We start from the raw sequence: 72,089 nt of genomic DNA, 5'->3' as shown, positions 1-72,089 counted from the left end.
TGCAGTCTGCATTTGGCATATTATGGTTTCTGGTTTTAATATTGGTTTAGGAAAAAAGAGTCATGTGCCATAAGTCAGAAATAAAATATAGCACCAGAATTCTCTCTATATGTGAATTCACCCCATGAGCAAATGGTTTAAAGTAAGTCCGATCACTTAAAGCCAAGACTTGGGCTCAATCTAACCATGAACCAGCTGGTAACAAATAACACATTCAACTCTCAGCCACAGGAAACTGTTAGGTTGCCTTTTTACAGACGACTACAGCTCTAAAGCTCCAGAAGCACGAAGGAATATCATACGGACTTGGAAAGTGTTGAACACCTACCATATGCACATAAAGAAGGGTAATAAAGATAAAAGGCCTGAACAGAGCTTTAATTCCTAAATTTCTGCTTTTGATTTATCAGCTACTTCTGCATTGCCATGATTTTCTTTGGCCTAAGATTAGGTAGAAGATGGTTGATCAAATCAGTCAAACTCGGGCTTCCCGCTGTGAATCTAACAGATGATAAATATAAACTTGTGAGTACTTTCTTGCTTTCTTTTCAACATTTTTGTGCATTCATTTCTGAAGTGTTGACTGTGGTAACAATGCACTGCAGTAGAGAGTTCCTGACTGTCTGTCCCTGCTGGGATGATGCTGCTGACATGGCGAGAGGGATGCTGAGTTAGAAGAGCTGCATCAGAATGGCTCTGAATTTGAGCTAGGGCTGACGTGGTTGGGTGCAGTACCATAAAGACATGGCTGAGACACTCTGTGGACCTTTACAGCACCTTTGCATAATGCTGCAGTGTGCTGTGTGACCATCTCAGCTGCCAGGTTTGACTAGGAGTCTCTGTGTTCTATTGCAGTGTTTGGAGATATTCTGAGAATTACAGTTCAACAGGACTTCTGCCATCACTAAGCACCTCTTGCAGAAATATAGTGCCTTCATAGAGGCCTAGCCATGAGTGAGACAATAAAGGCTAATTCTCAGTGCTGCTGAGCTTCAGTTTCTAATAAAGGACTCAGAACTTGTAAGGGTAAAGCTTCAAAGTGCATACCGATTTACAGGGGGAGGGCAGATAAGAGGGTTGTAGCCCACCCATTAAGTCCACCTGGTCTTAATATATGATAGCAGTCAGTCTTTGCGCGACACACTCTTTCCATATCCTACTTTGTTACAGGGAGTGAGATTTCCAAGAACTGGGTTGACAGTGTGCTTATCAAAGTTGGGTACACTACAGAGCCTAAGTCTTTCAGTCATACATAATAGTTTTATCACCCCTTGAACTGCAGCAGCTAAATCTGACATTGATGGTGAAGCAGACCCTTAGAAAAATAATATTTATGACATTTAGTAACAGTAATCTTTTCTGATGATGAGTGCATGTCCAATGCTTTGAAGATGTAAAAGTCTGCAAAAATGCAAATTATTATTTTATCTGGAAATGTGTTTTGTGGTATCCCAAAAAGTACTCTCATTTTTTATTCTTTTTTTCATGCGTGTGCAGGAGTTCTCATGAATTTTCAGCCATGAGTCCATCTGGGAATAATTCCACTGAAAGAAGAAGGCTTCCATTCTATCAAGAAAAAAGGCTGCATGGAAATCACGGAAAGCTACAGAAAAAAGTATCAGTCATTGTTTAAAAGCATTGTGGCCTGTGAAGATGGAAACCAGAATGGGAATTTGTTTCCAAATTTTATAAGCTTCTAGAAACTAAAATGATGAGAAACAAATGCAAAAAGTTCACAGAAGTACCAGTTACTTAAAAAAAATCTTAAGTCCTTATTCTTTTATGATGAATAAAACTGATTAGAAGGATATTAATTAACCGGAATTATAGCCATCATTTAAACAGGTAGAGATATTCCTAGTATGTTTGGGTTGCCAACTGGATTAGTTTTATACTTCTCAGTTGCTAACAATGAAGTTATCAGCCACTGGAACAAATTATTGAGAGGAACAGTGAGCTTACCATTTCTTCAAGTCTTCAAACTGAGAGTGAATGGTATGCTTTAGCAAACAATGGAGACACAGCTGGGTGAAATTATATGGTTGTACTAAAGAACAGGAAACATGAGATGTTCTATGTGGTCCTTTCTAGCCTTAAGAGCTATAGATCTATAATTTCACAAATACCATTACAAAGAATTCCTTAGAAGTAGTGATGACCACAGCAATAATCTGAATCCCTCTCCTGATTTGGGGTAGATTATTCTAAAGAATTTTGAAAAATTACAGGCTACGGGACTGTTGCTATGTGGTACTGTCATTACAAGGTTGTGTAACTAGCATAAAGGGGGCACTTTGTCATTTTACAGTATTAGAAATCCCTTTTTGTGGACTAAAGAGACCCTACTTCTCTCCAAAAGAGCTCATTGTACTTCAGTTCATGAATGAGTGTATAAACAAGTAAGCATGTGTACTGCTTTCCTATGTGATGCATTTCTCTCACTAAAATGTGTTAGATTCACTTAGTGAAAAAAAAAATATCCACAGAGGAAATTATAAGATATTGCTAATTAACATAGGCTATTTCTAAGCTAAACTAATTTTCTTCTTGTAGGCTGACCTGAGACAAAGAGAACGCTTTGCCATAGCCAGTCTTCCACTTGAGGACAGCTAAATCATTGTTTTCCATATTTCCAGCAACCTTTGGCATTTGTCACTGTCAAAACTTAAATACAGTGGGATATTTGGAAATTTGGGAAAGGAATGTATAACTGACTGAACAATTGGACATGAAAAGAAATGGTTCTTCAGATTTAGAAAGATGAATAAATTAACTGACTACATGTTTAGAAGGAAGACTGTGTCATTTCATACTGACTCTCAAACACCATCCTTACAAATCCATCTTTAACGTTGTCTGATTTAAAATAAACATAAATAAAATAAAATATATAATAAATAAAATAAATAAATAAATAAAATAAAACAAAGAAAACCACTGCCACCACCAACAAAAATCCGAAAACAACCCCCAAAACTGTAGCCTATGCTATAAAAGACTATGAGTGTATGAACAGCATATCTTATTGTCAGAAATCACAATGGTCACAAAAGGTATTCATTCAGAATGGTTAAACTATCTCATAAGTCATAAGAGGAAATAACTTTTCTGACAGTATGACTTTCATCCAGAAGGATGGGTTTGGCAGTGCAGCTGAGACATCTGGATTGTCCAAACTAATGCTAGAAAAAGTGTAATGATGTAGCTTTTCAAATGGTGACAGGGGAAACTGATGATCTAGTGTCCAAAATGGATATGCACAATTCCAGATGCAGATTCTTGGATTTTAGATTGTAGTTAATGGTTAGTAACCTTTGTTTCTATCCGTATAACTGTTGTGCTCAAATATATGCACATTGTGCCTTAATAACTACCTCTACTGTTCCTCAGTTAGGGTGCTGTCTTCAAGACATGCTTTTGCCAAATGCCTCTCAGGTACGGGTAGGAGCTGATCACACTATGAGAGAAAATCAGAAATCTGATCATTTGTCGAATGCAGGAATTAGTTTATTTTATCAAGCACTCTTTTATTGAGTTTCCTAAATTTATGACTCATGCATATTCAAATTAATTCAGCTTTTTCTTGCTACCATGTTTCATACTCTGGGGAAAAGATGTTTGGAAAAGCTGGATGCTATAAAAGGGGTGTTAGCTCTCTTCTCTTAAGCTTTTCAAATATATTATCCTTTACATTTTCTTTCACCTGGTTTATTCTAACAGGCTTACCATCAACAGTGACTATCTTATTTGCCATGCACAGGCCATGTTAAAATATAGGTGCGTATATTTAATACATTAATTTCATGAGTGTGAAAGAGCAATTTTAGTTTGACTTGTTTGAAGAAACTCAATTTTAGTCCCTTAGAGATAATCTGAGTAGATCTGTTTTAAAGTATACACTGTGGAGAATAAGGATACATTTGCACATTTGAAAGTTTGGAGGTCTATTCACCAAGGTGGTTCTCAAAAGTTACTTCTGAGCCACGTAGCAAGGAAAATAGAATAAGATTGATCTGCTAATTATGTTCCCTTTGTTGTGTGGGTACACAGAGAACAGTTTTCTTATCCCACAAAGGTTCTGTTCATCTTGAAATTTTAGGCCTGGCATGGAGCTCAGTGACTTAAGAAACAAGCAAGCATATTATGTCATCATAATGTTCTTTTTTTTTTTTTCTTTTTTCCTTTTTTAAAAGTCCTTTTAATATAAACTAAATTGAATTTCAACAGAATATGTTTTTAACCACAAACCCAAGGCTTTTTTTTTTTTTTTTTTTTTTTTTTTTTTTTTTTGTATTTAAGATGTTGAAATGGCACAGTTCTAGAATTTCAAAGTCTTTTTTTTTTTTTTTTTTTTTCCAAACGTTTTTCAGGACAGGAAGTTCTTCTGGAAAGAATTTCAGTTTTTATGAATTTTCATTTGTGTCCATCTCTCTTCTTTCCCTTTTGAGAGCCTTATTTTCATGTTGGTGAGAGTATTGACAGTTAAATCGGAGTTCTTCTTTTCTATATGATGAAAGACTGAGAGACCTGGGTCTGTTCAGTCTGGAGAAGACTGAGAGGAGGATCTTATTATTGGTGTTTATAAATATCTAAAGTGCTGGATAAAGTGCTGCATATCTAAATGGAATCGACCAGGCTCTTTTCTATGGTGTACAGTGATAGGACAAGGGGTAACAGGCAAAAACTGGAATATAGAGATTTCCATACAGATATGAGGAAAAATTTCTTTGCTTTGAGGGTAACAGAGCACTAGAACAAGAAGCTGCCCAGGCTGGTTACAGAGTCTCCTTTCCCGGAGGTATTTGAAACCTGCCTGGATGCTTGCTTGTGCAACCTACTGTAGAGAATCTACTTTAGCAGGGGATTGGAGTAGATGATATCCAGAGGTCCCTTCCAACCCCAACATTTCTGTTATTCCACTACAAGTACTTTAGATTGTAATTGTTCTGTGTTTTGTTTTTCTATATTTTACATACTCTTTCATTTCAATTATTCATGCACAGTTAATAAACAAGTAGATAGGAGTAGTAATTTTATTAGCTCATTGAGCCCCTTTTCTTTACATCTGTCTGGAAGAATAATTCACTGTCGCTGATGAACTGATTGTGTTGATGGGACAAAATCTGATGCCTTCAAGAAACGATTATTAATTACCCTTCCTTAAAATGTCTGGTAAAGGATGCTGGATTTTTATTTTTTTAATGGCAGTACTTGTACATGGTTGCAGTACACTGGAAAAAAATGCTTTTTGTGATTTGTCTGAATGGATAGCCTGTTCTGCTGAGAAGAAACTAATGCTCAAGCTACCTTGCAGCTGGTGATGAGACCTCAATAGCTAAACAGAAGCACCAAGGTTTGGGTAAGTTCTTCACAAATACTGCCAAATTATTCTACCGAAAGTCTCTATGAGAAAAGAATTACAAATCAAGTTATTTAGAGCTCTGAAAAGCAAGGTTGATTCGTAAGTACTGAGTAAGGTTAAATAAGGAAGTTAACAAATAAGCGAGAAGAAATTTTTCTCTTTACTAAAACTAAGAAAGCCTGTTTCAGCAGTTTCTTCCTTTCTCCATTCCAGCTGAATATTATTGTAGAAGGTCTACCAATTCAGAAAGCAAACGTTAGCTTATATATGAACAGAATATTGACAATTACAACAGCTTGTATCTCATAATCCCATAGTTTGGTAGTAGAGTTTTATTTTATCCAGAAAAGTTGCATAATCTGCTACATTTCTACAGGCGTTGTACAGCTTTAGTGTGTCAAGTCCATGGCAGAATTGACAGACCCTCATGTCCCTGCTTGACCACTCAGGGTTCCCATGCTTGACCTAGGCTTAGGGCCCCAGCTCAGCCCATGTCCTGTCAGCCACTACGCCAGTGAAGCTGCAGCAGTGTCAGGTTCCAGCTCCCCAGTGCTCTGCTAATCCATGGACCCAGTAGCCAGGCCAAGTCCTGGCTTCCCTGCATGGGAAGGTGCTTGGGGCTGGGACTGCCCCAGTACTGTGCTTCTGGTTGGGGAGGTGGGATATGGGACAGCCCCTGGCTGGTGAGGGCCAATCTTAGCAGACCCTAGGGAGCCTGATGTAGAGTTATTTGGTAAGCCCCTGCCACCTAAATTGTCTGAAGTTGTTGTTGTGTCCAGACATAGCATACAGTCATATTTCTAAAAATATTTATGAGGCAATATCGGCCTCCAGAAGGAAAGGTCTCCTCATGGTAGAGAAGCTGTGCTTCAGTCACCAGAAAGTTTTCCTGATGAAAACACGTTGGAATCTGCCTGTTATCTTCATCACGGGATGTTCCCTGAGTTGAATGACACTGTGATGTGTTGTATCACAAAAATGCAGATGAATCAAAAAGGAAATTTTCATTTATCAGCTTTCTAAAATGAAGTGCAGGTTCATAGCTTTTCTGCCCTGAAAATAATTCTCATTTTATGCTTAGCTGGGGAATAGCTGAGATCTCCTAATACAGATGTTGCCTTTATATAATAGCTTATATCACAACTCTTCTATCACAAACAGTGAAAGTTGTGGGAGGATGCCTGATTTTACTGGGTCTTAAAATCATAAAATCACTGAGGTTGGAGAATACCTCTATGATCATCCAGTCCAACCATCCACTTACCACAACTGTTGCCCACTAAACCCTGTGCCTAAGTACTACATCTCTACATTTCTTGAACACCTCTAGGGACAGTGACTCCACCACTCCCCTGGGCAGCCTGTTCCAGCACTGTACTCACAGAATTCTCCAATCTGTAGCTCAGATTGTATTAAGGATACACTTAAACATATGTATGTATATATATATATATATATATATATATATATATATATATATATATATATGAATAGGTAACTCTATAGCTTTCTTTCATCTTCTTTTGAAATGCAAAGTTCTGAAAGCGTAGCAAATAGTCTGAGGTCTGTCTGGAAAGTGATTAACTCTACCACTGGGATCAGACATGCTCTTTGCTAGACAGTGGAGGGGAAGTAGATACTCTCAATTTCAGCGTGTCTATATATATACCACGTATTACCAGTAGTACTCTTGTAAACAGGAGGAATTAGCAGCAGCCTCAGCAAAGTATCAGCTCTACTCTGTAGGCTCACAGACAGATGGTGCTTCGCAATGCGTCTCTTTTCAATTGAAAGTTCTGAAAGAAGCCTCTCTTTTTCCTTCCAGCGTAGGAAACCTCTTATATTTCTTGTGTCAAGACCTCATTAGCAGCCACTCGTAATGCAAAATGGCAGCCCACAAATTGCAGCTAGTGGGATATCCAGTTAGATGTGTGTTATATCCAGCACTGTTCTGAAAGCGATGTCTCCTATTTGATAACATTGGACCACAATGTCAGGGGAAAATGGTGGTGGTACAGCAGTAGAGGCTGAACCTTCCCACCAGCATTCCATTGCACTTTGTTGCCATGTGACAGAGGGCAGCAGAGGGGCAGTCTAACATAATGACATGGAAGTGCAATATGAAGCAAAAGTGTGTCACTGAATTCCTCCATGTGGAATAAATAGCAACCGCTGACTTTCATGACTCTTGCTGAGTATTTGTGGAGACCAAACAATGGATATAAGGACAGCGAGGTGGTGGTTGGTGCACTTCAGCAGTGGCAACAATGACAGTGGGTCACCTCCATTGGTGCAGATTTTTATGAGCATGGCATTCAGATTCTTGTTCTTCTCTGGTGCAGATGCATAGCTAATGGTAGTGACTGTATTGAAAAGAATGTTTTAAGCTGAGAATTTGCTCAATCAAATAGTGTTATTATGCTCTTTGTATTGGTTGTAGTTTCTGTGGAAATAAATAGGAAGCATTATTTTCAGAGCAGCCTATGTATTATGAAAATTAAATGTCTGCATGTAACAGTGCACTCTGTGTTTCATCCCTCACTATCTGTATTAGTCAGTTACACTCTTCTGCTCTCTGGTTCATTTTGTATTGTTTCAAAACCTAAATTTGATGCTTAGCATCACTGGTATGTTTGGACTGACATAGCACTTGTGCATCATAACAGGGATCAAAGGAGAGATTTTTGTAAATGCAGTAAGGAGCAACAGGGACTCTGCCCAGGGAGGTGGTAGAGTCACTGACCCTGGAGGTGTTCAAAGACTGTTGTGTTGAGGGATATGGTTTAGTGAGAACTATTGGTGATAGGTGGATGGTTGGAACTGGATGATCTTGTAGGCCTTTTCCATCCTTGGTGTTTCTGTGATTCTGTGATACCTTTTACTCTTGGAATGGAGGCAGGTTGGTGAATTATGGGGAGTAGTTTTCTGTTAGGCACTATTTACAGCTGAATGCAGAGGAAAAACTTATATATGCACTAAAAGCTAAACATGAACTCTTTCTGTTTACTGGGTTATTGTGTACTTCATGCTTCAAGAAGTCCCAGCCTTTGTCTTTGGACATTTTTTCTTTTCCGCTTTGCAACTCCCACACTTACTTTGCAACTCACTCTTACACTCACTTTGCAACTTCCACACTTAGATCAGAATAATTTTTTCAACTATTGTCGTCCAAACAAAGCTACCTATCTTAAGTTGATATTGCCCTAACATTATGCCTTAGCTCCTGCCTTCAGCTTAAATTCCTGTAGCATCAGCTTAGTAATTTAACTGAAGGTAGTTGTTGCTTGTTACATACCTTTGAAGAGCAGCATTGCTGATTTGCAAGAAGAGAAAATTTATTCTGGAACTAGGGTATGTTACTTTTATGTATATTTTGGAAAATCAAAAGGAAATAAGCAACCTTCCATTTCCTTTTCTCCCCACGCAAAGAAATGAAGCCATTTTGGAGAAGGATATTTAAGTTGTGCGGATGGATGGGATTATTTAATAAGTATTTGTTCTTTTTCTTTCATTACATGAGGTTGTGCTTTTCTTGGATCATGCAGATTCTTGTAAAAATGTAACAAGCTACTATTCTGAATGTAGCAAATAAGAAACAGATGGATCTCTTTAAAGAATAGTCTATCAGTAATATTAATGAGAACTCATGTTTAGAGACTAGGCACCTCCCTTTCCTTATGCCAGGCTTCTTAGTTTGAACAAAGAGAATCTTCTAGCACTGACTTGCACATGGAGAAGGAGAAAAATGCGGTCTTGGTTGCCTCAAAATAAAGCACAGCATTTTTTGTCATTTCAAGATCTGAAACCTTCTTGCCTTAGTTGAAGTGGCCTTGTGTTGTTCAGTTACCTTGCCTGGTGACACTCTTCTCAATAAAGTAAGGCTAGCAATATGAATGAATGGCTGCTATGGTGCTTCTACTTCTTCATGAACCTTGGCTTATATCACATGCTGTCTACTCACAAAACCTGACTTATCTGCTTGCTGAAAGTGAGCCAGCAAACGCAGCTTTAGAAATGGCTGGAATATGCCCTTTTGAACTTATTAATCTCATGAATATAATATGCCAGGCCTTGGGCAAGTATCAGAGATACTCTGTGATTCTTGACTGCTCCCAAGGGTGTTATAGCAGAACATGTGATCTGCACAAAAGGTGCTCTTCAGAAAAATCAAGTAATAAGGCTGAGATGTTCCTTTACCAAGTGTATTTTCTTTTACTTGGGGTATTTCCAAAATGGGATGGGTGGGATGTACAGTACTTGTTTGTAGATGGAATGATAACTTAATCTAGATAAAGCACATACATACTGTTATTTTAATAAAAGAAAGTAGGCTTATGTTTAAAAGGGAAATATAATACGATAAACATCCTTTTTGTACTGGTCTGGTTATTTTTTTAAACTTTTGTCAAGTTTGAGGTATTTGCCTTCCAAAATAGAATTTTTGCAAGAGTCTGCATGTTTTATAATACCTTTTCCAGTATCTATTGAGTGAGCCAAAGATCTGTGGTCTAGTGGGCATCTCAGTTACAGCTCTTTATTGAGCCTCTAATACATTAGGCTTTAAGTCACACAGACCTTTGTCTTCCAGAGCACAGCTCTTGAGCCTTAAATGTTCAACTTCATCCAAGCTCCAAGGAAAACTCCACAAAATGAATCCAGTCTTACTTTAGTAATGTCCCCAACTCTTGGATGTCCATGATGTTTTGGTTTAACCTAATCAAAGTATGAAGAGCATGAAGAAGAATTTTTTTTTTTAAATTTCATTTTGATTTTAAAGCAACCTGGTGATGTGTGGAAAGAACTTACATTTTTGAATTTTAACTCTATTTCCCTTAGAGCATGAAGTCACGTTATGATGCCCTATTTAGATTTTTCTAACCTTATCATACATCCCTCCTTTAATGCATCTTAGAATGACTTAGAATAACTAAAAATTTGATATTTGCAGTCATATTCTGTACATGTTATTAGCATTTCTCTCAAATTGTAGTAAGATTACTTGCAGTAAGCATGGTAGAGAACAGTGTGGAGCCAGATACTTGTGCCAGTATCCACATAACCATGCCAAATCACTAGCCTGGGGTTCACTCATTCAGCTCTCATCAGTGCATCTGTTTTATTATAGATGCCTAGTGTTTAAAAGACTACATGCCTTTGCTACTTTTCTGATCTGTTGCAGGACTTTCTTGGAGAAAGAGAGATTAGATTAGGGAGTGAGAAATTGTGTGGAAATGTCATATTGCCTTCATAAGGAGTTCTGTTTTTCAGGGTGAATTATACAATCAGGAAGGGTGGAAAAGACCTCAAAGATCATCTAGTCCAGCTGTCCACCTACCAACATTGTGCCCACTAAACCGTGTTCTTTAGTACCATATCTATTTGTTTCTAGAATACCTCCAGAAATGGTGATTCCACCACCTCCTTGAGTCCATTCCAGTTCTTGACTACTCTTTCTGAGAAGTTTTTCCTAATATCCAACCTGAACATCCCCTGGTGCAACTTGAGGCCATTCTCTCTTGTCCTGTCACTAGTTATCCAGGAGAAAAGGACAACCCCCTCCTCACCACAACCTCCTTTCAGGTAGCTGTAGAGGATGATAGGATCTCCCCTAAGTGTCCTCTTCTCCAGACTAAGCAATCCCAGCTCCCTCAGCCATTCCTCTTAAGACTTGTGCTCCAGTCCCCTCATCAGCTTCATTGCCCTTCTCTGGACACACTCCAGGGCTTCAGTGTCTTGTAATGGGGGGCCCAAAACTCAACATGGTGCTCAAGATGAGGCCTCACCAGAGCTGAGTACCAGAGCTGTTCCTCCTGATTATGCAATTTATGATATGAACCAGAAGAATGCCACCAGCCTTCTTGGCCACCTGAGCACACTGATAGCTCATGTTCAGCTGACCATTGACCAGCACACCCAGGTCCTTTTCCTCTACACAATCTTTTAGCCACTCTGCCCCAAGCCTGTAGTGTTGCCTGGGGTTTTTGTGGCCAAAGTGCAGGACCTGGCACTTGGTCTCGTTGAACTTCACCCTACTCACCTCAACCCAGTGATCCAGCCTGTCCCAATCCTTCTGTAGAGCCTTCCAACTCCCAGGCAAATTAACCCTTCCTGCCAACTTGGTGTCATCTGCAGACTTAGTAGTAGTATAAGCTAGCTTGCATTTAAAAAACCACCTTAGATACTTTCAGAATAGGTTGTCTGTTGTAGTAGATGAAAATTGCTTGAAAAGCAGAGATCCTTCTTGGTGCAATGGTTGAGGTTTTAAAGTATGTATAGTTTATTTTTGTCGTAAATTAGAACATAGAGTCAAAAGTTTTGCAGAGAGAAAGGGGAAATGTTTCTTTCTGATACAATCAGATCAAATATATGAAAATAAAAGTCCTCTCTTTCCAGAGAAGAAATGCTGGATATTTGATGATGACAATATTAATGACCTTTGAAAATGCATTATAAATCTAGGCAGTGTCAACATTGGTATTAGTGGTGGATAAGTTTGTTTAAATAGCATTTATAACAGCTTAATCATGAAACACAATCTTTTGGATGTTTAGAAATGTCTCATTACTTTATTATTCTTAGAGTTTATAGTTATTATACTTAGAGCTGACCTGTTGCTCTGACCCTGTAGCTGGGACTGAAAAGTTGTTTTACAGTCTATCAAACTTGATTGGAAAGAAGAAGGGCTGACTAAATGGAGCATCACTGATATTTTATTTCCAGTGAAGAGGCACCATTGATGTTCAGGTAGACATCCAAATCATTAGACCTTCTATATAAAAATGGTGACAACGTGTTTCATTGTCAAATGTACTCAAAAGAACTCTCTTTCAGTATCTCTGAACAATACTAGCACTTTTTTGTTGTTTTTTGCAAAGAACAATGCTGGCCACATTTTTCCATGGGATAGTCATTAGTAGTTTGATTAGCATTGTTCTATAATATGATTTTCCAGCCAAAATCTAACAGCCTTTCCCTCAATCTCCCTCTGTGAAAAATATGCTAAAACTCTCTAAAAAGGAACAATGAAGTGTTACAATCATCTAGCGAGTACACATTTTTCTTCAGCCACATCTGTACAATAAGGGGAAATCTGTGAAGTGATGAGCATCCTCATCCCCCTTAAATTACAAGAAAAAATATCAGAGTTTAATACGCCTTTAGTATCTCTAAGAACTTTTCATTCAGAATTATCAAAGTGACCTTGCTCAAATGCTCTTTTCCAACAATGAATGTATGTGCATATTTTAAATAAAGGAGAGTACGTCGTGATGATTTGTAAAACTCTTGTGATTCTGTAGGTCTGAGAAATCTCTGTGTTAGTGTGAAAGGCAAGGTGTGGTTTCAACTTCTGAAGAGGCATGTTGCTGCATCACGGGCTCGGTACTGAGATACTGACTCTAAGATTCAGTAGTGCCTCGTGGAATAAATATTCCTCTACATTTTGAGATTGTGATTGATAAATATGATTCTTTCTGCAGCCCGATTTTTGTTTTCAGGGTCAACATGAGAAGAAAACCAGGAATAGAACAGAGTAATTCCTTCTGCAGATTTATGGTACATTAAGATTGAAGTTTCCCTGCTTTCAGTCTTGGTTACAGAAATACTAGCCATCATCAAAAGAGTAGGCCTGAGAATTATAGGATACTTCCTACTGCTACCATAACACTTATGTGTTTCTATACCTGACTTCTATACCTTCAAAACTAGTCTTTTCTCTAGTCTAGGTCTGCAGAAGATGAAGAAGATGAAGCTTTCTGCCAATGCTGGATAAAAGCATTGGTCATGAATTAATATATTCTAAATATTAATATACTCTAAATATATTCTAAATACTCTAAATAATGTATTCTAAATATTCTAAATATATTCTAAAAAAAATTATCTATAATATAATAGTCAAGTGGGGAGCAGATGAATGGTGAGGTTACGAAATAATATAGTAAAGTTTTCTTCTGTGTTTCAAGGCTGGAATAATTGTAATGAATGCTGAAAGATGTTCATGATACCCTACATGGATTTACTAAATTTACTCTGAATCTTCTGTGGTGATAAGCACTTTCCTTGTGGCCTTGACAGTAGAATTGTTACTCAGCAACAAAAGCCAGTAATTCCTGACTTCTAAAAGTCTACAGACATGATTTGATCTAATATCAAGAACTGAAGCATGCTGAGAAGTATGGATGGCTGTAAAAGATAGTTTCACGGGCTATCTCCAAAACAGTGATGTGTGAAAATAACTTGCTTTCCGCATTTGTTTCGGGGGAACTAAAAGTTCTGTCTGTTGTAGACCAGTGAGATTTTCTTTGACTTAAGAGTATTTTCCTCCATCAGTCTGTTGCCACTGCAAAGCAGTTCTATATCTTTTAGTGATAGCAAATAGGATATAATGCATGATGTCTAAGATTCAGTAACTTGTTTGTAGTTACAGAAACCTTATATAGAGGTATAGAGGTATATATAGAGGTATAGAGGCTGTCCTTGTGCAGATCACAGAAATTAGTGGAATACATCTTTCTCCCTCTGTGACCTTGTCTACTGTTTTTCTCTGTATCCTTGGTGCAGATGCAACCTGTAGGTTTATGGTGGAATGTGCATTTTGCAGGCACAAACGGTCGTTGTGACACTTCCTAAAGCACTGGATGTTGTCTCCTACACTTTTGTCATTTGTTGCAGAAAATGTCTGATCTTGACTGAAGATTGAGAACGTCCAACCCAAACCATTCAATGATTCTATGAATGAGAGATGTCAAAGGTCACCTATGTGATCTCAAAAAGCTGCCATTTTGACATTCTCCATCACACACTTGGGAAACTTCCTGCAAACATCTCTCTGGCACCATTTCCTGCCTTTTAGTCTTTGGTTTAGCTAATGGCTTTGCCATAGTGGATGCTTTAGAATGATATGGACATGCTAGAAAGAGTCCAGTGAGGCTCTTCCAAGATGATCAATGGACTAGAGAACTGAGAAAGTTGAGACTGCTCATCCTGGAGAAGGGGATCTTAGCAAAGTGTGCAAATGCCTGAAGAGAGTGTGCACAGAGGATAGAGTCAGCTCTTTTCAGTGAGCTTAGTGCCAGAACAAGACGCAAGATGGAACACAAGATGTTCTGTCTGAACAGTGGGAAATGTTTCTTACTATATGACTGTGCCCTGGAACAGGGAGCCCAGAGAGGCTCCCCTTTGTGGATCCTCAAAGTCAATCTGGACATGGTCATGGGCAAGCAGCCCTAGGACCAAGTGACTTCCAGAGATCCCTGCCAATCTCAATCATTTTGTGATTCTCTGTCTTGTTTCAACAGGTGAAGAATGCAGTTGTCCTAGCATAGCTCAGAAATTGAAGTCCCAACCTGCTACTCATATTTCCCCTCACAAGTATTTTTAGACTTGGGAAGATGTTCAGGTGAGGGGAAAAAAAAGAAAAAAAAATCTGTTTGGACAACTTTGGGATAGGAATCAAGATTTTAACTGTTGTTGAGAAAGTCACAGTGCCTCAGACTGAAGGCTAAAAGGAGGTACTAGGACCTTGTTGTGAGCCAAACGATAGCATTGAACACTTAGATACAGTTTTGTAGGTAACCAAGAAGTAGCTGGAAGTGTTGCTATTATTAGCTAGTTGTCAGTGGCTTGAGAGTAGGACATGGAGAATCAAAGGAGGTAGACAGTGGGTATTTACCTCTGCACTTTTCCGTTATATTCAGGTAGCACTCCTATGCCATACGTGACATCTTGTGTATTGCTTTTCTGAGCAACGCTGAGAAGCTATCTTCTTCATGAGGCTACAGAAGCTTGTTTCTGCTGAAATCCTGTGGAGATGGAAAATGGTGGCTGCCTTCTCTGCAGATGAGAAAAGTATGCAACTCCTGATAACTGATCTTGTACTGCTTGCTTCAGTGCCAGCAAATTACTTAGTCCTGTGTTGGCAGTCACAGACCATTATTTGAATCAGAAAGCTAGGGTAATGGGCATGAGGTGTCTGTTTTTGTGGTTTAGAACCTGTTTTTTGGCTTGTTGTAATGTCATGAGTACTAGTAATCTTTTGAATCTGCTGGGCTGAAAATAATTTTAACTAGCTAAGATCTGAGTGTGAAAGACCATGCACTACTGAGGTGGTGCACACAGTTTGCTCAGTGTTACAAGTGGCTGTGCAGTAGGGGACGTAGGTCACAACTATTTATGGAGCGTTGCTAGACTTGAGGAGCTGCCAGTGGGCAGGTCACTGCCATGACTAAACACAAAATTAAATAAAAGTGATATAAACACTCACATCACTGTAAACACGTCCCCTTTCCTGTTTCTGCCCAGAGAGTTTTCTCTGAGTCATCTCGATTGTAATGAATGCTCTTGTCTGCCTTTGTTTCTGAGCTGCCCTTGATCTCTCTAGAGATATAGCGGTCCTGCATATCAGGACCTGTGGCCTCCTCTGTGCCCTGGGCCTCTATCCTATTCTTGTCTGAAAATTTTATCAGTCTTTGGATATCTGCCATGCCACCCTGCTTCCTGCAGGTGTGCATAAATTGAGAGATTTATATGACCGTGTTCCTGGACTATGCATGACCAAGCTCTAAATGGGTTGAGGTATGATATTGCTTTGGCTTGTTGTCTTGCACATAATATTCTGTACTTGTTGTTTGGTCTGATAATGGCTCACGACCAAGGTGGTCCACATATGGCATATACATCGCATCAGTGGTATATAGAGCTGTGCTGCTCTGATCCCAGTCCTCGATGAAACAGCAAAGAGGTTTCCCGTGGGCCCCTCTCTGACTAGGACTGATTAGATCTCATGGAGTCTGCCTCTACATGGAGTATGGCCTGCTGCTGGCTGTGTGGTCAGGAATCAGCCCAGCTAAAATCCTGCATACACTAAGGCTGTGGTCACACAGATTAAAGCATAAATGTGGCCATAAGTAGATCAAAAGAATAGAAAAGAAGACTGCTATGGAAGATGTCGTCTGTTTTGCAGGAGAGTTGTACTGTGTAGATAGTTGAAGGTGGTAGCAACAGCCTAGAGTAAAGATCACAATTACTTTCTCCTCTCAGAATAGTAGGAAAGGAGCCTTGAACTTTACAAAGCAGGCAGGACCCAGAAACATCATTTTCAAATCTTGCATGACTGGGGAAGCAGAAGGAAGGCATCCAGCTGGGTGCAAAGGCAGTTCAGAGCACAGTGAATTACACAGGTGACGGCACACTTTTCCAGAAGGAATGGATGTTCTGACTTCATCAGAGATTTAGACTGAGTTAAGTCAGAATTTCAGAGCCAGTATTTGGTCTGTTATGGGTCAATTACTACTTTCAGGTGATTTTACTCAGATTTCTCACATTCTATGAAACAGAAAATATAACGTTATGCATGTGAACATTTCTCCACACAGAATTATTGTCAGCAACACATTAGCTTCAGACTGGGCAGGTGCAACTGTAGTGGTGTCAAAAAAGGACAGCTTTATTAGACTTTTAAAATGAAAAGTTTTTTTTTTTTTTTTTCCTGCCAATTAGTACTTTTTTTAAAAAAGCTAAAAACGTGTCTTCCTCAAATGCAGCACACCATGTACTTCTTAATAAGGACAATGTGTGTGCTGAGTGTCACATTTCAAACTTCAGCTGTTTTTTCTGTTGCCCTATTCAAAACAAGTATGGTTAGAATTTCATTACAATGGGAAAAGAGTATGTGTATATTTGTTTCCCACTGTTCCATAGCACAAAAGCTGCTGGGAATTTGCTCCCATTTTAGCAAGATGTATTGGTGTTTTGTTTTCTTTCTAATGCATAAAAAAGTTCAGCTTCAAAAGAGGAGAAACATGTGAAACCAAAAGGCTAAAATGAATTATTTTCCGACTTCAACTGGTATTGATGCTATTACTGTGGCAGTTGGCTGAAATCTTCAGTTAAGTTTCTGAAAGTACATAAAATTAAAGATATAATTAGTGTATATATTTCTGAAGCTTACTTGATGTAGTATGTTCCTTCCTTCTTAAGCTCTGTGGCTTATGAGTTTCACTGCAGGAATCTTCTTTTTGTGGCTGGATATAAGGTTCTTAGGGCTCTCATACATTACTCCAACCACATTATGTAGGGTGAAAGGGTTAGTGTACATGTCTAATTTGACAAGATAAATGAAGTGAATGAACCAGTCTTTATTGCTAAGATAGGGAAATGAGGTGAGGGAGACATATGCCAAAGATCAGATAGATTTGGGCTGAGAATTGAGGCCATGTCTTAGAATTCCCTTAATGATAAGAGAAGGTATTTCCTTTTGGTTATGGCAAACTAACGCAGGTGATGTGCCATATTAAACCGCCATCTTCTATGGTCTTTTGGATATCCCTTCTATCTTGCCCTGCTTATTCAGAGCAAAATATATTTTCACCAACAATGATTTTGCACTGCTTTTGTACTACATGTACAGGAAGCTGAATGAGTGTCTGGGGACCTTTTAACTGGATCTATAAAAAGTCTGTGTCAATAAAATCCTGTCAGATCTATCTTTCTGTACTCTGATTACAGAAGAGGAAAAAGAAACGCATTGCTCAATGTGATGGCAATATTCCAACTAGTAATCTTCTCCCATGTGGTCACGTTTCCTCAGATAAGAAAAATTACCTCTTTGGTGTCAGTGGGGATGGGGTCACTGAATGGGAACAGGAGCGTTCTCTTTTTTTTTTTCTTTTTTTTTCACAATGGACAGTTGTTTTTTGTGTTTTCCTGACTGCATAAACTATGTCCATGGTTACTAGCCAAAGTTTATTTCTGTAGGAAATAGGTAACCATGTTTGTGCAGTGGGGGTATCAGGACACAGAGGATTTGAAAGGAAGGGTCCAGAGGTCATCAGCTGAGGGGATATGATGAGGAAATGCAATGAGATATACCATGTGGATTCTGGCAAGCACTTCATGGGATGCTTCCTTTCAAGCTCTGGTGAGCAGAAGAGGCAAATAGAAGCTCTTTGATAACACAGCAGCAGGGTGAAGTCCTTTCAGGGCCAGCTCTTCACCTCATATAAAACCATGCAACTGATTTATGCCCACAGAGGGTTTGGCCTAAAGCTCCAATTTCTTTCTTAGATAAGTTCTATTTTCCTTATGTGTGCTCAGACTATCAAAAGATTGTTAAATGTTTTATTTCATCAAAACTTGTTGCTCCTGCTACCCTATTTGCTCATTATATTCCCCTGAAGTATCATTGTGGAGTAATTTTATTTCATAGTTCTTGTAAAAAATTATGTCCAGAACTACAAATGGCTTTGTGAATGCCAAGAGCATTTCTGAATTGTCTTTTCTTATTAAGTGACCAGTGGAATGCTGACAGGCTATAAATGTAGAATTAATCGTGCTAGATAATTTATGCTGTTGCTACACTGTTTGTATCTTGTGTTTTCACATTCGTCTTGCTTCAGGTATAACTTGTGCTATGACCTTGTGTTTTGTTACTGCCTAGATCGTCAATTAGACTGTGACTGCTGCTCACGTATGTGCATTTAAAGTTGAGTGCTGTAGAGACTGAGATGTGTTGCTCAGAGCTGACTGAAGACCTTGCCCAAAATCAAGTATGGAAATTCAGGCAGCTGATTTCTGCGAGCACTATGCAGTAGCATTCTGCCTCAGTTTAGAACCTAAGGTCTTTGCTGCTTTCCAAATGACCATCTACCTGAACTCAATTTACTCCTGAATATTGCGTAGATCTCACAAGGAGAAAGTGATGGTACTTTCTCCAGAGGGTTGGAAGTCTAAAAATAAGTGGAATGTGAAAGAAATATCTTTATTTCACCTTTGAAGGTAACAAATGAGTGGAGATACTAACTCACCCAGATCATGCTAAAAATGCAAAATGTGGACTGAAACCAAAATTTCAGGCAAGCATCTAACAATAGGATGCCAACTTGTCTTGTTTTGGTGTTGCTTTGTGCTTTATACATGCATGAATATATCCACATTTTGGTTATACTTAAATAATTATAAAATATGCATGGTAGAAAAGATGGTTGTGACAAATCAGATGACTGTTTCCCGGGCTTCGTGTTACCTTTTGAACCAGGTGATGAGATGTGATGCAAGAAGGTTCCTCATCTGCCTAAGCATGGAAGCATCTTTCTGGCTTAGCAGAGTGCTGGTGATCTGTGATGATTGGCTGAGTTTGTGGTGGAGAATGTGAAAAATCACTCACTGAAAGCATTTTTATTGCAATATGTGCCATGATCTTGTACAACAGGATAGTAAAATTTGTATTTGTTAGATAACTCATCATAACATTTCTTATATCCTCCAAAGCATCTCAAAGGTTTTAGGTCTTCGAAATCTTTCTAGAGGTAGGTAGAAAAGTGTGAAATTATGTATTATGCTTTACTCATAATAAAAGGTCGTTTTTGCATGGGTTGTGTGCCTTTCTGAAATTTCTATCTGTAGCAGACCACTTCTCTCATTCTGCATATATTCTTGTTTTTGGGAAATGGTAATGCAATCTGATGCTAGACAGTTTGTGTTGTATCTGCTTCTCTTGCAGCAACAGTAATGCTTCATAGTTGCAGCATGTTCTTACACAGCACAGGAGACTCACTCAGCATTCCTGAGGTGCTGCCAGAGGCTGCAGTCAAACAAGGTGAAATTAGGAATAAGTAATTTTTTTGGTTCATGCAGTCCATCTAAGAGAAGCAGATGGATGGCAACTTCTGTGTCGGTGATCAGCCTTTATTTGGTTGACTCTCTTAGCTAAGATTAATGTCAGTGGAATCTCTGTGGCCTGAGTGCCAAAGGTTGATTTGTATTACAGATTATATATTTTCTGCAAAAAATAGTGTTGATTTAGTAGTTCATTGAATTTTGATAGTTTGTGTTCCAAAGGTCTTGTCTAGGTAAGGAAACAGTGGCTCCTTACTTCAACAGTGTCCAGTACAAGAATGGAGCATTAGCTAAGTTCTCTCCAGTATGAGATATATGCTTCTACTATCATCATGAAGTCCTGAATAAAGACATAAACAGTCAATATATTTTCTTCACTTACACTCAAAGCTAGCTGGAGACAACAGGAAGTTAACTGCTTATTGGTCAGATTTGGAGGACAAACACTCCTGTACTATATAGTGTCCAGATTACAAAACTGCAAACAAATGAATCTCTGGAAGTGTCTGGAGGGTGGGAAAAAATACTCAAACTCTGCTTTTATGCTTTTATTACAATATAAATGTCACTGTAATACTGGCTGTCAGAGAAAGCACATGCTTTGGGCATAAATATAGGTAATTTCATTAATCCTTTGAGCACTAGTTTAGGACTATGCAAAGTAGAAGTCAACGAGGCCAGAAAGCCATAGAGACTATCTTCATAAGAGCCTTACTTGCTTCAGGGACACGGAAATTTCCTGCTGAGATACATCATCTAAGAGCTGGGCATTTATTAAGTACCGCAATGACTTAACATTTGTATTAGCATCAGTTCTATATATGTTCATATGAACGATATCAGTTCATATATATGTAATTTCTTGTCCACTGTTAACAAGTGATGGTACCATATTAATATCATGAACATGGGATCAATTGTTGAGGATCGTGAATCATTTTTATTCTTCCTACAAACATCTATTTTTTTCCCACCTTATTATTTTTTTTAGAAAGAAAGAGGGAGTATTGTGGTTATGTCACCTAGTCTTCAGCAGAGGCCACTGTTACGGCTGGAGGAATACATGTCCCATGCGAAGAGTCTGAGATAATGGTGCATGCTCAACCTGGAACAGAGGCAGCTTCATGGGAGGCCAGCAGCAGCTCCTCAGTGTCTGCAGGAAGGTTAGTGAGAGCGAGGAGCCAGACCATGTGCATAGTGGGAGGATGAGAGCCAGCAGTCATTTAATGAAAAGAGAGAGGATCAAACTGTTCAAAGAGAATTATTTTTCCCTGTGAGAATTTCCCTAGGCAGTGAAACAAGAGCCCAGAGGTGTTGTTTAGCCTCTGTCATTGGAGGTTTTCAAGACCCAGCTGGACACAAAATAGAGACTTCCAGAGATCCCTTCCAATCTAAATTATACACTCATGCCACACACTTTAAGTTCAGAACTTTAGTGATTTCTTGGGGAAACCCATAAATTTTCTTATATTAGAATCATAGAAATTATTTCGGCGTTGATTAAAGAATTCTATCTAGTTGATAATTATTCTCTAACTTGTGATTTAAAAACTAAATGACAGCTTTGCTTAAAATTCTCTGTTTCAAAACTTACAGCAAAACCCAAAACTTCTTACCCGTTCTCTGCTTTTCTTCTTTTCCTGCCTTCTCTCCAATAGAAGTCCCCAGGTAGAATTAAAAGATATCCTGGTTCTTAAGCAACAAAATATCAACATACATGACAATACTTGTTGATCCAATGTTTGGTTCCATTTCAGTGTGTGTAGTTTATGTGCCTTTAAATTAAGGGCAGTACTTTTGATTCTTATTCAGAGAAGATTCTGCTACTTAATTGAGGCAAATCTTGTAGAATAAGGGGGAACTATGAGCCACATATGTAACATTATTTTTCAAACATGTATTAGACTAGAAGTTTGAAGTTCCCGTAAGTTCATTCTAGAGATGTTTAACTTTTTTTTTTTTTGTCTGCAAAAATCAAAGAGGAAAATATATTCTTGAAATGCTGTATTATATTGCAGAAATAAGTTGTATAAACTTCACTGAAAGAAGAAATAATGACATTATTCCAACATTATTGACATATGCATATACAATAATGACATTATTCCATATGTTAGAATTTCTCTGACTTAAATCCATGCTAGAAAGTCAAAGATGCTTATTTTTGGATCTTGAGAAGACCTAATATACATGACCCTATTTTTGGTTACCATGTACAAGTTCAGGTATCTTTTCAATCTCTGAGTGAGAGAATAAGATTTTGAAATCTTTTGGTTGTTTCTGGCCTCTAACTGTAAGAAGAACAAGACAAGAATAACATTTACATGGTATTTGAAAAAGAATAGGATTATATCATGCTGTCAGCTTTGCCAGCTTTATTTACCTAACTCTTCAGCTAATACCACCGATATCTCATTTGGACTATTTATTTGGTAAACTAGGATTTAGGCAAGTGTTGATGGCAGGAGTAACTTAAATTTAACTTATTTAATTTATCTCTACACAGTGAAAAGAAATTCCTCTTTAACAAAGGCCCATCTTCAGCCTTCTTTTCTCATTCTCAGTGATATCTTACCACAGCTGTAGTAATGTACTTATTGGTGAGGCACAAACAAGACTAAGGAGTGAATTGATCTCACTTTGCTTTGCTTTCTAAATGCTGCATTTATCTGTTCTGGCTATTGTTCTGGCTAATTCTAAAATTTGGTCAAAATAATAGATGTCTTCCCAAAGCTGTTCATCCCATCATAGGAATACTTAGCTGAAAAACTTAATGCTAATCATTCAGTTAGCTAAGGCTAAGTGAGATGAACCTCACCCTACTAAATAGGGTAGAATTTCATCCTCTGCATAAGTAGGCTTTAAATTTATATATATAGACCTTTCTAAATAGTGTTAGAGTAAATTGAGATGGTGTTTAGGAAAAATGTGGAAGAGGACATTGGGAAAGTGGAGTTACTGAAGGCCTTTTTCTCTTCACTCTTTAATGTTAAGACTAACCCTTGTGAATCCCAGATCCTGGAGACAAGAGTGAGTGTCTGGGGAAAGGAAAATTTCCCCTTCATCAAAGAGTATCTAGTCAAAGGCTGTCTTGGCAAACTTGATGCACACAAATCCATGGACCCCAGTGGGATGTACTCACCAGTGCTGAGGGAGCTAGCAGAAGTGATTGCCATGCCACTCTCCTATGATCTTTAAAAGTTCATAGAGATCAGGAGAGGTGCCTGGGGACTGGAGGAAAGCCAGTGTTGCTTCTGTTTTCAAAGAGTGAAAAGGAGAAGCTGGGAAACTGCACACTAGTCAACTTCATCTCCATCCCCAGGAAGGTAATGGAACAGCTTATTTTGGATGTTATCTTCAAGCAAGCGAAAGAAAATAAGGTTATGAAGAGTAGTCAACATGGGTTCTCCAAGGGGAAATCATGCTTGACCAACCTGGTCACCTTCTATGATCTCATGACTGTCTGGGTGGATGAGGGGAGAGCAGTGGATGTTGTGTACCTTGACCTCAGCAAGGTGTTTACACCATCTCCCAGAACGTCTTCATAGATAAGCTTAAGTAGTGTGGGATAGACGAGTGGGCAGAGAGGTAGACTGAGAACTGGCTGACTGTCAGACCTCAGAGGGCTGTGATTAATGGCACAGAGTCTAGCTGGAGGCCTGTAGCTACCAGTGTTCTCCAGGGATTGGTACTGGGTCCAGCCTTGTTCAAAATCTTAATCTGTGACCAGATGAAGGGATAAAATGTACCCTCAGCAAGTTTGCTGATGATATGAAGCTGAGAGGAGTGACTGACATACCAGAAGGCTGTGCTCCCATTCAACAAGAACTGGACAAGCTGGAGAGTTGGACAGAGAGGAACCTTATGAGGTTCAATGAGGGCAAATGTAGAGTCCTACACATGGGGAGGAATAACTGCACTGATCAGTAGGGGATGACCTGCTGGAGAGGAGCTCTGCAGAGAGGGACTTGATGTTCTGGCAGACAACAGGTTGGCCGTGAGCCAGTAGTGTGCCCTTGTGGCAAAGAAGGCCAGTGGTATCCTGAGGTGCATTAAATAAATCATGGCCAACAGATCAAGGGAGGCAATTCTTTTCCTCTGCTCTACCCTGGTGTGGCCAAATCTGGGGTAATGTGTCCAGTTCTGTGCTTGCAGTTTAAGAAAGACAGGGAACATCTAAAGAGTTCAGCAGAAGTGATGAGGGGCCTGGAGCCCTCTCCCTTATTAGGAAAGGCTGAGAGACTGGAACTATTCAGTCTGGAGAAGGTAAGATCTTATAAATGCTTATAAATATCTAGTGGGTGGGAGTTAAGTGGATGGTCCAGGCTCTTTTCAGCATTGCCTACCAACAGAACAAGGGGCAATAGGTACAAACAGGAGCATAAGAAGTTTCATACAAACATGAAGGAAAGAAAATTACTGTGAAGGTGACAGAACACTGGAACAGGCTGCCCAGAGAGGCTGTGGAGTCCCCTTCTCTGGAGATATCCAAAACCTGCCTTTTCCGTAACCTACCATGGAGACCCTCCAGACCTCCAGAGGGTCCCTTCAAACCTTTATAGTTATGTGATTCTGCAGTTTTCATATTCAAAAATAGCCTGTGAGTCATTACAGTATATTATGCATTCTAAGAAACCCTCGTTCTCCCAGCTATTAAAAATAGTAAGATCATTATTGTCTGAAACTGCAATCATCTGTTGCAATTTCTATGTTATGTGGGAGATTCATTCCTGTTCAACAGCTTTCTGAGTCATTTACTTTACTGTGTTACAAAGTGGGATACAAGCCAGCAACATGAACAACAAAAAATAATGATAGTGGGTACAAACCTATCGGTAGCACACCTTCAGCTCAAATATTTACTCTACGTAATGCTTTTGGTCCTGTAATGCACAAAGAAGTTTTTGTCCAGAGAGTCAATAGAAATTGTGGAGAATCAGTTCATATTTTGTTATGAAAGCATTGATACTAGCCAGAGCACAAAAATGCCCAAGTGTCAGTCCTGATTATGCAAACATTAACTCAGAACAAAGATTTTGCTTTTATAGCTGTATTTTTTAAAAAAAGTTCACTGTTTCTCAGAAAGAAGAGAAGATCCCAAATCCAGTTACAGTCCTAAACACACTTTGACACTGTTTTCCCTATTGTCTTGGCTGTGCTTTTAAGTTGAACCTGTTAGCCAGGAATTACTGAACCCCCAAAAAATGCCATTAAGTGCAGTAGAGTTCTACAGCCAGAATTGCAGCTGTAGTATTAATAGAGTTGATATGTTCTCATTTTGAAGATATGAAAATTACAGTTATAACATGGATTAGTTAGTTATAAAATGATTGAATTAGAAAAGATTAGTTATGAAATCCTGCAGTGCTGACTTGATAAAAATGCTGCTTCAGTCCCTGTTTCAGACTAGCACAGAGGCAAAAATTTTTTCCCCAGAAAATCTGAATTCTCAGTTGGAAATGTCTGGACCTTGCTCATTTGATTGTCAAATGGCTGTAAGACAAAATAACTTGTCCTAAATGAAGTAGACTCATTTTGTTAATTTTTTTTTTTTTTAAACATCTCTCTAACCCATTTTATGCTTGGGACAAGATGAGATTCCTTCTTCTATGGGCCTCCATGTCTGACAGATGAAGTAGCAATAGGGTTCCTTGGCACTGCATGACTTGTGCTTGACTTGTTTGCAGAACTCCAGTCCCCTCTGTTTTATGTTGCCAGCAGACCGTGCTGGCTCTTTAGATGTTTTAAATGGAACAATGCATTATTCATATGCCATAATATGAATTCATGGTCCTTCCGCAAAGGAAATTGCTTCTACCTACTTCTAAGACTTCTCCCATTCAAGAAAATTAAATGAAGGACTCAGAGATGTTTTTAATTGCTTACAACTTAGTTAGAAACTTCTAAGAATGAGTTTCTTTTTGTAATGTAACTTGAGAGCCCATTCATTGAATGTAATTATGCTGTATGATGGATTGGGAAATATAAGTGGAGAGCTAAATAAGATGGAGATGACAAAATAATGGTAATAAAAATAATAGTGCTGGGGTTATGCACTATTTCCTTACAGTGTACCATACTGTCACTGTGAATACTAATGTAGCCTTCTGGCTTCCTTCTGTAGTATTTATTTAGCAAACAGCATGCACTGTCTCTCTTCTGGACCTTAATGTAAAAATGACCTGGCTGTGTGTTTGGAAGCTCTTTGGAGAAGTGGAAGTGAGAAGGCATTTTGTCCTGTCTGTGGTCTGATCACAAAACTACATCCTTGTGGTTGATGTGTTACTCTTCTCCTCTGTGAGAGGGGATGGTAGCTCTCAGTCATGGAGTCTAGCCATGCCTCTGTGCTTTGCCTGTCCAGGGACTCAGTTTAGGTACAAGATGAAGCTTCCAAGAGATGTAAAGGCCACCAGCCATAGACTTGTATGTGGAACACTATAGTGACCCAGATAAGCCACTGCAGTTGTTTACCAGTAAGGAAACCTCTAAGATGTTTTTCAATAGCAGCATTAGAAAAGGCTTTTATAGATTCTTTAACACTAAGCAAACACATTTTATCAATCACATGAATGAATGTGTTTGCCTGTCTAAATGGCACTGTGGTAGCAGGGCTGTTCCTGTTAATCTGTAACTAGTAGGCTGGCAGGAGAATTGCCCTGCCACCTTAGTTGTGCTCACTGGGGCAGAGGAGGAGAATAACCCCTACATCCAAAGAAAATAACCAATGGAGGTGGCTGGGATATAGCTTCAAAAAGAGAAGAGAAGCACTTCTGAACGTGGAGATATGTGCCTTATTGGCAAACATTTTCTTTTTGGTGTGCTGACTTTCACTGTAACTTAAGTAACCAGACTACATGTGCTTTCCAGACTCCCTGGTTTGTCTAGTGAGATGAATCCAGCCTTTCCCACTCTTCTGTTTCTCTTTTCCCACCCTCTTCCAGATGTGCAGGCCTGCATAAAACAGCATGATTCCAATTATAATGATACTTTCCCATTCACTATTCATCCAGTTCTTTCTTGATGTGAAAATGAAATGTGACCCAAAATAACCCAGATGAGGAGGGGGAGGGTGGTGACTCTATCATTACGTACATGCAATTTATTTTTCCAGTGTTTTTTTTAAATTTTTTTAATTTCCTTTCAAGTATTAAAACAAAACAAAAACCCACAAACAGCAAGGACAAACAATTGGATGTATGCAGGAGGCTCCTATTCAAACCAATGGCATCTGAGGACAGGAATTATCATCTAGATGGAACAAATGAGCAAGACACTGATACATAATGGTTACTAATTAATAAAAACAAAATTGAGACCCATAACGATGAGACTCAGAAAAATGACTTTTGCAAACAATACCAGTATTCTTGCTTGGAAGATAGAGATGAATAATGAATATGAAGTGCAGGACCTCTGAAACTAAGTAAATTTAATTTACTTTAACTTTTTCAAGAACCATAGAAACATGGAGTAGTATAGAATAATTTAAAAGTGATTATTATAATATTTGTCTCACTTTTAATACTGAATCAGAGTTTGTAATGCTTTTCTATTTTTTATGCTGAATGTGTGGTGATTTATGGGCTAAACAGACAGTGTCCAGGGGCATGTTGAAGTGAGGAGTGTGTTTCAGTGCTGAGCCTTTCAGTAAGGGCAACTGTTAAAGAGTGAGTCTGGAAGAAGGTTAAATGAAAATACAAGGGTTATGAAAGTAAGGCCAGAAAAGGCCTGAAAGAAGATCATCCTGTTTCTGTACCTCAGGAGGTTCTGGACATAAGGCTACAAGAGTAAAGTCTGGTTAAACAAAACCGTCAAGTTTCCATCAGGTTCGAAAATGTGTTGAGTTTAAATATTCTAGATACTTTGGTGTCATTCTTCTTTCTACTCCATAAACTGCTAAGGTTTTTAATGATTGCACCTGGTCTCACTAATGCATGAAGTACTTCTGAGAAATAGAATCTAATTACTGTGTCCTTCCAGGAACATGCAGGGTATAGCAACGGTGGGAGCTGAGGATGCTTTTCTCTCTTAGAAGAGTTTCAACATCTTTTAGAGTCAGGCTCTAAGTTATTTAGTGAGCCCCCAGTACGGGAAGGACATGGAGCTCTTGGAGCAGGTCCAGAGGAGGGCTACTAAGATGATCAGAGGCTGGAGCACCTCTCTTATGAGAAAAGGTTGAGGGAACTGGGCTTGTTTAACTTGGAAGAGAGGAGGCACCAGGGAGACCTCATTGTGGCCTTCCAGTAGTTGAAGGGAGCTTATAAACAGGAGAGGGAACAGCTGTTTACGAGGGTGGATAGTGATAGGACTGTGGTTTTAAACTGAGACAGGGGAGGCTTAGGTTAAATATTAGGAAGCGGTTTTTCACTCAGAGGGTGGTGATGCACTGGAACAGGTTGCCCAAGGAGCTTGTGGATGCCCCATCCCTGGAAGCATTCAAGGCCAGGTTGGTTGTGGCTCTGGGCAGCCTGGTCTAGTGGTTGGCAACCCTGCGCATAGCAGGGGGGTTGAAACTTGATCATTGTGTCCTTTTCAACCCAAGCCATTCTATGATTCTATGATAGGATTCTATCCTTTTTAATTGTAGAATCATAGTGTTATTAAGATAGCACTTTAGGATTCTGCTACTCCCATTCCCATGGAAACTGCAATCAAACTGCCAAAAATGGGACATGATGCTTTAATCACTTTTCATTGGAGGAAGGCTTTTTTTTTCTTTTTTCTTATTTTTTTTTTTAAAGCCGTTTCCATGGGATCAGAACCATTACTTGTTGCTTAATTTTAAACAATTAGGTGTACAGGCTCTTTAAACAATTAGGTGCTCAGCTCTTTCAAATGTGACTCTTTTCTACTAGGCTTCCACAGGAGAACTTGTGAGCCTGATTCTTCTGCTGTCCCACTGAGTGTTAAGCCATTAGAAACTTGTGAGCTCACTACAGTTTTACCAGTTTGAAATCAGCATCCAAGAAACAAATATTGAACTACCTTGTGGGATGAAAATGATGTATGTTCCCTCTTTCATTCATGCTTCTGATTACCTTAACTTCTGCAAATGACACAGATGGGGATTAAAAGATGTAAATTATATTTTAACAGCGGCTGTAAATGCATTAATTTGGAGAGAGAGAGAAAGGAAAGACAACAAAATGTTTTTCTTTTTTCGCCATCTGCAATGCATCTCTGATGAAAGATGCAACTAGTCACAATAAAATAAAATGACCTTTTTGGCTTTTTGTTCATAGTTCTGTGATGTAGTAATATTTACTACTTTGAGGACACTATGACCAGGCATGTCAAATTTCTTGAAATTCTATTTTCACTTTTCTGAAATGGGCAGCTAAGTCAGAAAAAAAAGAAGTAAAGTCTCCAAGACAGGGATTGGGACAGGGGATTGGGATTATGGCTAGAAAACACTGTTTTTCATTTGTTTGTTTTTTTAAGGTCTAGCACTTTGGCTGGGGGCTGTTCAGCTCAAATAATGAATGATTTTTCAGGATTCCCAGCTCAGGATCTGGGGCACCAACACTCTGCCCACCTGAGGACTCCCTACCTCTGCCCATGCCCAGGGCTCCACCTCAGCCCCAGTCCTGTCAGCTACTCCCCAGTGAGGCTGCAGCAGGATCAGGCTCCAGATCCCCATAATCCTGCCTGGCCATGGGATCCACTGAGCCAGGCCCATGTCCTAGCTTGATCTTGGCTTGTCCCAAGGGAGGTGGCTGGGGTGGCAGAACATGAGACAGGTTCAAAGGACACCTGTGGGGAGCTGCTTACCCACATGGTGACTCAAGGGGTGGACGTTTGCAGTTGGCTTACAAAGCTTTTCAGCTCCAGCTGTTCTAATATGGAAAGATACATTCTGTAGCTTCCGAAAGTGATCTCAAATTGAACGCAGTGCCGTCATGTCTGTCTGGCTTCTCATCTCACCTGTCTTCAGTGTGGGGAAGTGAGCAGCCTTGAACCCTTTGCTCTCTCTGTCTCAGCTGGCAGTTGAATTTGAAACTTGGAGTGTTTTAATTACTTGTGCTTTGATAGTATTTATGCTCTGTCAAACAGATACCTATAGGGATTTTTTTGAGATCAGTTGAGGAAGGCGGAGAGCATGTAATTCTTTATAGACTTCAGCTGAGAAAAGGTCTCCTCGCTCTTTTTTTATTCTTTCTTTTTCCATGTGCTAGTCAGTAATGTTGAGGGCAGTGAATTTAGCTTTCTCCCCACTGTGGTGGAGAATCTGGAAGGATATTAAAGTCTTAGAATCATAGAATCACTCAGGTTGGAAAAGACCTTAAAGATCATTGAGTCCAACCACGACCTAACCATACTATCCTAACTAACAACTTTCTGCTAAGTCATGTCCCTGAGCATCATATCCAAACAGTTTTTAAACACATCCAGGAATAGTGACTCAACCACCTCCCTGGGGAGCCTATTCCAGTGCTTAACAACCCTTTCTGTAAAGAAGTGTTCCCTGATATCCAACCTAAACTTACCCTGGTGCAACTTGAGGCCTTTTCCCCTCACCTGTCACCAGTGAGAAGTGGCCAACCCCTCTCTCGCTGTAAGCAACTTTCAGATATTGGAAGAGAGCAATAAGGTCTCCTTTCAACCTCCTTTTCCGCAGACTAAACAGCCCTAATTCCTTCAGTCTCTCCTCATAGGGCATATTCTCCAAGCTCTTCACAAGCCTTGTTATCCTTCTTTGGACCTGCTCCAGCACCTCAATATCCTTTTTATACTGAGGTACCCAAAACTGAACACAGCACTCGAGGTGAGGCCTCACCAATGCTGAGTATAGGGACAGGATTACTTTCCTACTCCTGCTTACCACACCATTCCTGATACAAGCCAGGATGCCATTGGCCTTCTTGGCCACCTGGTCACACTTCTGGCTCATATTCAGCCAACTGTCCATCAGTACACCAAGGTCCCTTTCCATCAGGCAGCTTTCCAGCCACTCCTCCCCAAGCCTCTAGGGTTACCTGAGATTGTTGTTACCAAAATGCAGGACCCGACACTCGGTGCTATTGAAACTCATAGTTTGCCTTGGCAATCAATCCAGTCTATCCAGGTCCCTCTGTAGCGCCCTTCTCCCCTCAGGCAGATCAACACTCCCTCCCAAGTTGGTGTCATCTGCAAACATAGTGAGGGTGCACTCAATACCCTCATCAAAATAATTAATAAAGATGCTAAATATAAGTGGCCTCAGTACTGAACCCTGAGGGACACCACTCATGACCGTCTTTTGAATATACTCGTGATGTGAGAAAAATTTACCATGTGTATTGCTCATGGAAACAGGGTTGCTTGGTTGTCATTTGGCAGAGCTGTATAACATCATTCCTCTAGTCTGATGTGATGAACATCAAGGGTCTACTACATGCTTCATAGCTCTCATAATTTCTTATGAATATAATTTCTTATGAAGTATATAGGATGTGCTAAATAATAGAATGACTTTCATTTAATGTTGCAATTCAATATTGAATTATGCAGACACAATCTTTTTTACCTATATGCATTTGTGACAAAACCACAACTCAATTATTATACATTCCAGTTTCTTTTTAAAACAGATACGTTTGTCATTTTTAATACCTTTCAGTATATCTTGTTTAGAGCAGCCTTTGTTACACTACAAAGGTGAGAGTTGCTTCTGAAATCAGGATTAAATCATCTTGTCCATCTGTATGTATTTGTCTCAAGTAGATAAGAGTCTTCTGTTAAATCAGCTAATTATCTGACAATTTTCGTCAGAGAGGCCCACAGATTTGTTTTAAAAACTTGATGACGTATCTGAAATTTTCAAATTTTCTGTCGCTAGTATCACTTCTGTCACTAAAATCCACCTGAGGGTGCGGAGGGAACTGGCAGAGGTGATAATCAAGCCACTTTCCACTATCCATCAGTGTTCTTGATTGACCAGAGAGGTCCCAAAGGGTTAGAGGCTTGCCAATGTGACTCTCGTCTACAAAGATCTAGGGAACTACAGGCCTGTCAATCAGTCTGACCTCAGCACCACATAAGGTTATGGAGCAGATTATCTTGAGAGAGATCACGTGGCATCTGTATAGGACAACTAGGGGATCGGGTCTGGACAGCATGTATTCATGAAAGGCAGGTCCTGCTTGAGCAACCTGAACTTCTCTGATTGAGTGACCTTGTGGATGAGGGAAACGCTGCTGACTTAGTCTGCTTAGACTTCAGCAAAGCATTTGACACTGTCTCACATACTATTCTTCTGTAGAAGCTGGCAGCCCATGGCTTGGACAGATACACTCTGTAGTAGGTAAAAAACTTGCTGGATGGTTGGAACCAAAAGGTTGTGGTGAATGGAATTAAATTCAGCTGGTGACTGGTCACAGGTGGTGTTCCCTAGGGATTGGTATTGGGGGCTTATGCTGTTCAACATCTTTATTGGTGATCTGGATGAGGAGGAGATTAGAGTGTACCCTCTGTAAGTTTGCAAATGACGCCAAGTTGGCAGGAAGGATCGATCTGCCTGAGGGTAAAAAGGCCCTACAGAAAGATTGGGACAGGCTGGATATCTGGGCTGAGGCCAATAGGACAAGCTTCAACAAGACCAAATGCAGGGTCCTGCACTTTGGCCACAAAAACCCCAGGCAACACTACAGGCTTGGGGCAGAGTGGTTGGAAGACAGTATAGAGGAAAAGAACTTGGGTGTGTTGGTCAATGCTCAGCTGAACATGAACCAGCAGTCTGCTCAGGTGGCCAAGAAGGCCAATGACATCCTGGCTCATATCAGAAATAGTGTTACCAGCAGGAGCAGTGATCATCCTTCTGTATTCAGCTCTGTCTGGTGGGGGTGCACTTTGAATACTGTGTTCAGTTTTAGGCTCCTGACTACAAAATAGACATTGAGGCCCTACTAGAGCATGTCCAGAGAAGCCAATGAGGGGTCTGGAGCACTTATAAGGAGCAGCTGAGGGAACTGGGATTGCTTAGTCTGGAGAAGGGAGGCTCTCTAGAACTGCTTGAAGTGAAGTTGTGATGAGGTGGGGGTCAGCCTTTAATCTCTTGTAACTAGCAACAAGTCTAGAGGGAATGGCCTCAAGTTGCTCTAGGGGAGATTCATGTTGGATGTTAGGAAATACTTCTTCTCTGAAAGAGTGGTCCGGTGTAGGAATGGGTTGCCCAGGAAAGTGGTGAAATCACTGACTGTGGAGGTGTTCAAGAAAGATATTGTACCAAGGGACATGGTTTAGCAGGAAATACTGGTGATATGTGGACAGTTAGACTAAATGATCTTAGAGGTCTTCTCCAACTTTGGTGATTCTGTGATTTAAAAATGGATTCTGAGTGAGTTTCTTAGGAGAAAAAGAACATTTTTTGTTGTGCTTTCCAAGCTGTTCACAAGATGCTCAAATGATGTAGAATGATAAGAAGATTATCGCAGTTTCTGTGGCCTGGAAGGCTCCTGTTTGATGGCATAGAGCAAAGAACCAGGAAATTTCTTGTGTTCTGCTTTCTGTTTTCAGGACAGATTTAATTATTACATAGTCCTGTGTGGGGCTGATGGACTTGATGATCCTTATGGGTCCTTTCCAACTCAGGATATTTTACTTCTTTAAGTTGTGTGGTGGACCTCCTTACAGTTACAGCTGAAATTAGTTTTAATTTCAGGCTGACTCCTACCTTAATTAGCATTCAGCACATTTCTACCTGAGTTGATTTATATGAGGAAAAAATTCTTTCTGCTATCTCATTTTTTGTGGAATAGGCACCAATCATTTCAAAAGTGGTAAGAAACTGAGAGAACAAAAGCTTAGAGGTGACTCTATGTAACTTCTTAAAGTGTGATTCTTGGTGTGAATGACTTGTTTGTACTCATTTTCAGACCTGCACCTGTAGTTTTATAACTTCATCACCAGTCAGCTTTGTTAGAGTACTGCTGAACCAGACTGTAGAAGTGCCATTTGCTAAAGTTCAAACGTGAATTTATAATTTTCTGATTTTTTTTTGATAGCTATTTAAATAACAGCAGACCTTAATTTGATGGAGTAATTTTTGTAAATTGTTTAACTTTACCTTCAATAAATGGCATAAACAGTAACAGCAACAACAAAAAAAATCTTGTTTTCACAGGAAATTACGAAATTTCAAGGAATTTAAGAGAATCTGGGAGGATGATAGTCACTGGTAGAATGGCAGGGACTGTATTAGAGGAAAAATAATGGAGATCAGCTGTGCTTAGAAGAACTACATAAAGAAAATGAAGCCATTGGCCTGAACCACTGATTGATCACCTGAGGAAAGGACTGAGTCAGTTGGGAGCACAGGTGAAGGCAATTCAGCTGTGAATTCACCTAGACCCCCGCATTTAAGGGCTGACTGCCACTTGGGAACGGTCTCTTTCTGGACGTCTCTTCTCTGTGGAGTCTTTCTTGCAAATCTGGATCTTTGGATATAGGTGAGTATTCATTCCACTTTTGTTTCTTTTCCGTCTTTCACCATGACAATCTTTCTAGCTGTAATACCAACTGTAACAGTGTAACAGAAGCTGGTATTTTTTTTTTTTTCCTGTTGCTTTGCTCTGCTTTCATGCTGCTGAGAGGCCACTGAGAGTCCAGCTGAGAAACTTCTGCATAAACTGCAGCCCTGTGGCAAATATTTGTCTTTATTGAGCCATGTGAAATGATCTTCCGAGTTGTTCTGGATAGAATAAGTTGTCTTTTTAGGGATTGGATGTCAGTGGGATGCAATTAGTAGAGTCACTGGAGTGTCTATGATCTGAGAAAGGAATGCAGAAATATAAAAATTTCCAGTTAGTAATGAGGAGCAAAGCTTACCTATGCTCTGTATTTTCAGTGCTCTAAGCCATTAGGTTCTCTATACCGTGTATCTTTCCCACAGAAAATATGCAGGATAAGTCTTTAAATGTTGAATGATTAAGTTTGCAGTAAAATCTTGGCTAAACTCATTTTAAGGTAGATTAGAGCTATTCTAGAAGCTTATCTCACTTTTTCCTTTCATTTTGGTGTCATTGCTAAAATTAGTTTATAAAGCAGTTTATGATATTTAGTTTTATGGGTTTGCTTTCTCCTTATTTATTTATTTTTTTTTCATACAAGCTGTAATGGGTAAAATTTGAATGATAAATCTAGATAGTTGGGTTTCCCAAGCTATTGTATTGATACAGGTATAGAAAAAGGTAATTTACCTTAAACACATTTTAAAAACTTTTTGGATGTTAGTTTTGGTTGAGCTCCTTCAGTGAAATTCTGTGCTGAAAAGGCCACTTAATGCTTATTTTTTATTTCCATCTTTAAAGAAAAAGAAATACAGGAGATAAACAAAACAAGAGTTTATTCTTAAGCTAGGGAATAAAAAGTTATCTTGCCTGACTTTTGTTTCAGCCCTTTCTGAATTTTAAAAGCTCAAATAACTTTATTTTCCATTTGTAGCTCTGTTTTTTGTCTCTTGGTCTTCAGCCTATGACTATTTATTTCTACCTGAAAATGGGCATTTTCTGGAATTCTCAGACTTCTGTTTGTGTAAGTCTGGCTCCGCAGATGAGTTTTGTGAGTGGAAGGTCCCTGCAGATCTCCTGACTAATTCTTTGAATGTAAAGCTTTTATTTACATTAGTAGATTTCTCTTCCATATAAGTAAAATAAGCTGAGAATTCCAATGTTTATTGGAAGGTAGATACCTATAACATAAATTATGTAGAAACTCAATTTCTGCATAAGTGAGAATTTCTCCGTTTCTTCTTCCCAAAAGATCAGAAGGATCTTTAGTTCTAGGTCTTGATTATTAAAGGCAAGAAGCAGTGCAGCGAAAAACTTCATTGGTGTCTTTGTGTGATGTATCCTAGCAGTTGGTACAACCCATCGCTTGTGGAACTAATGTATGAATAGCTAAGTGTGACTTGGTTCTGTAGAGTATGTGTAAAGAGATGTCTAAATATAAACGTAGTACTTCAGAGTCAGTTACTGTCAGTCAAATCAATTTAGATCTTAAAAGTATATGAATCTATTTTTGACATTGAAAAATGAGAGCAGTTACGGAGATTTTAGCTACTGTGCGATGCACTTTTTAAGAAATGCTGTGGCTATTTATCCATGCCGTAGTAGTCTGTGATAGAAGTTGATGTGACTGTCCTGAGATCTGTATTTCTATATTTGTGTATATACACCCATATGCATAAGACATTTTTCTGGTCTAAAAAAGAAAGGCCTGTAGTGGAGAGTGCTATCTATTGCCATGTTCAAAGCTGACAGGGGATTTTAAGCAGCTGACATTTGCCTTCACATGTGGGAATTTCCTTCTTCAGCTGTACACAGCAGTTGAGAGATCTCATATGCATTAGCATATATTGTATCCCTTTTGTCTTGTTTGTTTTAGTGCCCCAATGAGCAGCCTGAGTTGGACTTGTAGTCAAACTCAGCATGTAGTCACATTTTATTAATGCTGTGGGGTTCTTTTTGTATGACAATCTGGTAACTTTAATTAAACATGAAATGATCCTGATCTTATAATAAAAGCTACTGATATTTAGTATGAAGAGGAGAATGGGAAAAAGAGCATAGAAGAGAGAACAGTATATAACTGCTTTTCTTTCCTGATTAATTTTCTCTTAAACATTGATTGTGCATTATATGCTCTACCATCATATCAGGCTGGCATATAGGATGGGGTGAAAGGCAGGAGAAAGATTGTTCTACAAGTAGTGAATGAGTATACTGCTATTTGGAAAAAGGAAAAATAAGTTTTAGCATACCTACTGGAGGTTTTTGCCCTAGAGAAATGCCTCAGCGTGATTTCATTGTATCATAAAGGAAATTTATCTATGCTAGTTTCAGTGTTTACTATGACATCTCTAATAACTATAAAAGCTTTGTTGCATGAGCAGTTATTGACCTGTATGCTCCAACCACAAGACCATAGCCAATGAATTGACCATAACATAGATGACATCTGGCTGCTTGCTGAAGCAACTAAAATGAAACTGTTTAGCTGTGTTTTTTTTTTTTTTTGTTTTTAATCCAGAGAAGCTGCAGCCCTTCAGAGCGAATCATCTGAACCTTTCAGTCTCTCTGCAGACTAGTTAGAGCAATTGTCTGGAAGAATTTACAATAGTTGAGAGAAATACATTCAAAACATACTTAAATATCTGGCATCCCGTATCAAGAATAAAAACAAATTTGAAGAGGCCTTAAGTGGCACCACACTCAAGCATGACTACTTTAACACGAGCTTTGTGCTCCTTTGTGGGCCACATTACCAGAAGGTGTATTTGGTGTCAAAGGAAAAGCCTGTCTTATTCCTTTAGGGATTCAAATATTGTGATGGGGTGAAAGAGAGAGTCCAACTGACGCAGGGTGTGGCAGCTCAAAAAAACAATTTTTCATGTTAGAAATTCAAAGTAGGATGATACATTACTCTGTGTATAATACAGAAAGATTAGGGAATATGGACTTTTCCACTGCTTCCTCAGCTAAGCGTTTTTTTCAGTGTAACATTGCATTTTCCCATGGTTCTTCAGCTTTCTACTGGGCACTGCGTTATCAATTGCTACATAGCACTTTCTCCAGATGGACAGGTCAACTTTTATCATTAAGTATGTTCAGCTTTATGAGAATAGAAATGTGTGCGAGTGTAAGAATGCAAAACAAAGGAGCACTGTTTAAAGAGCTGATGGAGTCTATGCACACTTTTTTTTTTCCTAACTGCTTCACATCAAAAAACATCTGCTGGTGGTGTCTAAAGAAACATAGTTGGTTTCTTTCTATCCTGTTCCATCTGGTTAAATTGTTGTGTTGTAATTGTGGCCTGTTCTCAAACTGGAAAAAAAAAACATGGCCAGGAGGCTTCATGAGAGTTGGTGTCTGAAGACTTAGTATGAGTAATTTCTGAAACATTCTCTGGAGATGTGCATCTCTTTCCATTGCCTGTAGTAGGAATTAGAGGATGATGATGCTTCTAACTTAAGGCCACCATTAGGTGTACAGTCTTAGACAAGCTGAGTTGAAGCATGTACTAGGTTCTCAACACAGCTTCTTTAGTGTTTTTTTTTCTTATATTTTTCTGTCATTTTTCCCTTCTTGGTCTTTCCTGTGACCCTTTCTGTCCCCCATGCTGTCTCACTCACTGACTTTTTTCTCTTGTTAGTCTAGCCCAAGTGAAATTCCTTAGAGGTCAGAAGTACATATGAAGGTGCAGAGAAGATGGTGATGTTCAACCATTCTCATAATAAATATGAGCATATTGTGCTTCTGGAGCGCTTTTTCTCCAGAGCTGAGAGCAAAAAAGAAGGCAAAAGGTACATGCCAAAAAGGGAAATCTCTATGTAAAATAGGTACCTATTTCCTCACCAAAAAATGAAAGTCCAAGAGATGTGTAACAAAACTTTGTAATCAAACATTGCGCCATAAATTTCCAACAGAGCAAGACTCCAGGCTTGAAGTCACAGGGAGTGTTTCCATGTGGTGTGGCACCAACTTCAATTTCAGTTTTTGTTCCACTGCTGTGTAATGAAAAATGAAATCTGTTTTTTGCTAAGACAGCTTAGGGGGACAAACATCTGATTTTTCTGGAACTTTGGCTGCTATTGTTGCCTTGCCTAGATTCCCTCTGAGGAACTCACCTTGTCTCCCCACTGTGTCTGCAAATTATTCAGGTGTATATTCTTGGTATATGTTCCTATTTTCTAATGATTATACCTATTCATTAGGTATAGAGATGTAATAATTACAAGATGCCACTGATTGGATGTTAGTATTGTTTAAGACTCACCTTCAGCAGAATATAAGGCATTTGAGCAGTTGATCCAGTCTTTTTGTCTCCTTTCACTTTCCTACCCTTTTTAGCTATCTTCGGTTGGAAAAGTGGTAAGGTTTGGGGAACAGCAGAAACATAGAATGGTATGGGTCAAGAGATTTCCTGGGAAGTGAGAATTTTATTTTGCTTTTAGGAGAGGAAAGAGCAAATTTTCTTGAGTTGCCCTTGGTTCCAGGATAGAAATTACACACATTTCAGTTTAGGAGGAGCTTTCACAAGCAGCAAACAGTAATAATATAGGGCACGTTTTTTTTGGTATACAGAGAGTCCAAGGACTTCAGTCACAAAATAGGTTTGTTTTTTTTTTTTTTTAATGTAAAATGTATTCATGCTCATGCTGCAAATGCTGCTTTCTCATCATTTCCTCACTTCACATGAAAAGTTGTAGAAGTGTAGACTTGAAGCAGTTTTTATACAGTTCGTCATAAAAGAGAGCCTCGGTTAATTTATCACACGAACATCTTCATCTGCAAGGATTCATCAGTTTCATACCAACAGCATTAATTGTAATTCTCAGCACAGTGTGTAAAGGTAAATTATGGATTTATCTGTGTGTACTGCTGCTGCTTGCTTCATCTTGAGAGAGGAAAAAAAAACCCTAATATTTTGCTCTCTCTGTTTCTGCAGCTTTTGGCAAGTCTCTGAGCTTCCTGGCAAACACTGAAGGTATCATCTCTCAAAGGGCCTAGGGAAAGATTTATAAAATAGAGAGATGGAGGTAAAAACTCTCTCTCTCTCTCTCTCCTTCTCTCCCCCTCCCATTCACAGGGCACATTCCAGTGGTGTGCCAGGAACGAAACTATTTTCTGTCTGCTCTGCCTATATAGTCTTACTTGCTAAGTATGTCTGTGCCCAAGTCCTCAGCTTGATTGGCACAGCTCTTCTTAAGTCAATGGAGCTATTCCACTTGGGGTGAGAAGATGCCGATACAAACTTCTAGTGTAATTCATAGGCTTTCTGGCATGCTGAATGCAGACAGAAGCACTGTGCTGATCTGTGAACTGACCACGCAGCTATGAGGCTGTGCAGATGGAGTTTTGGAGAAGAGCTGTGCTGTTCTTATAGGATCTGAGTTGTAGCTGTTGTTCTGCATTTACTTCAAGGATGGAAATCTAGGCTACTGGGATAGAGTTAAATCATATTTTAGGAGTATGATAGTATGAGTTTACACCTTCTCTTAATTTGTTTAACCTTTCTTATCTCTCCTGGAAACTAATCTTGATTTTCTTTTCATTTGTACATTTGTGCCAGAGCTTCTGCCAGATGGGGGCTTGACCCATTGCCCATGTAATTGAGGAGTGAGCTTAAAAAAAATATACAATTTCTACACCTTAATCATACTAGGGACCACAAAATTACACCCCAATACGTTTGTAAGCCAGTCACATGCGAGGGAAGGTCTGGAAGTATTGAGCAAACGTGAGATCACTTGCTGAGTGTTTAGAGAAATTCTTCCACTTTTTAGGTGGAATGTGGCAACTGTTAAACAGTACATGGCAACCACAGAGACAGTCTGGGACAGGATGGGAAACAGGAATACAATATTCTTGTGGGAACTGCGGGGGGAAATAGACAGAATGCCCTGTAACATACTCCAGGATCTGTTTGTGCAGAGAATGCACAATTGGAGTGTTGGGGGATGGAAGAGAGGAATAGGAAAAAATACACTTCCCCTCCATGAAATGGATATTATTTAAAAACAATAGCTGAGAATTTCTCAAATTACAGAAAAATATGATGCAGAAGAATACAGAGACAAACACAGAAGTGGAGGAAAGACAGAACAAGAGAGAGCTCTCAAAATCAGCTAAATAGTTTTGGTAATTTCAAGACTACAGGAGAAATATTTATTCTAATCTGTGAGGCTTCTTGATACTATCTAATTAAAAAGTACGTGGAAGAGAATTTTGCAAAAATTGCTATCAAAGAACATAAAACAGTGGGTATTTCCACAGGGGGACTTCCTAAGCTGAACTTTAAGTAGGACGTTCCCCCCCCCCCCCTCTTTTTGAAACTGTTGCTTTACGCTTGCAGTTATTTTGAAGGACAGATGTTATTTTTGAGCCCACTAGCCCATAACTAAGGGCAAGTTCAAAAGAACAGTGCTCCTACTTTTATCCAAGGATATGTGACGACCTTTCAAATCTTTCAGTGTACCTTTTAAAAAAAATGGAGCCCAAAGTGTCTGGCCTTACGTTATGGATATTGAGCACTTCCAAAAAACCAGAGCCTTCTTTAGCTTTTAGATTAGGCACTACTTACAAGCAGCAGAGCATGTGAAATTTGTTATTTGCTCCAAATGTCAAAAAGATGCCACACAACCTCTCTAATATGCTCTAGGCTACTCCTCATCTGATATTGTAAATCACAGATATGGCTTGTTGCTGCTTAATTTTCACATTTGCTGTGTTCCCAAGGGCTTAACATGTGAGTTTGAGTACTACTGCTAGCTGTTGAAATCCTTCCAGTTTAACTGGAGGGTACTCCATGAGTTACTAGCCCGGATCTGATGGTGGTATCCTGTCATGTGCTTGTCCTTTCTGATAGCAGTGGAGTATTTTGGTTGTTCTATTTTGGAAATAAATTTAAATTATATTTAATGCATTTAACATTAATGAATTCAAGTTCTGGACTGAATTTAACATTAGATTTAACTTAGGATTTTTGGAAGCATAGCTCTTGCTGATGTTAGAAATTGCTGCATTTAGTGTATTTAGTGAACCTGCTCTGGAGAGGTTATGTTTGAAGAATCTTGATCTGTGTGGCTGAGCTTCTGAGTCCTTGTCTACTTCAATGAGCACAGGAATTTGCTCATATAGCTCAGGCCCTAATTTCGCAACCAGGACTCTGTTTCATTTTTCCATAATACAGCATGTCAGCAGAAACATAACACAGTCGAAGGATCCTGGCTCTGAGGCTCCTACGCTTCTCTGGACAATAGTTTTTCCTTAGAAACCAATAAGTTATAGACTAGAGACTGCTCCATTTAAAATTATCTTGGTCTTTTGGCTAGAAGGATTTAATATAAGAGATTACTAAAGCTTGTTACGGATGAGGAAGGGAGTGAGGACAGTTGAAACTTACGAGAAGGCTTTGCTTGCAGCAGAAAAGCATAGTAACCACTTTAAAAATATCTTTGCTAGTGTTTTTATTTTAAAAATGGAAAAAGTGAGTCAGCACTGAAGGCTCTGCATTCACTTCTATGTCCAAACTCAGCTGCTCTGGAGACTCTTGTTGTTCCCTCCCCCCACCCATGCTGTTGGCACAACAGAATATAGCTGCTTCCAATATAGCAATGTGCAGTCACTACCTTAGCACAGGCTCTAGCAATGATCCTAAGGGGTTTGCTGCTGCAGGATTATTATTATTATTTCTTTTTTTCCTGGGCTTCAAGCAATGGTGACCTTTGGGCACAAATAAAGGGGAGAAAATGCTGGAACCCTTTTCAGGAGACAAATGTTATCTGCAAGATTTCTTCTGGACCACTGGGACAAGGGAGTGATGCTCTTGGAGTGTGGTTCCAGAACCAAGAAACTAAATGCATTTTCATGTACACTTGTCCTCCAGAGGGTAATGCATTCTTATGGCAACTCTGGAGATACCTACAGAAAGAAACCTTTCCAAATTTTGTAACTCCCTCTCCATGTTATTATTTCTAGTTCTGTGCTGTATTTTGCATTGTGGTAAGAAAAAGAATTAGGTGTATTAGAAGCTCTAGCAGTTATTGGGTATATAGGAAATAAATAAGAGTGGATTGTTTTCTATTACAAGTAGATACCATTCTGTGGTCACAAACATATGTGTAGACACATGGAACACTGTCTTCTGTCTGCTCATGCAGAAAGTTTCCTTTTTTTTTTTTTTTCCCTCTAAGAAAAAGCTATCTTGGATATTTTTTCTTCAGTGTCTCTGGTGGGTCCCAGCCTGATGGAGTTTTCAGTGCACACTGCAAGCCTAAGCATAATACACTCGTGCAGTGAAAGAGGTGTGTTGCATAAGAGGCCTTTGAGGCTTGCACAGCATGGGGCTGCAGTGCAAACTGTCTGCGGGGTGAATAAAAACCCTCTCAGAGTTTAGGATTAGCAATGATTCTTGTCAGGGGCTCTTGATTTGAGAGAAGAGAAGGAAATTTGTTTTAGCGACTTTTATCAGCTATATAAACCACAGCTAGAAAGTCTGATGTGTATCTAGTCATCAGCATGCCTGATCTGTGTTGAATAAAAGGGTGATGAGCTCCAGTTATGTGGCCCTCACTCTGTTCTGTGGCTTGCTGCTTCGCTGCAGCCAGAGAACTAGCAGGGCTATTTGCATATAAATCCCGAGCACTTGGCAACTTTTGCTGCAACATGAGAGAAAGGGAAAGAAATGCAAATTCCCCAGAAATTAGTTTGTGTTTCAGCCACACTACAGAAGATTTAGCTTACCCATTCCATGGCAAGCAATCACAGCAAGACTGCTTTCTGTCTGCAGCTTCTCTACTGTGGCCAGAGCCCACTATCTGGAAGACTCTGAAATTCTTGGATGAGGAAGGTGGTTGCAGTTTAGCTGCTCAGGAACAGAGAGATTCACTTTGTGCAGAGCAGGAGAGAGCTTTCCTGGAGGTCAGTCTAGGGCTCCTGCATGTTTCAAGTCCAGTTTCAAAGCACAAAGCGGAATTAGAAAGGGGATTTACAAGGAGGACAGTAAAACAGCAAAATAGAATCATTTGGTTTGGAAAGGAACTTTAAAGGTCATCTGGTACAACTCCCTTGCAATGATCAGGAGTGCTTACAGGTAGATCAGGTTGCTCAGAGCCTTTTTCAGCCTGACCTTGAGTGTCTCCAGGGACAGAGTTCTCACCACCTTTCCGGGCAACATCATATGGTGTTTGATCGTAAAAAGCTTGTTCTTTATGCTCAGTCTAAACCTCCCCTCTTTTAGTTTGAAACCATTTCCTAGCATCCTGTGACAACAGAACCTACTGGGAAGTTTGTCCACTTCTCCCTTACAGCTCCTCTTTCAGACAGTAAAAGGCTGATCTCAGGTCTCCCCAGAGCCATCCGTTCTCCAGGATGACCAGCCTCAGCTTTTTCAGCCTGCTCTCATAGGAGAGGTGTTCCATCCCTTGGATCATTTCTGTGACCCCTCTCTCATCATGCTCCAACAGGTCCATGTTTCTCCTGTACTGAGGACTCTACATTTGGATGCAGTACTCCAGGTGAGACCTCGCCTGCACAGAGGAGAGGGGCAGGATCACCTCCCTCAACCTGCATGATCACCATACCATATTTTTTTCTTAAAACTTTGTACCTCTGAACTGCAGAAAGTGGTTACATGAAGACATTAGTAGGGGAATAGGAATGTCAGCTCCTGATACGCAGCGCTTGCTTTTAGGAAGTCTGCAATTTAGCTAGAAAGTCCTGCAAAATGTTGCCTACTGCAGATTCCAGCCTTGTCTGTCAAACTTACTGGTCACTTCTGGACTACTGTTTTTTATGAACACATCTTGTGTAAAAAGATTTCTTAATTAGTGCCTGATTTTTGTTCAATATGTATGAAGGGAAATTAGTGGTGCTAAGAGTATCCTCCATAGGACTGCCGCTATCCTGCTTTGTAGTTTGGTTAGAGTTGCAGTTAGAAGTGCAAAACTTTTATCAGCCAAACCATCTTCAAAATGTGCTTTCTTTCTAAAAGAAAGGCCTACACACCAACCTTTTATGGCATGGTGTACTTGTAGTTTTATGGTTTGTATCATGAATGAACTGATGGCAAAACACAGTGCAGAGGCATTTGATAAGAATGCAGCGCCACTGGGTATGGAGAGAAAGGTGCTGAGAACCTGCTTGGTTTTCCATTCTTGCACAAGAGGGGGAAAAGAGGGACTTCTCCGAGTGTCTGGGAATGTGTAACCTCAGGGAAAGGCTTTCCCTCAACTGCTGCAGAGCCAGAGCTCTCACATACATCTTGGACCTCATACAGCCTTCTGCAGAGAGGTGGAACAGCAGTGGGACAAGGGATGAGCTGTGGCAAATGACCACTTGAAGCTTTCCAGAGTCTGGTGGGTCCACTGGTTCTCCAAAGCAAAACACATACAAGCCTCACTGGTGCTCCAGCTTGCTATCTTCAACTCCCATTAGCACTGCAAATGGCGTATGTCCAGAATGATGGGGGCTGCTGTGTAATTCTTGTCTTTGTCATCTGGGGACATGATTACATATTTTGCACCTTTGTCTGCCCCTCCTTTACTTGGCACAACTGTGTACCCCAGGGCTATTTCTAACACTGCAAACTCACTATGGCCATGGTCAGCAACTGTTCTTTTCTGAATCCATCTGCTTTATTGAATTCCAGTGCCTGGAGGAACATCCGGACCAATAGTAGAAAAGAGGCTGTTATCTCACAAATCTGAAGGATTAGGAAAGATTGCATGTTTTGCCAGTAAAAAGGCAGACTGAAGTAATTATTAATGGGAAATATGACACAGAATATTTCAGTAAATCAAAATAATGTTTTCTACGAAGTTGCTACAAGAAGAATATTTGAAGTTTTAAAATCTACGGCTTTCCATTGAAAATACAGTTTGTAGTTGAGTCTATGATAGTGATTGATTCTTTACAGCTTTGATATTTTATTTAGAGCTCAAACATTCCTAACACTGCATGGCGCTTATTTATGTGTGCAAAGCACGTGAAATGATGCAGTGTGCAAGCTGTTAGCAACAGAATGATTTGTCCAAACTATTAGGATCAACTAATTCATTGAAGATCTCTTCCCCACCATCAGGTATCTTCCTCATCTGCCATGCGAGTGTATGTATTCAGGAGTTTGAGGGCATTTTCAGGATTCCAGTTGTCAAGTTATGGAAAGCTTACCTAGTTTTTGTTGTTTCTATAAAGCAAAGCTTTACATATTGTACTTGTAGGGATCTCTCCCAGATGAGCAGTATTCCAGCTCCTCTCAAATGGAGGAAGGATTTGAAGTCGTTCGGGAATATGATTGAGAGCAAAAAGGCAAGATCTTGGATGGAAAATGGGCAGAAGAACCTCTGCAAAGCAGAGCCTAAAGATGTCTAGACTCTGGAGTGTAATTACAGATTTCTCTTTTAATTTCCCAGTACTTTTAGCAAATATTGGCAAAACAAAGTATTCAAATTATCTATCTCAACCCATTAAACTGCCACCCATACTGAGGATAATGCTGTCCTACTATTGCCAGGGGGACAAAACATTCTTAAAGATATTTTAAAAACCAAGGTTTTTTTAAAGTGGGATTTTTTTTTTTTTAACAAAATGTCTCTCAAAGTTCTGTTATCATGACTGTGAAAAGGATGATAGAATAAAGGTTGTCCTAAAAAAGCCACAAGAAAGCATGCATCTCTAGATAAGGCACTTTGATTACTTTGCATATGCAGGCAGATCTGCAGCCTGCTGTTGTTAGGGGGGCATAAATGACGCAAACTGTAAGCCATAAATGTCTGTTGCTGTGAAAGAGTGGGTGCAGTTCTTGGTGAGCTGCGGTGTGATATTTCCATCTGATACTTAGAGCCAGCCAATAGCAGCAGGTGATGTGAGGCCAAAGAGCACAGCATGTTCCAGCTGCACCTGAGGCTTGTTCTCAGTGGCACACTTACTGCACACTGCACAGCGAGCCTTTCATTGCTGAATTTGGTGCATTCAAACCAAAAGTACCTTCCTTTTGTCTAGATCTTCAGCAAGGAGGCACTGGTTCCTGAGAGGGATGATCTGCAGCACTGTAAATAGTTCTCAGATGTGTTAGTGTTGATTCTTCCCTAGCAAATGTGTACATGTATCTTTTTTTTTTTTTTTCATTTGCATTCAGAAGTTGTTCTTTCTGCCAGATTTTGCTCCCTGCCCTCTGTGGTAATTACCACAGATAGGCATTTTGTACTTTGCCACTCTATGTTTTTCTCTGCTCAATTTAGAAAATCACCTCTTCCTTGATCAGACAATGAGTAATGTGTCTTGCACTACATGAAATGCCAAGAGGAACTGGCGTTTCTGTTCCCTTTATGGAAAAAGAGAAAGTGTGAGAAATGTTATCTCAGGGGGGCAAGAGATGCACCTATCCACATTGTTTTACTGCTTTTTAGCAGTTTGGTTTAGGAATGAGACTTCATTGCTGCAAATGAAGGAACCATATCTAATGTCTTTTTGTTGTGTTCATTGTCCATGTTTGAGAAACTGGACAGAATTGTTTTAACAAGGGTGATGTTATAGTTTGGCCTCATGGTGCTGGTGTGCACAGCTTACCTCACAGGTTCCCAAAGGCAGTGAGTAGCACAGAGCTTGTTTTATGTGTGTACCTGGAAATCCCAAGGTAACCTTCAGTGAGAGCTTTCTGTGGAATGAGCAGTCTGGAAAGGAGTCATCTGCCACTGAGTCCAAGCAGATGTGGTTCAGGGATTTCAGCTGGTGAAAACTGCAATGTAAATAAGAGCTTTCTATCTCCAAGAAGCGGGCAAAGAATAAATCAAAATTGTTTTGCTTACCTACTCCAGCATAACCTGGCTTTTTGCATGTTTTTGCTAAATATAAATATAAGAATGGTTCTCGTCTCTCTTTTCTTGTCTGGTTGGGTTTTCTTCCTCTCCAAAATGCATTTGTGGTTTTATGTTCCCAAGGAGCCTATCAATAGGAAGAAATGTGGCCTATGTGGCTGTATCTCAATTTTGCAGAACACTGAATATGAATAGGAAACTGGTTAGGATTTGTTTTTTTGATTTATTTTAGGACTAGCTGTTGTCATATAATCATTGCTGCCCACTGAGCCTGCTGATGTGCCATACAGTCAGAAGACCTCTTCAGTTCTATGAGTTTACATTGCTTTAGGCTGTAGGTGCTTATAAGCTGCAGCAAGTATGACCCATGTCTTCAAGAATTTCTCATCTAGATAGCTATAACATCCTCTGGATGTTGTGGGTTTCATTTTCCTTTCAGTTTTAGTGGTTATGTTGGTTTGTTACAAAGTTCTTTTCCCAGTGATGCTGAATACTTTTGCAAACTGTGAGCAATAGGAGAATCTAATGTCTGTATTTAATTTATATTCCCTAACTCTATGTTAATGTACGTACCTTTAAATCTCAACTGTATGGCTGAACAACTGAGTGAAAAAACCTAACTGCAGCTCTCAACTTCTGACATATTGAGAGAATTACTTTGTCTGTGATACGTAAGGAGTCTAACCACATTTCCGCAGAATACCCAGTTTTGGACTCTAAAGTAAATCAAGTTTGTGCCCAAAATATCTCAGATGTAGGTGTTACAATAATTAGGATCTAATTTGATATAATTTCTTTGGATATAAACTTTTTTTTTCTTTCTTTTTTTTTTTTTTTTGGACATCATATACCAGCAGAATTTGGATCTACACTTTGTTTGCACAGTACGAATTATAAGTAATTAAAGACAATCTGTTCTAATTGGCACATAAAAGGAAAGTGTATATATATATAAAGTGTGTATATATATATATATTTCAAGTCCTTTCCCTAAATAGAATTTTGTGTCTCACAAAGAGAAAGTGAAAATTAATTATCAAATTGTTTTTTTGTCTATATACTTCTAATGTATGAAATCTGCAGACTTGTGCCAGGAGAAGGGAGCGTAAAACTTAGCAGGAAGGTGCAAAGCTGGAATGAGCTTTATGTCTTAACTTGCACACACTTCTGTGCCATTGTCAGTTGGCTTAGACTCCTCTGTTTTTCTGGCATTTTAGTTTTTTATGTACAGAGAACCTTAACTAAAGAAAACCTCTAAGGTTTTAAGTCAGGCTAAGGCTGGCAGTTGTGTATGACATTAAGAACAGAATGGAGTTGCTGCAATTTGTTGCTGTATCTCTTCCTTGAAATGCTGTGTGTGCTGATGAGCTGCTTATACTGAGCATCTTTTCCATAAGTTCTCCAGCCTGCTCTGTGAGATATGCCAGTACCTGCATGCCCTTTGGAAGAACAACTGCTCCTTTATGCTCAGAAGAAAGGCCCAGGGCCTGTATGTAAGTGGAACTGGGCAGCAGACAGTGATTTCTGCTAATCTGATTATGCTGTGAAACCACATAAAGGTCAGTTCGTTGTCTTGTCCTGGACTGCTGTGACTGCATATTGTGATCAGTTGTGAAGATCAGCTTGCACCAATGTCATGCAGCATCCAGCTTTTGTACTGCTCTAGGAACCAACTTCTGATCTTACTTCTTAGCTCTTAGCAGAGGTAGATTGCTTAGGAATTTAAGACCAGGGAGACACAGTTTTCCACAAGCTCACTCTGCAAGTATTGTGTTAATGCTGCAGGATTAACTTGCTTCTATGTTATGTGTCTTCTCAGTTTGTATCTTCTTTGATTTCAGAAAAGTCATGTTTTCTATGTTCTTCTGGTGGATTCCAAATTCACGGAAACAGGATGGAAGACAAAGCATTGAAAATTAGAAACTAAAACTCGTGTCTATTTATAGTTGAACAATAGCAAGAATATTTAGTGTATTTGCCATATGGTGTTACTGTAGTCAGTGTAAGAGTCATTACTCTAATGTAAATAACTAATATTGCTGTATCTGTCAGATTCTCACAGCTAATGCCTGTGGAAGAAGTGAGTAATTAAATGCCCAGAACAGAAGAGAGAATACTCTGTTCATGAAACATTAGAGGATTGATGGGACAACACTCTTTCAGGGGAAATAACTCAGGAAATTGTTCCTTAATTTGTTACTGTCTAATTACTAGTGTATATCAGTAACAGTGATTGGGGGAAGAAAAAATAAAAATAAAAAAAAAAAATAGATGGTAGATACTTTAGGATGTCTGAGAAGCTGGTAGATACAGAATAAAACCTTGTTCTTCTGGAGGGGCAGCTGGAATTCAGGGGGAGTCCAGGCAGCTGGATCCTTCCCCAGATAACTAAAAGGCATGTGCTGTAATTAGAAAAAATTGGTGTGGATGGAATGGTGCTACAATTGGAAAGATTGGCGCAGATAAGGTGGTATTACAGAAGGAAAGGTGCTCACCTATCTCCAAAAATCTAGGCATGCAGGAAGGACTCCACAAGGGAGGGTTCTCCAACCAGAGATCCTTCTACAGTAGCAGTCAGCCCTTAAATGGAGTCTAAGAGAGGTGCAGCCAGACTCCATCCCTTCCCTGCGGTCACGCAGCTGAATTACCTTCACCTGTGCTCCCAGGGCTGACCAGATCCTTTCCCCAGGTGCTCAAGCAGTGCTTCAGACTGTGACTCAACAGTTCCCATACAACACATTTATTTTTATATTTTATGACAACTGGATAATGGCTGTCTACCACTCTCCATGTGTATCTAGTTAAAAAGGTTAAAATCTGTTTTGATGCTGTTGCTATTGATAGGGATAGAAATTTTAGTTTTATTTGTTTGTAATTATTTTTTAAATTTGAAAATAAAAAGAAAAGCAATGCGTATTTACTGATTGTAATATTTTAGAAATTAAATTCCAACAGTGAAATCTGTAATTGTTAATGAAATCCAGGTTTAAGTGGGGGAATAGATTTAAAATACTTTAATATGTTGTGCTTGCAGTATGAAAATACCATTCCTTTCAGTGTTGTTAGCTATTTTGTTCCTTATCAACAAGAAAATACTTTTTGTAGTTCCTTGGTAAAAGTAAGGAAGAGAGCGTGTGTGTTTCCAACCTTACATGTATCAGGACATCCTTCCCTTCACTACCCCTATAGTGATATGTGTGGCAGAGCCTAGGAGGGCCTATTTTCAGAAAGTGTAGTTTGCAGTAGTCAAAACAGGCCTGCCTCACTTATACTTGAGTTAATAAACTCCTGTCTGTTGGTCAAAGCATCCCTAGGAGTTTGGTCCTGGCACTTGGGCTGATTGTACTTCCAGACCAACATCGGGGACTTAAGGAGCTGTGATTGAACATATAGTAGAGATCTCCTCAACCTCCTACATAATGGTGAAGCCAAGCTAATGACTCTTTGCTAAACATGGTGGTGAAAATGCTGCTGGCACCTTGGTTATATCTGCAGTGAAGTTGCCCAAATCTTTCAAAAAAAAAAAAAAAAAAGCACCCTATTATCTCTTGAGTTACAGCCTTTCATATCACTTTCTGAACTAGTATGTTGGCTGGCCTAGATTAAATTACCTCCTACCACAATGTAACATAGTGTATTTAAGTGAGTATGCATATCCTTAATTTCCTACAGGTTGATGAGAACTCCCATTACACAACAGTTTTGGTTGAAATCCTGAGTGTTTGTCACATGGTAGCACTGTGCCAATAAAGAGCTTTTGGGGCTACTCTGCTTGGTAGTTTTTTTCAAATATCCTACATATTTATAGTGCTGTGTAAGTAATAACCCTTATTCTGGCAATATTGTTCTGTTATCTTATTCAATATATAGCAAGAAACCAGACTCAACAGTGAGGAATATGTTTGAGAGCCTTCACACAGCATCAGGAAGATGCATGCTGATTCTCAGTTGAAAGGAGACTGCTTGTGAACTTGTTTTCCTCAATATTAGCATTTAATTAAAGTTTGAAATGGATTTTTGGGCTAGCAAAATATTTCTATAAAATAGAAATCCTCACCTTAATAACTGAAGTAAAAGCAAGTGCTAGTGATCCAGCACTGAGTGTATGGCAGTGAGGGGACAGTAGTGAACCAGAGTGGCTGCAGCTCATTTGGTCTCAGTTTCCTACATCCATCAAAGGGCCTTTCTGATGGCACCACAGCTCTCACCGTGCACCTCCCTTGGAGGGCAGCCAGATAGGAGTGAAGAGGGCTGAGGAAAGTGGTGTGCAGACTGGTCCAGTCCAGGGATACAGGATGTAGTGGAAGGGCATGTACTACCCTAGGAACTGCTGTGCTCTCCTCTGTCCTGCTGCCTACCTGCAGCTTTTGAATTTCCTTTTTCTAAAGAAGGGGGAATGTGAACTCTGAAGGACAGGAGTAGCAACAGGAAAATTATGTTTTAATTTCTGATTAATTACTGATAAAAGCAAAGTTTGCACTTATGATGTGCAACATATTTATTAGTGTCTCAGGAAAAGGGATGATAAATTCTTCTCTGTTTGAGAGAAGTAAAATGGCAGTGCTTTCAGCAAATCAGTACGTGCTAGCTGCTTTGAAACTCGTCTGAAGACTTCATTGCCTGGCTTTTCTTCCACACGGCATATAACTCAGATCTGAGAAGAACCACAATTTGACAGGATTCTGAAACTGAACTGTGGAACAAGAGCTTTGGTAGACCTTCATTTGGGTGTTTAGGAAGCTTCAATGCAGTGAATCCAAACTTTGCACTTAAATTGCAGTGCATAGTCCTACCTGACAGTGTGTTGAGGATGTGCAGGACTGCAAGATGAGAACTGGCTGATTTTAGTGTCGGACTGTGCAGATGCTGCATGTTGCCTTTTGGCAAGGTGTTTGGAGCCAAGTGGGTTCCATGCTTGGTGTTCCTAACAGCATGATCAATACAACGCACCTTGTGCCTCGCAGTCGTAGCTTGTCCTTTTTTGGGAGCGGTGAGGTTTTTGTCCCCATTCGCCAGTAGCTTGTTGAGGCTCCAGAAAAATTATACAACTTGCTGCAGAGTCTGTGGCTGATCCTGGAATTGACCCAGCATCTTTGTGTCTCAGTCTATTGTCCTAGTCACTCTCTGTTCTTCAGGGTCTGAGTCAGCTCTTCTCAAACGTCCTTTTTTTCCATTTTACCATTTTTTTCTGATTTTGTGTTCTTCCCCTTAAGCAAAATTTTGCCTCCCCTTCTATTTTTCCTTCTGCCACTCTTCATTATTCAGTCTTCAAATATTCAGAAAACTCAATCAATGGCAATGTAACACTGGAAAAACAGTTGCAGTTGGATGATGCTACATAATCTCATTGCTTATTGTGTTAGAGATATTTTATTTTGTTTTATCTTCTTGCAAATAAGTTACCCTTTTCCAAAACTAGCGCTTTTATTTTTCTTTAAGCTTACTATTGATTCTGTAAATTCGATAGTATTTACTTTCATTTGGTGAAGTTAGTTACCTGTTCAGAGGGGAAGTAGAAGATACTGAGTTCTCTCTGGGTAAATGTTTAGATTTTGCCAATGTGCGTAATGTCCAAGTTTGGACTGGAAAAAAATGTGGAAATGATAAAATGACCTCCATGACAGAGAAAGAATTGAGGGATTTCTTTTAAACATGGTCATAAGAAGCAAAAAGTTGTCTTTAAAAATGGTCTACCCAGTTCTATGTTTTTGGTGGACGTCATTGTATTATAAAAGTAAAGCTCCAGTTATAAACTACTGGTAAGACCAACTTAGGAAAGAAGGAATTTGCTTTGGAGGGTGATTTTAGGGTCAAAGGCATTATTCTCAGATCACACAATGTTACTAGCGGGAGGAAATATTACACCTCTCTTGACATCATTGTATTGTTTCATGAACTGTGCTTTTGTTTTATCTCCACACTGGTTTGGGAACATCTCTTCTCTGAAGGTTAAAATTATGACATGTTGGCATTTAGCTGGCATCCTCTTGTTTTCTTTGTTTAAAAACATGATCAGGACAACTTTCTTTAGAGACAAAGTTTGATTTAATGATTCTGGCACTAATATTGTACGTGAATGTATTAACAGCTTTTATGCTGCGTGGCTATGTTCAGCTTCGTGAAAATTGGCCAAACTCATTTTTCCATGTGTTCCCATTCAAACATGGCTACAGTCACGTGTGGTGCTGTGAATATACTGCAGATGGGAGTGGGAAGAAGAGTCTTAACTTCTTTTTTTTTTTGTAGTCTGTTTTATGGACAGCATACTAATTTTACTGCAGTGATATCAGTTTTCTATTTTTCTTTCTCTGAGTCCCGTTTTGTCTTCATGCAAGTTGGACAGAGGAAGCAGATGTTTTTGTTTACTTTTTTTTTTTTTTTTTACTCATTATTCCTTTCTAGCTTTGATGGGGAGCTGCAGTTTTAGTGCTTGCCAGCAACAGTAAAATCTTAATGAGGTATTTGGGAAATCCCAATGGAGGTCCTGACACATGTAAAGAAAATATAAAATAAATGCAGGAAATATGCAGGCCAATGCTTAACTGTATGGATTGTCCTGCCACACGTAGCAGTGTGTCGGTTAGTCATTTGTATGGCTGTCCTTGATGAATGTTCTTCACATAGTTATACCTTTCCTCACAGAAAAGTAGTAACTGGTTTTACCCAGGCACCTGATTGGTATAGCCCAGCCTTTTGAGAAAATCCAGATGCATTTTGGAGACTTATGCCAACTTCTAGCCTGAACAGATCATGGAGAAACTTTCATGCTAATAGTTTAGCACAAAACTCTTCTTTCAGGAGGCACCACTTCTGTTCCTCTTGCCGAGATTGGCTCCTCAGACTGACAATATGGAAGAGGCAGGACATGAAGTCCCCTCGTTCTCCATCATCTCAGCACTTCTTTGTTGCTAATTTCTGGACTTTGACAAAGGCAGCACTTTCAGCAAATTAGTGTGTATCAGCACTGGCAAAACGAGAAAAGCAAAGCTAACTTACGCAGCAGCAGTGCTTTAGGCAGTCCAAGCAGTGACTTACTTTCTGCATCAGGGTTATGCTCACACTGCTGTCTGCGAAGTGTGAAGGTAAACGCCCAAAGAGGGAAGGCAGTGGCTGTGGGGTGAGCTGTAAATACAACAGTCTGTGAATCAAACCACTCTCTCTCTCCCACCCTTTCTAGAAATCTATCAATCTGGCAGGCTGCCCTGCTTGAAATAAATGTGGAAAATATTATGTAACTTTGCCCTCTGCGCTACGCCGGCAGTGTAGGCACAGGTTTTAGTTACACTATCTGCTGTGGCTATTTTTGGTGACCAGAGGCTTCTCTCATTAAATTTATGTCTATTTCCTTTCCTTCCCCCACTCTCTCGTTTCTGTGTGCTTTTTTTTTTCTTCACTGAGAGCAGAAAGCAACTCACACATCTGCAAACGGGAAAACAACATGAGCAAAGCTGTTTGAGGGCAGGCTATTCCATTTTTTATTTTATTTTTATTTTTTAATACTGCTGGAGGAGGAATATACAGCTTCTAAGTGTAGCCAAGCACTGAAACAGTCTGTCCCCACTCCCCTACCCTGGAGTTATATGCTGTGTCAATACCTCCCTCTGCTGAAAGCTCTGCATTCTCTTTTTATCTTGACTACTTTTTCCCTGTGGCAGGACTTGCATAGATGAGGAGCAATCTGTGATCTATAGCGGAGCAGCCTGCTTGCTGCAACACAGCCTCCTTACCAAGATTATATGCTACAGAGAGTGCATAAACCTAAACTGTTCATCTTTCCTCAGCATGACTGCTTGCAGGCTAGGATCTGAGGTTAGGAAAAGATGAAAACTCAGAGTCAGATGACTTTTAAGAATACTTTTTTAAGGAACCCCTGTTCTGGAATTCAACTATTGTCAAGGGTAATCCTGTTTAAAGAGTTTTACATGTGCTTCTGCCTGTAACTTCATGTTTTTTCACCAGTTTTATTTGGTTAATAAGTTTTTGTTTTAGAACCAGTAAAATTACACTGTGGTTTATGATCCATTGCTCTGCATGAAATACCACGTAAGACTTTCAGTGTTGTGCTTCTGAAAGAGATTGTCTTAATGGTTGGAAAATCTGTGAATCATCTCCACTACAGCTGGTACGGTTATTAGGGGGCTCAAAGTCAAGAACTCTGTTTTTCAGAGGCTGCAGGGTTAGTGACCCAAACCAATCATTTCTCATCTCAGAAAAAAGAATTTGAAGCAACTAACAGATATGATTTGCCTTAGCTGTAGGTACTCCAAAAAGAGGATAATGAATTTGTTAAAAGAGGTGACTAATTGAAGTTAGTGGAGAAATGGACAACTTCAAGGTTAAATCTTGAGTTAAGCCTTCAATTTTCTTGAATGACTAGAGGCAAAAAGCCCTGGTTCAAAAGGGTATTTTCCTTTATCTCTGTCTACCCCTCCAGAAATTGTGAAATTGTTTCAGGAATGGCTAATACTCTGCAAAGTAATAGCTAAGCTGCAGCATTTCACAGCTTGCTTTCGTTAACAATTCTTAATATTTCCTACTAGAAAGTAGGAAGTGCTTGAAGTTCTGCTTGAAGTTCAGCGGATTTAAAGGCAGTTGAGTTTTCCTTCTGTTTTGTAGCAGATGTCAACAACCACGTTACATCAACCTTGTTTAGGGAGCAGTATGAATCAGGCCATTCCTGTTAATTCTTTCAACAGCAGCTTCTAATGTCTTTGGGGACTCTTGTAGTGTTAGGATGAGAGAAGTAAGTCATCACACAATACAATAAATATCATAAGGGAAAACTATAAATTCTGTGTACAAATAGTCTTGATTGGCTGGGGGTTAAGAAAAATGCCTGCATGCAGAGAAAGGGTAGAGAACAGACAATAGGGTGCAGGAAGAAGCACAGCTGTAGGGAATAAAAACACTTGGGGAAGGTTGTATAAGGAGGAGGAATCATTACATGGGTGAAGTATTCAGGAAGGTGCTATTGTGTGGAGACTTGTGACTAGACCTGACCTTATAAAGGAAGAAAAAGTACTACTTTTCACAAAAATGAGGGTAGAAATGAAGCACTGGAGAAAGAAATGGTGTATGACTGAAAGTGTGGTGTGGTGTTGGGGCTTTGTGGGAATATGCACTCTCATAGGAGGTGTGTAGCCAAAGAGGTGTGGTATGGGGAATGCTACCCTGTGCCAGTTGATAGATGTAAAAGAGGTGTCAAAGGTATCTTCGTGATCCATTAATTATTAGGATGAATCCCCCCCCTTTTTTTTTTTTGTTTATGGTGATTTGATCATGTTTAATTGCTGTTTACAATATTGTACCTTCCTCACATTATTTCTTGAATGTTTAAAATTGGTAGAGAAATACTAGCAAAACTGCTGGGTATGTGGAATGAAAATACTGGCTTGTTTGTGTTTGACCTTTCCTCAAAGTATGATGCAGTTCAAAGTTTATTTGGTTAGCAAGTTTCTGATATGCCTTTTCTATTGAACAGTGGATGTAAATGTGTCCTGTTGAGCTTAACCTGACAAGGAGAGATGCAAAAGCACTTAAAGGGATTAAAAAAAAAAAAGAAAAAGGGATCCTCGCTGATGCCTTTGTGTCCTTGAACAGTTTTTGGATATTGACTAGATTTCTACCATTTGACTGAATGTTATTTCTGAGGAGAAATGCATATTTTTTTTATTTGGAATGGTTTTTTTAAACTGTAGTGCTCAAGGATGAGTATAGATAGAGGCATGTAGCTTTGTGATAGAATTGTACAGTAATTAATATCATATAAGCATTGCTGAACTTTGTGCTAGCTTGTGCTGAGTTGGTCTAAGATGGTGTGATTTGGAGATACAGTTCCATTCTGTGCTTTGCGGTTTACATACATACTGCAAGCACTTAGTTGAACATTTCTTCTAAATAGAGCTCAATTTAGGTTGGAGTGGAGGGGAACGGATAACAAGACATGCATCCTGGATATAATAGGATAGTCAGAAACACATCTGTAATGCTGTGGGTATGCAGTTGTTCATACTCGGCTCTGTGACAAAGTCTAAAGCAGTGACTCAGTGAGAATATGCTGTTGGCTTTGGGTCTCCAGAGCTTGACTCGGTTCTTTGAGCTCTGGAAGGCTCTCGAAGACTTCTCAGGGATGAAAGTCCTTAATAGAAGAAAGATGAAGTGAGGATGTGAAAGGATCTGTACTTACAGCATAATTGCAGCTTGATTATTTTAGTCAATATTTCAGATAACAAGGTACATATTTCTGTAGGCACTTTTTGCCATTATGCTGTCACTAATTTAAGATGCCTCCAACTGAAACTATGTTTGAAGTATCAAAACTGTCTGAACAATGTTTACAGTATGCTTATTTGCATTGTGCACCTCAGATCTGTTATTGAACCATGCTTTTTTGGAAGGATTTCTATAAAAATGTCTTCTGGTGCAGTGCATGATACTGAGAAGGATTGTGCTCTCTGTTCTTGAAGATTTTTCCTTTTCTTTTTCCCTTTGAAACAAAAAGAGAACAAAGAGAAATACAAAGAATTTCTGGTTGGTATTGAGTGGTTGATCTTCCTGTGAATAAATAAACCAACTTATTCCTAGATACAGAAAGGAACATAATTCTGTAATATATCAGTGAAAACCTTATGTAATTCTGTTTCTATTGAATAGTTACTCCTGACTTATGCTGCTAGACAAGATCAGCCACTTTCTTGGTTGTGTCTAGCTTTATATGGCATTATTTGTTCTTCACTGGGGAACTAGCGTGTCTGAGAGCCATGTCTCTGAAAGGACTTTTTTTCTTTCCAGCTCTGTGTATGAAAATAGCATCTTCAAAGTCACTGAAGAAACAGCCAAAAGTGAATCCACATTAAATTCCAGTAGAAGTATGTTCTTTATCTTTTTTTTTTTTTTTTTTTTTTTTTTTGAGGGTCTCAAAGAGGAAAGATAGTTTGATGGCAGAAGCGAAGGATTTTTTTTTCTTTATCTAGTTTGTCATAGTTATTAATCTGGCATGTCTTGAAAAGATGCAGATGAAATTTGTGATGCAAGGTCACACTGTTACCCTGATATGCTCTAATACTAGTAGAGGTACCGATATTTTTATTTCATGCCTCAAGTTCTCTGTAAGCATGTCCTCTATCTTGCTGTTTATGTTTTCCGGCTTTTAAGTGGGAATGTGGCAATAGGTAAAGCTATCAGAAGGGACCTTGGGGTAATAGCATCTCTCTGTAAAAGATTCTCTTAAGTCAGCATGCACTTAAGCTAGCCAGACTGCTCTATACCTGATCAAAATGAACATAAAATAGCAGAATTTCTTGAGTTGGAAGTGATGTCAAAAATCATCTAGTTTCAACTCTCTTTACTGTGGGCAGTGTTGTCATCTACTAAATCAGGCTGCCCAGGAACCCATCAAGCCTGGCCTTGAATACCTCCAGGGATGGGGGATCTACAGCTTCTCTGGCCAGCCTTTGCCAGTATCTCACTGCCCTCTGTTTGTCCAGGGAATGAACTCCAGCAGGGGGGCTGCTATTGAAACTATCTACCTAGTCTTCTGTAGTAATGTGAACTTGCTGTGTCTGTATTGTTAGTATCACTTATTTTGGTTCTATGGTAGCTACACCTGCTTTGCTCTTGATGGACTTGCTCTTAGTTATGTTGGAAAGGCTGAGTTAGCTATCCTATATGTTAGGATTTGGTAGTGAATTGTTACTGGGTGTTTATAAATCTTTACAAACCTTGCCTGAGCATATTTTGAGGGGATCAAGGAGAGGTTACCAAAATATAAGATGGGAGCTCATATGCTTGTATTTTCAAAATGGAGTTGTCAGTATTTTATATAAATGCACAAAAAATATAAATGTGTGAAGTGTCTAGAGCACCTTGCTACTGATTTCTTGCAGAGGTGGAGTGTCATGTTCTTTTTGTTGCCCAGTCATTACAAAGTAAACAAAAAAAATCAAGGAAATGGAATGTAAATCCGAAGGGATCATTATCAATTATGCTATAAACTCAGTGAAAACTGAGGCGTGGCAAATCTCAACTGGTTTCATGTTTTCTTACAGTCAAAACTCAGATCGAGTTCCCTGAGAGTTCAAGAATTTCTGAACAAACCTAGACCTGCTGAATGCTTAGAACTTGAATAGCAGCTATGCTATACATTTTCAAAGCACTTTTAGTAAACACTTATGAATTCCCTGAGCACTCATGTGTTTAGGATGTTTTATTTGCCTCCTCTTACAATTCAGCCCATAGACAAAAAAGAGGGAGATTTATTTAAGGGTTCTAGCATAGAATCATAGAATGGCCTGAGTTGAAAAGGACCACAGTGATTATCTAATTTCACACACTTGCTATGTGCAGGGTCACAAAACCACAGACCAGGCTGTCCAGAGACGCATGCAGCTTGGCCTTGAATGCCTCCAGGGATGGGGCATCCACAACCTCCTTGGGCAACCTGTTCCAGTGTGTCACCACCCTGTGTGGAAAAACTTGCTTCTAATATCTAACCTAAACCTCCCCTGTCTCAGTTTAAAACCATTCCCCCTTGTCCTATCACTATCCACCCTTGTAAACTGTATGTATCAGTGCAGTTAATTGTCTCCATTGGGTGACTAGTTTCCTACCTGATTTTTTTTTTTTAAGGACCTGACATGTGAAGTTTAAAAAACATTTTTTTTCTGAGCAGGTTATCGAAGACATCTTGGTAAAGTCTAGCAACAATGAAAGCTGGGTGAGCTATTTGCAATAAATCCTTTGTGACAACAACATAGGTCCTTTTCTGGTTTATGAATTGGTTTCTATTTTAGGATACTTGGCCATTATGCAGACTGTTAGGTGAGAAATTACAGGAGCATTTTTGGATAGATTGATTTGCTCTGTAAAGACTATGATTTGTTGCTATTCTTACCATCTCTTAATCCAATAGCTTTCTGAGAACTCTCGAGAGATGTGGAGTGTTTGGATGTGAATATTTTGGTGAACACATATTAATGTACATCTTCTGCCAATTGTTTCTTTTTTGGCAGAGTTCCTATAGAGAAATGTTCTGCATTATTGCACAGAGTAGCTCATTATGATGCATGTGAGTCTGTGTGCACGCACATCTCTTCTTCCCTTAGTCCCCAAAGGAATTATACAATGTACATGAGCAAGAGACAGGATGGCCTCTTCATTAAGTTACAGAGCAGGAAACCAGCAGAGTTAACTCCTGTTCCTGGCTCTATAAGTATTTCTGCCTGCAAATCTGGGAAATCCACTTAAGAAATCTAGGGCAAGTGAAATTTATCAGTAAAATGGGAGACCAGAGTAATTCTGCTGTTGTTTGCAATGCTTCAAACTGGTGTGGAAAAAAAACATACAAGTGTTTGAATAATAGTCTCAGAGCTGATTTCGATGCCTGCAAACACATGTGCCCAAGCGTATGTGTGTGTATGTATATGTATGTATATATATACGTACATATGTGTATGTATGTATACATATAAATACTTAAAACTAAAGCAAAACAGAAAACATCAGAAACAGCCCCACAGATGTGCTTGCATTTCAGTGTTATAGATAATTTTTTAACATGCTCCCTCTACTCCCAACCCCTCCTCCTCCCCCAAAAAAGTAAAAAAAAAAAAAAAAAAAAAAAAAGAAAAGAAAAGAAAAGGAAAAAAAAAAAAAAAAAAGAAAAAAAAAGAAAGTAACCTTGAACACTTTTCAGTAACGAAAGAAAACTCGCAACATCAAAAGACTGATTTGTACCAGTTCTGTTAGTTGTTCTTAAAATGTTTGCAGACCTCTCTGTCAAAACTTAACATTTTTTCCTGAAATGTCCCTTTCTGTAATGTGGGGCAAGTGAAAAATGCTGTTTGTCCTCTGGCCTTTCAATGACTTCTTAATTTGTTTACAGTCTCAGCATTCTGCCAACGCAAAATGTGTGTGTCCAAAACCACCAGAGGACTGAAAGTCCTCTTATCCTTTGTTCTGATTAGTTATATGGACATGCTTTTACTGCCTGCAAATGCTTTGGATACTGTGTTCTGGCTTTTGTGTCAGTGCTTTACCAAGTCTCTACTTGTTAATGGAGCGGGATTATATTCAAGTACGTATTCCTATGAGTGCTGGGACTAATGAAATCTAAAGTCCTATGGTTATGGCTTGTGCGATTTATGTGCATAAACTTTATGTCCTTTCCATATTGATTTCTTACAACATGTCAACTTTTTCCATTAAAATGCTGATCAGCAAGCGTCTTGGTTTCCTTAAGGGAATGTCCCACGTATACAAGAAAAATCTTGTGCTAACTCGCTTCTCCTGGTTTCTTCTTTATTGCTTTAACAAAAACATAGGGTGTTCAGCAGATCTACCTAGCTGCCTATTTTAAATATAAGCTTTGGAGACACCAGAATAGGCCACGGGGAACTTTCCTTAAGACAAAACAGGTCGAAACAGAATTTTTGGATCTTGGTTTTTATTTGAATTTTATTTTCTTTTTCTTGAGCTGAAGAGACAAAACACTATAAAATTTGTGTATAAATTCTTAAGCAGCATTTCATGAAACCAGTTGCTTCTTCTAAAAGAGAAATCGGGATAGATGTGCAATGGATGACATCTCACACCACTACTTGTGCTTGATCTACTTTCCTTTTCCAGAGCTTCTTCCAGCTGTGCAATGTCACTGATATTTGTCCTTTAGCAACCAGGGTTTTGGGCACCTATTTCTGTGCATCTGCTCCCCTCAGTCTTGTGACAGATCCTGCTCTGCTCTGGCCAGCACTGAGTGCTACAGGGTGAAGCAATTAGCACCCATCTAGCCAACACCAGTGCATCTGTTCTGTCCAGGGTAGAGAACTGGGCTGTCCTTGTTTGAAAACCTTGATTGATAACTGCACCTGTGCAGCTGCTAAGGTCAGGCTGTCTTTGTAAGAATGTTAGATCACTGTGAGCACCTGGCTCAATGTAAGATTTAGGGACATGGCCCTAAATCTGATGTCATGGTTCTGGCAGGCTGAAAAGACTTTGTTATGAGTTGTTGGCTTGTGAAGTCTATCCAGGAGAAAGCTTTGTGTTTGAATGGCTATCAGGAACCTGGAACAAGGAAGATTGTCTCAACATCAGCTAGCACATCAGCAGTTGATGTTATTACCTGATAAATGATAATGACTTGTTTCCACTGATGTGCTGCTGCTGAGGGCTAGGGTTAGAGAGGTTAGACATTTCTGCACTGTTGTTTTGTAAAGCAGTTCCTACAGACACTACTGTAACTGGTCATTGTGCTTTGATTTGAGGAAAGAGGAATGGCTGTAAATTCAGGTTTGTCTTCATTCAGACAGGTATTCGAAACTGGTATGGACAAAGACTGTGAAGACGCTTTGGTCAGGCTGCTTCACTGTCCTCATGGAGAGGCTGCTTCTTGTATCTAGTCTGAGCTTCTTTTGTTTCAATTTATGCCCATCATAAATTGGTGGCACCATTGTGTATGGCCTTTCTCCAGCTGCTCTGTAACTTCCCCACAGGCACCAAGGGACAGCTGTTGGTTTGCCTTCCTTGACGCTATCTCACCCACAGGCAGAGAAAGGCATGGTTCCTCGTCTGTCCTTGCTGGCCAAGAGTCCAGCCATTATGTCCCTCATGTTTGTATTGTCAGGGAAGAACTGGAAAACAGAGAATTTGAGAAGAAAAAGGTAAAAAGGGAAATTGCGAGGAAGAATAAGGTAGATGGAAGGAAAATGAAGTCTTTGAGAGTTGAAGGATATTCTGTTAATATCCTCTCACTCGTAGGAAAAGTGGCAAGATTGTGAAGGGAGACTGAACTGGCAGAAGCTTAATGCATTGATTGCAGTTGGCCCAGCAAGGAGATGGATCTACGCAGATGGGAAAAGACTCATGGTGCTTCTTGGTAGCATGAAAGGCAAAGTGAGGAAAGCTATGGGATGGATGGATGCAGTTGTCATTCTTCAGGACTTTTCAAGACTGAGATGATAAAATGACTTCTTCATAGTAATAGTCTTTCTGGGAACCGGTGTATTTTTAAAGCAGTTATTTACACTATAGTTTTTGAGATTTATTTTTCTTAGCTGTTGCTTATTGAGACCAAAGCTGCAAAAGTCTCTATGTTTTCTTAAGTTGTTGGGTACAGAATGCTTCAGTGAGTGCTGAGCTCCAGCCTTTCCCCTAATCCTACAAGTTTAACTTAGTTAACCTAACTTAGAATAAGAGACTTGCTGAAGTTTTCTCTCAACTCTTCCAGGGTATGACATGTCTCTGCACAGTGACATGTTGAATTCAGTATACTTTTTCTTTTCCTACTGAGAATTGTTTCAGTTAGAATGCTCTGATATATAGTGATTGAAGTAATACAAGTCAGTATGGTTCTTAAGTGCTACATTGCATCAATCTGTCTTGTAGTACTTTGAAATATGCCTACACTGAGGGTAACCATTTTGGAACAAAACATTTTATTGCCAACTCTGGTTAAAGAAGAGGTTACGTATGTTAGGTTGAGTTGTATATTTGAGTTTTTTGTGGTTGTTTATGGTCCCTTGAAATCTATAAAACCACTGCTTTTACTTGTGATGAGGCTGCTAACGTGCATAAATAATGTGTGGTGCTCCTTTTTCACTTCCTGATGAATACTTGGTGCATTGCCCAAAAGTCTAACTCTAGCAGAAGTAGTACAAAGAAAATCTTCATAGTGATTTGGGTAATAAAAGAGTCAATCAGGCTTAGGTGATGATGCAAAAGCTTTTCTATAGAAGCTTGTGTCATAGAATAAATATGAATGTGGGCTTCAACCTACACTGTTTCAGAGAGTTCCTTTGGCTGGTTTAGAGGAGTAGCAAACTATGTTTAGCCTCCTTGTATGGATTTGGGCAGGAAAACAATGCTGAGATATTTTTTTTTTCCATAGATTTACAGATCGTTTTAAGGAGAGATGCAAAGAAGTTCTAGTTTAAGTTTCAGGCATTGCTGAAAGATCTGTAGCAGTCTCTCATTACAGTGTCTGGCTTCAAACATGTGGACAAACAAATGTCCTTTTGGCATACCTGACTGTAAGCACAAAATGTACTGCTGTGTCTAGAATTTTCATCCATATTATTCAGAACCAGACATAATTGATACTGAATCTCTTTTTACCACCTGTTTTTCTTCAAACTGTGCAATCTGTTTCATCCCCTGCTGCTCTGTCTCCCATTTGGCTATTATTTCTCTCCGGAAAAACATGTTGGCTCTGTAAACTTCCTTACTCCCTTGACTGTATGCTTTTGTGTGTGCTCTTGCATCATGATTATTTGTGTACTAGAATACTTTTATATTTTGTCTGGTTGTGGAGGTAATGAGAACTGCATGGGGATTAATCTGCCAAAGCAGTTCTCAAGCTTTAACATGAAGTTTCATGACATTCTGATGGCCAAATTCTACTCAAATTAGTCTGAAGCACTAATTGCAGAGATTTCAAGAAGCAGAGTGGTCTTTGGATAAGGCTTTTGAATTCTGAATTTTAAATGTTAGGTCTTTGACTTTATTGAAATTGCTACTCTTCCCTTTGTGGTGTAAAATGAGTTGTATCAGTATGGCTGGCTAATTTTATTACTATGCTAAAAAATCTAGTTCTTTACTACATGCTAACTACCAATACTCACTTGTGTGCCAAATATTTTACTCATTTTCCAGATAAGAACACTGCAAGGTGGTATACAAAAGAATGATAGTATTGATGGCTCTTGTAAGGATTGAGTCCCCATCCTAGCAGATCTTTGAATATGACAGCATGCTGTTGTCAAGCATTTTTAGATGGACAGTAGCTGAGCTTTCTAACAGCCACTTTGTAGTCTCAAAGCACACAGCTGCAAATTTGCAATCTGTCCTCCCTTTAGACAAAGTGAGGATGTCTCAAAATCTCAGTTGAACAGAAATTGGAACAGGAAGTAAAAAATGAGAACTAATGCCCTGGTGTCATCTTCAGTCTGCTTTATATCTAATAATAGGCCTGAGTATGTTTCCATTGAAGCTGATGGAAAAATTGTCTTAGCTTAATGGAAAGTATGTCTTAATTACATCCCTGTTTTAATGATAAGTTATGAAGCAATTATCACCTACTTGTAGAAATTCTGAAGAGGGTGAGACTTTGTGTGCTGCTTACTGAAAAAATGGATCAACAAATGCAGGACTGTACTGCAGGCTACTTGTACTTTCAGCACTGTCATTTAATAGGATGAACTGGAGGGAACGGCTACCTCCAGCATTCTTCATCAGTTCTCTGGTTTTTGGGGGAATGAATTAAGAGCCTCAACCGTCTGCTTCTGCTGTGTTCTAATGTTCATATTACATGGTTGCCACCAATTGGTGTGGTTGTAATCTCTATTACCTGTTTTGACAAAGACTGAAAGAAGCACTGTGTGCTTTCACAGTGTGGTCCATAGCTCTTCAAATGTGATGTAGTGTGGATAGCAAGGTATAAGCATGCTGCATTTTAACATCAGTCCATTACATCAGAAGCATGAAACCTCATACGGAAACCAAATGGGTACCAGGTTCAGAAAGCGCCTTCCTGTTTTTCTGCTGTGTTCTGAATTGAGCTTAGTGTGTAAAAAGACCTTTGTTTTCGTTCCTTTTGCTTAGCACATGTCTCTATATGGTTGTTTTCTCCACTCAGCTATCAGCAGGGAAGAAAGTTATCTTTCCTTGAACAACTCTGTAAATATGGTAGGTTTCCATCCTTTAAAAGTGTGGTCCAGCCTCAAGTTCTTTACTGAGGAAAAATTGACTGACCTCGAGTAAGAGTTTCGAATAAAATAATGCATTTTTTTTCATTCTGGTAATTATTTAAAGCATATTAAATTGATTATTCTTCTGCTACTGTGCTATAAAATGAGAACTTAAAAATTTTTATCTAGCACTCCAGCTCAACATCTAAGTGATAGGGAATAGAAGAAAGTCTATTTAGAGAAAAAAGAAAAAAGAAAAAACCAACCAACCAAACAAAAAAACCTTGCTGTATAAAATGTGCATTTTTCAAGTAGTTAAAAGTAGAAACAAGCCTGTGATGCTCACTAAAAGGACAACAGGTCGTATGAAAGCTGTTCCTACAGACTGTTTGCTGTTGTTCATAGAAAATATATTTTAAAATACTACTTGATACACATTATACCTATGCTAGTTTTAACCAACTGGCTTTGTATTTATTAGCACTGGAAACTTTGTCAAGAAAATCCAGGAGGGATGAGTTTATTCTACAATATGTAGTGCAAAATTGTGATGAAAATATGATTTGGTCTAAAAGCAATTTAGATAATGATGCATGAGATTTATCATTGGTTGAAGGCTTAACTTCCATGTTGAATGCCTTTCTGAAAAACGTTTAGTTCAGTTGTATGTTTTGGACTTGCAGCAGGATTTTCTGGGTAAAATTCTTATTTTTTTTTTTGCAGAATGTCAGTCCAAGTGTTTGCTGTACACCATCAGTGTGTTGTCAGAGTGAACTGAAAGGGGAGTAACATCTTGAACTGCTCTGCAGATGAGATCTGTAGAAGAGACTATCCTGAACTTCCTGTCTCTTTAGTTAATAGTTAATATTCTTTTAATGCAGATAATACAGATATCTCACTAGTGGGACTTTGTAGTTACCTTGGACTAACTGGCAATTCAAACAGATTATTACTCTGTGTGCAAAAGTACAAGGGTGGACTGAAATCTGGACCATGCTAGTTTCACCAATAGTGATGGATGTGGAAACAAGGGGAAATCTGTATATTCAGAAACATATTTCAATCTTCGGAGGAGACCAAACCTCCTTCAGCGAGTCCAAACTCTTTTGCACCATTTAGGCATCAGATTTGTCTTTAGTTTATTTTTAACTTGCTCTTAATGTTGTGTGTCACCCCATGGCCACCCACCTGTTGGTTAACCTGGCTGCTGGGCTCCTTGTACAGCTCATTTTCTTGTTTCTCACTGATGCTTTCTCTCAGATCCCAGATTTCTTCTTCAGATAATAGGTTTGTGTCCTTTCACTGTGTGCTTCCCATTTGGATCTAGTGTTGCTTATTCCTTCTCTTGAATCAGTAATAGTCTTCAGTCTCTTATGTCCTTGTCCACTTTTCCTTTCCTGCATGTATTTCCCTTTTTGCCCCTTCTGGTCTCTAGACTGTGCTCAGGAGTGTTCTTCAGGCATTATTTAAATCTCTCAGGAATTCACTGGTTTATCAAGAGCAGGCAAGGTCCCTGCTTTCAGCTTCCTAACCAAGGGAAACCATACGAAGTATTGCATCAATAAATAATAATAAATCTTTATTCATCTGCTTCTTCTCAAGCTGGAATGAATTCAGATTTTCTGTGGCAAGAGTTGTAAATGTATGGTGCGTGTTAAAATATCCTGTTTTGAGTAGCGTATACAAAACTTGAAATCGTGAGAGAAGGAAGTTTGCCAAATGAAGAGACAAGGAATTATTAACTTCTGAAATATCTCTAGGTAGAATTAGAGACTTCACTTTTCATTTGCTAATGCTTAGCCTGTTATAATTTCGGTATGTGTATCCATGAACCACAAAGGCCAATCATTGCGGTTTCTCTTATACAATTTATCTTTTCTAGTTTTAAATCTAGGAACTTTGGGGATGCTTAAAGAGAAGTTCAGTAGAGTTTGAACTGAATAAAGCAAATTTATTTTTTGCTTCTATTCTTGGAAGAAGTTGGACTGTTGACTGAATGTTTTCTTTTTCCTCATTTTCTCCTTCCCTCTCCTCCCGTTTTTAGTCAAACGCAGGGCATTGAGAAACTTCAGCTTGTTCATCTTACAAGTTCCTTTTATTTATTTATGTATTTCATGAAACGTTGATCCATGACTCCTCTTGACCTCAGATTTGGCACTCAGCAAACTCCTGGTGACTTTTAAGGATGCTGTTTTGGGCAACTTCAAGATGAAGAAAACAAAGACTTCCTGGCAGGTCACTAATGTTTTTGGCGATATTCATGCATTGTGGAATGTTTTTTTCACTGCTGCGCAGTGAAAAGATTCAAGCAGACCTCATCAGTAAATAGCAAATGAGGTGTCATTAATTTTCCCTGGAAAACTGCAGTGCTCTACAGTCAGGAGATTTAATGGCACATGGTCTTTCAGAGTTCAGCATTGTTTTATTCTGAATGACACTCTTGGATATGAAGAAAATATATATTATCTGTTGTTTCCATTTCATGCCGCTACCTTTAGCGTTGATTAATTCCATAGCATTTCTAGAAAGTCAAGACTGTGTTTCCAGGAAATGCTGGAGAAAATTTCACAACAGTAACTTTATATTTAAAGAGCAGCTGATTTAAATATTTCTCAGCAATCACTGTCAAACTGCCATTCTAACACCTGTGGATATTGATTCTTCAGAGACAGACCATAAAAATGGATTGACTGTCAGTCATTTATGACCCCTTCCCCTTATTTAGGACTAATTAAAAGGACAAGAAAAGCCAATATAGCTGAAGTCTTTTGGGATAAAAGGATGGGAAGACACTATAGCTGAGCTGTTTGGAGAGTACAGTGTTACTGCTGCAGTTTTGCTGTAATTGATCACAGTTGAGAAATGCTGTGTGTTAAAATCAGAATCTGTAGGTTTACACTGACATCCACATTTTCTTGTTATCTTGGATTTCAGTTTGACAGATATCTTATGATCTGTATGGATACTTCACTAATTAGACTGCAGTCCATGAAACCGAGAGTTTATCTTAGTTCAGTTACAAATCCTGAGGGAAAAGGGAAATTTGATCTTGCAGAGAGTGGAGGGGCAGCAAGCCCCCGTGCTTTCTGGCCAGAAATGTCTGTTACCTTTACTGGTACTTGCTTCCAGCATTTGTACTGGTAAACATAGCCTCTTTTTTATCACCTTCTTTCTGACTCCCACTTACTGAGATGCTATTCTGAAAACCACTGCATTCAGATGGAATAAGTTACAAGAGTACTTTGTAAGTATTCCCTCTGAGCTATTGCACAGCATGGGCAATAACAGCTATTTCTATTAATATGGGGGAGTTTCCCCAAGGCAGCTATTCATACCTCTGCACAAATGTTTTTAGAAAGTCCTGCATAGTCCCTTTTTATGCTGCAGTAAAAGTTTGTGGTTTAAACCTCTTAGTGGATGCTTATAGAGAACTAGACTGAAAATCCCCTTATGTGAATGCTGTTAGAGGCCAGACAGGTTCTTTGTATTTTTATTGTAAAGTTGGAGAACTGCAACGAGGTGCTATTTGGCAGAGATGCTAGTTAAGAAAAAGGTTTATAATGCGTTACGTAATCCATTCAGAAGCAGTGCTTCCCTAAATGTCTTCTCTGGATCTAGGATTAAGTCTGTTTAAACAGCTTATGCAGCCTCATGCTACACAAGCATGATTTAATAAGTTAAATTCATGAACTGTTGAACTGAGGTACTACGCTATTTAACTATATAATCTAGAAATGGACTCTGTTCTAGATTAACTAGAAAAATAGACTCTGGGAGTAAACTTCAGTTGATCATTGTTTTGTGAAATGTCTTCTTAGCAGATAAAACTAGCACTTTAAACCTTAGTTTTTCGAACACTTATTACAACGTGGCACTCTGATTTCAACAGATGTGATCCTGATTTTGGTTTGAGATGCAGGGAAGTCACCATCTCCTGTAGATGGGAACGGCTTTAATAGTGGCAAGGCCAAGAAGTGACAGAGCAAGACTAGGATGAAACATGAGTTCTAGCTGCAGCTTTGCTACTGCTCATCTGTGAACTCCGTGAAGAGCTTTAACTCTTATCCCATTCTTGTCTTTTAGCTGGCTTGTGTGTGTTGGCCTTGCCTCCAAAATTATAATGTACCAAAATGAGCAAAATGGGTTTAAACAAAAACTGTAAATGAAGTGCATACTAGATATGTTTATACATATCTAAGCTTCATCTTGTTTAATTGTTCCCTTCCCCCATTCTCCCCCTTCTCTTGTCTCCTTTTGGTTTTGCCAAATGTCTCAGCAAGAGTGAAAAGCTGAGCTTGTGAAAAGCCTATGGATTGCCCCTTGTGTAGCAGCACTTTTCCTCCAAAGAGGGGAAGTTGCCCTGAGATTTATGCAGCTAATCTCCTGGGCTATGCGTCAGTCTGACCTCTAAAGTAAAAGTTGGGTAAACTTGCAAAAACTTGAGAAAATCAAGAGCAGGATCGCAAGGTCTGTTAGGGCTGGCAATAATAATCTGAGCCAAAAAAATGCTGTCCGGTTCAGTTATGTTACACCCTTAATCCCAGCTGTGCTTGCTTCCTTGGGCTATATCTAGTTTCCTTGTGTCTTGCCTCCTTATGAGAGGTGACTGGCAGCATAGTTTGGATAGTGTCACTAGATCCTACTGCAATTCCAAATTATCTGAACAATGTTGTGTGCTGTGTGCTCGAGAAACTGAAGAAATGGTAATTTTACTTGCCAGTGGCAATTGTGAGTGTTGAGAGTGAGTATATCTATGATTGGTCTCTGGGACTACTTAAGGAATAAAGGAGTCTGCCCACCTGCTGCTTGTCAACAAGTACTAGCTGGCTGAAAATAACTCCTTCACAGAATATTCTCAAAACAAAAATTGTGTTCTTTTCAGTTTTTTCAAATGCGTTTATCCAAAGATTATTTTTTTTCCTGGGCTTAGAAACAATATTAAAATTACGGTGGCTTAATTTTGCAACTAGATTTTACTCTAGGGTTATTGTTCATCTTGCAGGGGGATTTATGTGGGAGTTTATTTGGATTGTTACTTGCAACTGTGAGAGGTAAGAGAGCTTTCTGAGGCTATTCCAAATTCAATTTCTATTTAAGCCCCTAAGCCAACTCCCATGTCATGTTATCCACTCAAAATATAGCTAATGTTGTATGTACCCCATTAAAAGCTGTTTATTGTGAAATTAGGTGCAGCCTTGCTCTTTGCTAGGTATGTAACTACTGAATCGAAATCTATCACTGTAAAATACTGTACAGTGACAAGAAGGACAGCAGAAAAGTTTATATTGGTTTTCATTTAATAATTCTCACTAGAGGTTTGGGCAACTTCTGTTTGCTTTCTTACTGCTGTTGCTGTGAAAGGCATTTGCCTTTAGTAGTGATACGATCTCAGAACATTGGACAGGAACATAGAGCAAAGAGGCGAAACGCTCTGTACTAATTTTAGGCTCCATTTCAATCTTTTACATGTCTTTTAAGCTCATCTTTGCAGCATCCTATCCTGGGTTGAATCTCTTCAACACTATCTCATTTGAACAGGTCCCCAGTGAACAGCACAGCTTTTTGCTGCTGCTTTGCTTCCTGTTTGGTAGTGGAATGCTTTTAGATTTCCTTCAGTGATTTCCTCTCCTGATTCTTTGCAACAGTATCAGCTAGAGTAGATTATCACTCAGACCTTGCTTGTAGAGAGCTGTGTGTTTAAGCTGCTGAAGACCAGGTGACATTTCAGGTGGGTCCATCCTACTGTTTCAAACCTGTGTTTAAAAAAACAAAACAAAAACCATGAATGTACACTTTTAAAATTATATTCATATAGGTTAGTAGTTTGATTCTATACTTTGTCTTCAAAGGTTACTTTCAAGTAATCTGTAAAAAAAAAAAAAAAAAAAAAAAAAAAGTGAATGCAGGATTCCATATCTTATTTTGTGATAGTGATGGGTGGATATTCTGATGCACTTCAATACTGCTGCTGCATCCAAAGCTGATCTAGCACCTCTGCTGCTCTGGTAGCTCAAAGAACTGAGGCTGACTGATTTCCATCACTGGGGATTCCCCAGGTACACGGACTCAGCAGCTGCTGCTCGCTGTGCATTGCTGTCCTACAGGAGCACCCAGCTGCAGCTGCTTACCAAGGAGC

Source organism: Tetrao urogallus (assembly GCF_951394365.1).
Source record: "Tetrao urogallus genome assembly, chromosome: 2".
NCBI classification, from domain to species: Eukaryota; Metazoa; Chordata; class Aves; order Galliformes; family Phasianidae; genus Tetrao; species Tetrao urogallus.
The sequence above is the reverse complement of the archived record's forward strand: the minus strand, read 5'-3'. Positions refer to the sequence as shown.